Raw genomic sequence first — 70,885 nt, forward strand, 5'->3', positions numbered from 1 at the left:
ATTCTTCTTCGAGCCTTGGCCTGCCATACTTTCTAATAATCTAATATGTCTTTTTTATTGTGGGAAAATGGGAGGGGGGATTGTATGGAGTAGATGTTATGTAGCCAAAACAAAATTCCTTTCTAGAAAGCCAAGGTCATTCTTTCTCTTTGCACCTCTGCACCTTACCAGAACCAGATAGGTGGAACTGCCAGCATGGCAGTGGAAGATTAGACTATGTGATAGGCTGGTGCTTTTGCAGCAAGATCTTGAATATTCAACTGGGTGGGGAAACCCAGGAAGCTTTCAGATTTGGGTTTTCCCAGATATACCAACATGGCTCTCTTAATAAATTGGAACATTGAGCAATGCTTTGTCTTGAACTCTGATTTAATTTTGGATACTATTTGGAACCCTGACAGCTGTATTCTATTATGCCATAGGAAATACATTAACAAATAACCCCATTAATTATTTAATTAACTCTTAAATGATTATAGCAATCTCATTTAAACTTTATTATGGGGGAAAAATAATTTTCATATCATACAATAACTTCATTTTATTAGTTGTTTCTTGGTCTTTAATTCAGGCCTAAGAATAATGATGAAACATTTTGGGGAAAAGATACATCCCAATAACCCAGCACTGGAGGAGAAGATGGAGAAGACCTCCACAGCCACCATGGCTTTGCCTTTTGTGCTCAGATAGGCTGGAAAGAAGGAGATCCATACACTGCAAAAGGCCAACATGCTGAAGGTGATGAACTTGGCTTCATTAAAGCTATCAGGTAAATTAGGGGCAAGGAAAGCCACAATGAAACTGGCAATGGCCAAGAAGCCCAGATAGCCTAGCACACAATAGAACATGAAGATGGAGCCTTCATTGCATTGCAAAATCATGGTTTCTGTAAGGGAATTCATGTTTAACTCGGGGAATGGAGGAGAGGTTGCCAGCCATATAATGCAAAGACCTGCTTGAAGAAAAGAACAAGAAAGGACAAGAGACAATCTTTTCCCACCCATTTTCTCATTGAAGAACCTGGCTTAGTAGCCATGAAAGCTACAACTACAGTAATAGTTTTAGCTAACACACAAGAAACAGCAGCTGAGAAGATGATGCTGAATGCTGGTTGCCGGAGAAGGCAGGTTACTCTCCCTGGCTGACCAAGGAATAACAAGGAAGAGAGAAAGGAAAGTAAAAGGGCAATAAGGAGAATGTAAGTGAGATCCTGGTTGTTGGCCTTGACAATGGGAGTATCTCTATGCTTAAGGAAAATTCCAAGCACACTAATTGTTATGAAGGAAAAGGAAACAGTAGCTGAGGCCAGACTGATTCCTAAAGGTTCTTCAAAGGACAGGAAACTCATTGTTTTGTTAAGGCATCTATCTTGTTTCTTGCTTGGATACTGATCTTCAGGACATTTGAAACAATCTTCTGTGTCTGGATAAAAAAGAAACTGATTTACTTTCTATTTCCCATTTCTTTCTGAAATATTCTATGCTATTGTTTGAAGACTCACATTCCTTCCAATCCCATTTAGCTATGACCTTGTGTTCCAATCAGAATTTCTGAAATTTAGAAAACAAGGTGGGTTACAGTCTCTCTCCCCTCTCTCTTTCTCTCTGTCTCATATTGAATATTGCATTTTTTTCTAGCCAATGTTACAACAATTAAGCCGATTTTTTAAAAATTTTTGCCCAAATTCAATCTATTATATTGTCATGCAATACTTTGAATGGCCCGATTTTGAATTCTGGGAGCAAAATTCCATATGCAAAAATGTTGCATATCTGAATGCTGGTATTCTGCAAAGTATCATAGCATTCTCAAATATATAAATGTAAAGGTAAAGGTTTCCCTCACACATATGTGCTTGTTGTGTTCCCAGCTCTAGGGGGCAGTGCTCATCTCAGTTTCAAAGCCAAAGAGCCAGCACTGTCCAAAGATGTCTCTGTGGTCATGTGGCTGGCATGACTAAATGCCAAAGGTGCACAGCAATAGCAATAGCAATAGCAGTTAGACTTATATACCGCTTCATAGGGCTTTCAGCCCTCTCTAAGCAGTTTACAGAGTCAGCATATTGCCCCCAACAACAATCTGGGTTCTCATTTTACCCACCTCAGAAGGATGAAAGGCTGAGTCAACCCTGAGCCGGTGAGATTTGAACAGCCGAACTGCAGAACTGCAGTCAGCTGAAGTAGCCTGCAGTGCTGCATTTAACCACTGCGCCACCTCGGCTCTGTTACCTTCCCACCAAAGGTGGTTCCTATTTTTCTACTTGCACTTTTACATGCTTTCGAACTGCTAGGTTGGCAGAAGTTGGGACAAGTAACGGGAGCTCACTCCGTTACATGGGGCTAGGGATTTGAACCGCCAAGTTGTCGATCTTTCTGATCGACAAGCTCAGCATCTTAGCGACTGAGCCACCGTATCCCTCTAGGACCCGTCTATATGAGATATTATCAAAAGCAGAAGTTTATAGGGATTACCCTTGTTTCTTGGTTTAAGGGGTGGGAAATCTTATTTTTAGTAGAAATAGAACAATTGATGACAAAGCAATTTGTTTGCCGCCATTGTCTCCAAATATTGAAGGACTTTCCAACTGACCTATCTTGCTTGACATCTTCCCCTGTGGACATGGCACACAGTCATAGCAGCAAAAGCTTTTCTCTTCAGATTTCTTCTTCCAAGATCCAGGATGACAGTATTCATTGCACAGAGAAATAGGAGGAATCTGTTCATAATATGAAAAATGTTGCACAATCAGTTGCCAAATTGTTAAGCTTTTCATCCTTTGAAAATAGTCATCCTATAAAGGGAATTATGGCAAGCATAGATCTGTTGGAGATAATTTAAGCTTTTTTTTCATTATTTAAGGATGTTGTAAAAATATAAGCATTCTACATTCTGGCAAGCCATACCTCATTAAAACCTTTGTGCCATTCAAGAAATACCCTGAGGCATTTGAAATGCTCATTCTTGAAAAAAGAATAAGAAACTGGAAGACCTGATCAATGATGTTTTTATAAAATTGCAAAGGGATTTACCAAGTTTTTCTCAATGAGTACAATGGAGGAACGTGACACATGTTTTAGGAGAATGTGTGCCGCAATTTAATCCATCCAAGAATAATCCATACCTGGTTAAAATCTTTGTGCCATGTGATCAAATTTTCATTCATAATCAATTCATTTCCCTCTGGAGCATTGAGATCTAAACTTCCAACTTTCACTCTCTGGATGGATTTGTTTGAATATGTGATCATGTTGATGATGTCAAATCCTCCTGCAATTTCCATCTTTTCATTAAAGGACACTGTTACTCCTGCTGAGTTGTTGAAAGAAATGCCTTGAAGAAATGGGTGCAGCTACAGAAGGAGGAGGAGGAGGAGCAGGATGAGGAGGAGAAGGAGGAGACAGAGGATGTTTAAATAATAGTGGGATAAAACATATGCAAATTTTCCCTTTCTTTCCAACTTTCTTTATGCAGCTGGAATGGGTAAATATCCAGATAATGTAGAGAACATCACTATATACAGTAATGAGCACAATGCTTTCCATTTTCATGGATATAAAAAATAATGAACGTATATTATGAATATTATTTCACATATTCTTATTGGATAGAATGTTGAATGTAACCCATTGGTAGGATTTACTGAGTGCAAAAGAACAGTACTTTCCTTCTGTTTTTATCATTTATTGACTGATTTAATCATAGCTATTTTAATGATATGCTGTGTCTGGAAATATGGCTGAACTTATTTTGTGATGTTGACTATTCCAGTTTAGTTGCCAGTTTAATGTAGTCTGCATACTTGATGAGCTCCCTTATTTCCTGATCTAAATTATTTACAAAGAGATTATTCCACTGCTCCCTCCCAATTCAGTTGAGGAATACACATTGACCATGATTAGTTGGCCAGTTACAAATCCATCTGGTGGTGAGGCTGTCTATCCCAGATTTTTTTTTTTTTTAGCTTACCAAGAAATTAATTCTGGTCATTTTGTGATTCAAATCATTTTGCAGTATGTTTTTGGACAACTTTACCTTAATGATTGGGAAAACATACAAATTTTTGTTGAGATATAAAAGGGAGAGGAAATGACCAAGGAAACAACGATAAGATGGGCAAAAAACTTTGGGTACAATATCAGACTGGAAAATGGTAACAACTCTGGGAAATAAATTTGAAATTGACCATGTCTGCGGCATACAAGAAAAACCAGTACAAATATTCTATATTGCCACCCGCAACACTCACAAAAATATCTCCAAACATGTCCCTAAAGTGTTGGAAATGTTAAAAATCAAATGGGACTTACTACCACACATCGTGGGCATGCAAGGCGGGCAGTCAATACTGGACTAAAATTAAAAAGTGGCTGGGGGAAATGACGGGGAACCACATTGATTGGAAACCAAAATTATTTTTATTAGGGATAACCACAACAACGCATCACCATGATGCAGAAGATGTGGAGACTCTAGAAAGAGTGCTGAGAAGAGCAACAAAGATGATTAGGGGACTGGAGACTAAAACATATGAGGAATGGTAGCAGGAACTGGGTATGTCTAGTTTAATGAAAAGAAGGACTAGGAGAGACATGATAGCAGTCTTCCAATATCTCAGGGGTTGCCACAAAGAAGAGGGAGTTAAACTATTTTCCAAGGCACCTGAGGGTAGAACAAGAAGCAATGGGTGGAAACTAATCAAGGAGAGAAGCAACTTAGAATTAAGGAGAAATTTCCTGACAGTTAGAACAATTAATCAGTGGAACAGCTTGCCTCCAGAAGTTGTGAATGCCCCAACACTGGAAGTCTTTAAGAAGATATTTGATAGCCATCTATCTGAAATGGTATAGGGTTTCCTGCCTAGGCGGGGGGTTGGACTAGAAGACCTCCAAGGTCTCTTCCAACTCTGCTATTGTATTGCAAAAAATATAGCAGAGAAACATTATATCTAATCCTACATATCATAATAGCGGCTAGAATAACCTACTCACAAAAATGGAAAAATAATATTGTACCGAAGGAAGATGAGGTGATAAGGAAGATCTTAGAATATGGAGAAATTGACAAGGGAAATATAAGGAAATGAGGAGTCAGAATGCTACCCGGTTTGGGGAAAATGGTACAAATAGCTAGATGATAGAAATAAAAAATGAGAAATTGGAAAATGTAAAATTAAGATATCATAGATTAATGTAAGAAATGTATATACAATTTAACATCGGTAATATGATTGCCTGATACAAACAGCCAAATATGAAAAAATAAGGACTAGTCCATGAGAAAGATTAAGAAACAAGATGACCCTAAAAGTAAAATTGGAATGTGTATGAGGGAAAACAATAATTGTAAAGATTAACCGATATGTAACTGCTATAAGATGGAACGTTCAGTTCCTGTGTTGTTTTTAAGTTACATGTTTGTCTTTGTTGTTATTTTTATTTATTTATTTAAAAAAATCATTTTGTAGTATATTTTTCATATTGGTTGGACAACTTTACCTTAAAAGGTGCTAGATCTTGAGGTTCTGTGATTCTATTCACCAATATTTTATTCTGACTAGATTTTTTTGATAGGTTTTATGGACTTCAGAAATTCTTTGAATGCTGGAACTTCACCTGAATGTATCTGAAAAGAAATGGCTCCATCAAAGAATTGGAGATTCCAAGTTTTTAGATTTCCTGTTAGTATGAAGTCAACTTGACTTGTGGTGATCCACACCTTTCTAAAGGATGCATTTAATTCATCTTCAAGATCGCTTAGGAATATAGGAGATAGGAGCCATAGAATTGTATAAGCCTCTCCATAGAGAATAAATACTTTTGCTTTAAAGTCTGTGAAATGTATGTAAAAACTTTGAATTACATCACTGAATGTATGGATGGCATCCAATGGAAGCAGCAGAGGGATTCTTTGTATGAAGGCTGCACAGATTCCATGCTGGGAAAGCATCCCCTGTAGCTTCTTCAAAAAGTGTTCTCCACTCTCATTTTCAACAGCAAAAAGTCCAACCCATTTCCATCCAAAATGTTGAAGCAATTGGATAATCCCAAAGTACACAAGACCTTCATTTGGTGCCATAAAATAAAAATAAGAAAAATTACTAGTATAAAGTTCTTTTGGGGGGAAGGAGCCAAATGGGAGCTAAAAGAAAACAAAAGAATATTCAACAGAGGATTTAGATAGTGTGTTTTGTTTTATCTGCTCCTCTTCATGAATTATTTTAAAACCTGGTCAAATGAATGAATGAATGAATGAATGAATGAATGAATGAATGAATGAATGAATGAATGAATGAATTTAATTTATATTTCATTTTTGTAGACTCCCCATATGGTTGAAAATATGAGAATGCAGTAAAATGTCAAGATCTGTCATTATTTTTCTAATTGGAATATGATCAAATACCAGTAAATTGAAATCTACCTTTACCAGTTCAAGCTAATTTTAATTTTCAATCGGTTGGAATGAGATTTCCTTACAAATATGTTTTTGTGGATACAAACACATGAGAATAAATACTGTATTTTTGGAGTATAAAACTCCCCCCCTAAAAGTGGGTGAAAATTTAGGTGCATATTATAGACCGAGTAGGGCTTTTTTGGCGTCCTGAACTTTCCGTGTGTCATGTTTTCATTGGACCATGCTCCCAAAAGAACTCTGCGGTGCTCTGCATGGCCCATTTTTGGGGATCCCAAGCCCTCCATGCATCACATTTTTGCCACCCTCTCCAGAAGCACTCTGCAGGCCAAAAATTGGCACATTTTTGGCAAAAATGGGCCATGCGGAGCACTGCAAAATGCTTCTAGAAACTGGGGTGGGCGAAAATGTGACATTTCTTGTTTTCCTCCTGTAAATTTAGGTGAATCTTATAGTCTGGTGCGTCTTATAGTCCAAAAAATATGGTAGTTAAGAAGGCTCTTAATTAAGAACAAGATAAATTTTCTCATTCCTAGACCTACCTGAGGAATTTTGTAGAACTCTACCATTTCTGCCACATGGGATGAAGTATCTGACCCAAGTCCTCCAATGATGGCCATGAGATTTTTCTGAAGCCCACATCTGTAGTTGGGCAGAAATCTATCTGATTTGAAAAGTAAATCCAGGGTGGCCCGATAAGTCATCCTTGCATCATAGTAGCTGTCATGGATATGGAACCCAAGTGTAAAATTGGGCAAGATTTCTGGATTCTCATTGATTTCCTTGACAGCAAAGACCAAGGAAAGGACATGTTGATAGAATTTTGTAATCAGACTGTAAGTAAAGAATGATTTTATTACTCAAAGAGAGACGGTCCGCACTAAAATCTAAGCTAATTGAAACCAAAGAACAGAAGAATCTAGCGGTGAATTGGTTTTTTTTAAATGGATTTATGGCCGGTGGTTACCCTATTTCTTAAACGCTTTAAGGAATTCTTCAACATTCCCCCCTGACTCTTTCTAAGTGAGTTGTAAAACTAACCTACTACTAATTGGCCCTTCACGATCTGACACTTTTATTGCTTGGCTGTGTTGGTCTAAGATCAGATAAGATCGCACAGCTCCCAGCGTGTTTTTACTTGCAAATACCTTAGAGTCTCTAACTGCGATACAACATGGCGTCGAATTATATTTCCAAGGGCTCGCTTCAAATACTTTTTTCCACATTTCGAAAGCTGTTTGATTCATATCAAAGATTTGAAAAAAAAATTGGATTATTTGACATTAAAATACGAAGGAAAAGGTGAGAACGTTGAATGTTTGAATGTTCCTGAAATACAAATGAAAAATGTGAGAAATGGCATCTGGTTTATCTCGGAGGAAGAAAGAAATGCTATGCTGGAAAGGGGGGGAGCTATAAAGAGTTGGCTGAGGGGATCCGGGGGGCGGAGCCTGTTGCCGAGGAGAGCTCAACTGAGCTCCTCTCAGAGATCTGGTCTGTATATCTAATTAAGATCATAGATATCACCCCTTTTTGGCTAAGAAAGGGGCAGGAAGTAGCTCTGTGTGCTAGGGTCTATTCGTAATTCACAGCCTTTCTCCTTTTTTTTGGCTGTGGACAGAGATTAGATCCAGCGTGAGCGGAGCTTTTATCTCCAGCCAGTTCTTCTCAGCTGCCTTTTTTTGCAGCCCCAGACAGGCGAGCCCCCCCCCCCCCCAGGACAAAGCAAAGTTGTTTGAAGCTAGGATTAATACGGGCGGGTCCCACTCCTGTGAGATTTATGCTTTTATTACTATCGTAAATACCAGCACCATTCGTCTTAGAGGCTTCTTTGTTTAAATGGACTTCAAAATGGCGATTTCTCTCCGTTGGTGACTGATAGGGGATGTACGTAGCCGGTTTTACCTTCCTGCAGACCGCTCCTTAACAAAATAAATTTTTTTTTGTTTTTTTTTGGAAACAGAGGGGAGCGAAAACACTGTTTATTTGTTGATTTATAATGGCACCCAGGTCAAAATCGAAGCGTCTCTCTACAAATGTGCCTAAAGAATCTGTGAAGGAATTTAAAGAATTTATACTGGAATCGCAGCCCTTGTCTCCTACGCCCTCTACTGGAGAATTCTTAACACAGGAATTTTTTTTTTCAAATCTTTAATGATTTTAAACAAGAAATTAAGGAATTTGTATACGAGCTATATGGTGATTTAAAGTCTAAAATTGACCAAATGAAGGCGAATACGTTTGCAGCCGTGTCTGCCCTGTCAGATTATACCGCTGAAATAGAGAATAAATTGGAAAGTTTGGAGGAGGCTAATTCTAATTTGACTACTAATATTCAAATTTTACAACAAAAAATTAGAGACACTCAGGAACAGCTCATTATGATAAACTTTAATAAGAAGGCATTCGCAATAAGAGTCAGAGGATTCCGCGAAAAGGAGCGAGAGAATTTGAAACAGACCTTTGTTGAAGCCCTCAGCCATGCGGTGGGAAGCCCGGGATTTAACCTTGATTGGCAGATTCGGAAAATCTATCGCCAGAATTCGTTGGTAGCGGAACAGCGACAGCTCCCGAGGGACATAATTATATATTTCTCCACAAAAGAATCCAGAAACGCGATCGTGCAAAAATTTTACAATAATAGTTTGAGAATTGATGGCCAGAACTTGATTGTCTTCAAAGAAATACCTTTCCAGATGTTAAAGGCAAGAAGGGACTATACCTTCTTAACTAGACGAGGGGGCAGACCTGGCATGTATTACTGAAACCTGGCTGGGCCCGGAGGGAGGAGTCCCCCTCGTAGAGATGTGCCCAGAAGGATTTCAGGTGCTTCATCAGCCGAGAGCTCAGGGAAGGGGTGGGGGTGTGGCTATTGTTATTCGGGAGTCTTTAGCACCTCATAGGATCCCTGCTCCGGAGCTTGTCGGGTGTGAGTCCCTACTGGTGAAGCTGGACCTCAAGGGTCAAGTGGGCCTGCTGCTAATGTACCTGCCTCCCAACAGCGTTGCAGCAGCCCTCCCCTCGCTCCTCGAGTCGGTAGCCGAGCTGGCAATTGAGTTCCCCAGGCTTATGGTCCTGGGGGATTTCAATTTGCCTACGCTCGGTGAACACTCTGATGGGGCGCAGGAGTTCATGGCCTCCATGACAGCCATGGGCTTGACCCAGATAATTCGGGGCCCAACTCACTCTGCGGGTCACACGCTCGACCTCGTATTTCTCTCGGAGCAGTGGATTTGTGATCTTGGTCTGAGGGGTAATGAGATCATACCCCTGTCGTGGTCAGACCACTGCCTACTGAGGCTTGACTTCCGAAGACCAAACCCCCACTGTAGGGAGGAGGAACCGACCAAGTGGTTCCGCCCCAGGCAACTTATGGACCCTTTGAGGTTCCAGACGGAGCTTGGGGTTATTCCTGATACTCTCGCCCACAGTCCGGTAGAGACTCTGGTTGCTGCCTGGCATTCGGCAGCATCGGAGACCCTCGACCGGATTGCGCCACTACGGCCCCTCCGAGGCGGCGGATCCTGGAGGCCTCCTTGGTTCACCGAGGAGCTCCGGGAGAGGAAGCGCCGGAGGAGACGCCTAGAGCACCAGTGGAGGTCCGATAAATCCGAATCGAACCGAGCACTCTTAACAACCTGCACCAAGGATTACATCAGGGCACTTAGGGCAGCAAAGAGATCTTATATTGCCACCTTGGTTGCGTCCGCCGAGTCCCGTCCAGCCGCCCTGTTTAGGATAACCCGTTCCCTCTTAAATAAGAGGGATACGGGGGACCCCTTGCAGGGTAGGGCTGAAGACTATGCCCAGTTCTTGGCGGACAAAGTTGCTCGGTTTCGGTCGGATTTGGACTCCACCTTTGCAGAGCCAGCCGAGACACGAGAGGACGATTTGGTAGACCATCGCTGGGTTGAGTTTCAGGATGTTACCCCCGGGGACGTGGACAAGGCCATGAGGGCTGTGAGTGCCTCCACCTGTGTACTGGACCCGTGTCCCTCCTGGCTGGTTGCTAACAGCAGGGAGGTGACACGGGGCTGGATCCAAGCGGTTATTACCGCCTCGCTTCGGGAGGGGCACTTCCCCGCTGCACTTAAAACGGCGGTGGTGAGACCCCTCCTGAAGAAACCATCTTTGGATCCAGCTGTACTTAACAACTATCGTCCAGTCTCCAACCTCCCCTTTATTGGGAAGGTTGTTGAGAAGGTGGTGGCCTACCAGCTCCAGCGGTCCTTGGAGGAAGCCGACTACCTGGACCCCTTCCAGTCCGGCTTCAGACCTGGTTACAGCACAGAAACCGCTTTGGTCGCATTGACCGATGATCTCTGGAGAGCCAGGGATGGAGGCCACCCCTCCATCCTGGTTCTCCTTGACCTCTCGGCGGCTTTCGATACCATCGACCATGGTATCCTTCTGCGACGACTGCGGGAGGTGGGGGTGGGAGGCACTGTTTTGCAGTGGTTCTCCTCCTACCTCTCGGACAGGTCGCAGTCGGTGTTGGTCGGGGGACAGAGATCGACCATGAGGCCCCTAACATATGGGGTGCCGCAGGGGTCGGTCCTGTCCCCCGTACTATTTAACATCTACATGAAACCGCTGGGCGAGATCATTCGGAGGCACGGGATAAGATACCACCAATATGCGGACGATACGCAGCTGTATCTGTCCGCCCCGTGCCAACTCAATGAAGCGGTGGACGTGATGAACCAGGGACTTGAAGCTGTTAGGGACTGGATGAGGGCTAACAAGCTTGTACTCAACCCAGAAAAGACCGAGTGGCTGTTGTGTTTCCCTCCCAAAAATTTGGCTAGTGTTCCACCACTCAGGCTGGGGGGTCAAATTTTACACCCCTCAGACAGGGTTCGCAACTTGGGAGTCCTCCTGAATCCACAGCTGACCTTTGATCACCACCTGTCGGCTGTGACCAGGGGGGCATTTGCCCAGGTTCGCCTGGTGCGCCAGTTGCGACCCTACCTGAACCGGGAGGCTCTCACAACAGTCACTCGCGCCCTCGTGACCTCTAGGCTGGAATACTGCAACGTGCTCTACATGGGGCTGCCCTTGAAGAGCATCCGGCGGCTTCAGCTAGTCCAGAATGCGGCCGCGCGAGTGGTTGTGGGTGCACCTCGGTTCACCCACATAACACCTATCCTCCGCGAGCTGCACTGGCTACCTGTTGATCTCCGTGTGTGCTTCAAGGTGCTTCTTACTACCTACAAAGCCCTTCATGGTAGTGGATCTGCGTACTTGGGAGACCGCCTCCTGCCAATTACCTCCTCTCGACCCATAAGATCGCATAGATTAGGCCTCCTCCGAGTGCCATCTGCCAGCCAGTGCCGGCTGGCAACTACGCGGAGGAGAGCCTTTTCAGTAGCAGCTCCGACCCTCTGGAACGATCTCCCCGTGGAGATTCGTACCCTCACCACCCTTCAGACCTTCCGCACAGCCCTCAAGATCTGGCTATCCCGCCAGGCCTGGGGGTAAGACCATAGTCCGCCCCCACCCGAATGTTGTATGAATGTTGCTTGGTTTTAATTATATATTGTGTTTTTTATGTTATTGTATGTCTTCCCCTTCCATACAAGTTGTTAGCCACCCTGAGTCCCCTCAGGGAAAAGGGCGGCCTATAAATAAACTCAACTCTAACTCTAACTCTAACTCTAACTAAAGAGCTTAGAAATCAACAGATTCAATATAGATGGGAGGCCCCAGCCGGCATTACGGTCACATTTGAGAATCAAAAACTTCGTCTTAATTCTGTTTCGGAGGCTCGAGATTTCTATTACAAGACTTTGAAGGCGGGACTTCCTGACTCACTTGGAAAAGAGGAGAGACAAGCCGAAGGAGAAGGCAAGCAACCGGAGAAGCAGAAAAGCGGAGTTTGAGGATTTAGACACTAAAATATTCACCAAAGTTGTGGATTGAATGGGGGTTTGCGACCTCTCTCCGGCAGAAAAAGAGGAACTTATTGGTGGGGTGATACTGAATGTATATATGTAAAATGCATGCAGAATGATTTATGCTGTTTAAATCTTGTTAGAAGGGAAAGTTTGAAGAGATTATTTTAAAATAGAAGGTAAACTGATTTTTGTTGAAACTAATTATTTTGAGCTAGATTTTAAACTAATGCTTGCATAAATTTGATAGTGACAAATATTAGAGAAGCAAGGGATGAGGGTAAAATGCATGCGGAATGATTTACGTATATTGGTGGGGTGATACTGAATGTATATATGTAAAATGAATGCAGAATGATTTATGTTGTTTAAATTCTGTTAGAAGGGAAAGCTGGATGAGATAATTTTAAAACGGAAGGTAAACTGATTTTTGTTGAAAGTATTATTTGAATATGCGGAATGATCTATGCTATCTAATTTTTATTAGAAGGGAAAGCTTGGTGAAATTATTTTACAAATTTGGATAAATGTTTATCTGAATACAAGGTTAAGGAAGAGGAACGGGAGAGTCTACAGGAGGTCGGGGTAAATAACAAAGAAGCAAGAGATGAGAATAAAATATAGATAGAATGATTTACACTATTTAAGCATAGATAAAGATGGGGGGCTGAGCTTAACACAAAGAGTTTCTTTTTTTTTCTTTTTTTCTTTGTTCTTTTCTTTCTTTTTCTTTTTTGGTTTTTTTTTTCCTTTAATATATTATTTTTATTTTTAATCCATATGAATATAAGATACTTTAGATAGAAGGCAGTGCCAGGTGTGGGCCCTGGGAAGTCGGGAGGAGTAGGGATGGGGATTCTTGGGGGGTGGGGGGGTGGGTGTTAACATAGTCTCAATAAGAACAAGAATGCACTTATATACGGTTGTTCTTTTTTTCTCCTTTTTTTTTTTTACTCTTTTCTTTCTTTAAAAAAATTTTTTCCCCTTGGTTTATTTTACTTTTTATCAGATTATAATAAACAACACTTGAATAAAGGAATACACCAAGGAGGGAGGTAGAGGGAAAGAGGAGGGAGGAGTAAGGAAGGAGTAAGGGGAATGCAAGGAGGGTGCGTTGGGAGTAAGGGGAGAAGGAAGGTTTGAGGGGAAAGGGAAGTAGGAGGGGAGCGTTAGAGGGAGGAAAGGAAAGTTGGAGGGGGTAGATGGGGTGTATGGAGGATGGAAGTGTCAGGTGGGGTTGTGAATGATGAGTTGTGTTTTCTTTTTATTTTGTTTTTTTTATTTTTTTTATTTTTTATTTTTTTCTTATAGCAAATACTCTGTATATAAGTGATTGTAAAATGGAATGTGAAAATGAATAAAATATTTTTTTTAAAAAAGAGTTGGCTGAGGAAGAGCAAAGAGGAGAGGAAACAGAGCAGAAGAGAAACAAGAAGGGTGTAGGTGAGGGACCTGTTGTTGGCTTTGACAATGGGGGTATCCCTCTGTTTAGTAATATACATTATTTAATTTACAATCCGTCATTCCATTTATACATGTTTGTTCAGCTGTACCTATACATTGCTACTGTATTTTCTGAAGCATAAGACGCATCTTTTTTCCTCAAAAAAGAGGCTGAAAATCTGGGTGCAGCTTATACACTGAATACAGCATTTTTTGCCTTCTGAAGCCCTGCCCCTTCACCAAAATGGCCGTGAATAGTCTTATGGAGGCTTTCAGAGATCTTCGGGGGGCTGGGGAGGGCAGAAATGAGCAAAAAATGGGTCGTTTCCCGCCCAACCCCCAGCAGCATTCTATAAGCCTCCATAAGGCTATGCATGCAATTTTTTAAACAAAAATGGCCTGTTTTTGCGAAAAAGAACCATAAGTCAACTAAACTAAAAAAAAAAAGGGGGGGAGAGCCATTATTCATGACAATCAAGGGAGAAATATGGGAAAAATGATTGCTTTCTGGATGTAAATTGAACGAAGGTGTCCCTACACTGAAAATGTCTACAATTATACATAGATTATAGACGTTGAGCAATATAAGCAATAAATTCTCAAAACGAAATATTTTCTCACCTGTGGAATACCCTTATGAGCCAAATTTAGCATCCTGATATAGAGTTCCAGAATGCTCATCCTCCATAACACCTGGTATATACTTAAATCTGGACAGAAGCAACCTAGGAGCAATTAAGAGGAGAAGCAATCTAGAATGTGAGACACATTTGCTAAATCAACCAATGGAAAGCTTGCCTTCAAAAGTTGTGGGTTCTCCATCACTGAAGACTTTCAAAAAGAGACTGGAGAATCATTGATCTGAAATGGTATAAGGTCTCCTGCTCAAAAAGGGGTTTGCATTAGAAGACCTTCAAGGTCTTTTCCAACTTTAATATTCTACATGCTGTGTTCTTTAGAGCTAGACTTATTGAACTACCTTTTGCTCATCTTTGCAGCTGGCAGAATAAAATATATAAGCATGAAAGACTACCCATGAGATTATGGAGAAATGAAAACAGTTAAGTATGTTCTCCCTAAGTTCTTTTTTTAAAATATACAGATCTCCAAAAAGACCCAAGTGCGCCAATCATCCAACAGTTCCAGAAAAACAGTTGAGTTTTATACTAAACTATTTTTATCAGACCCCAATGAAGACAGAGTAAGGAGAGATACCACCTGTTCCCAGATGGCAGTCAAAACACAATAGCTGCCCGCTTAAGTAAGTTTAAGGTTGTTCTCTAATTTAAGTTTTCCATTTTAATTTTCCAATCTGTGATCATGTTAAAAGATTTTGATGTTTTAAAAATTGCATTTCCTTGAGCCAATACACTGCATTGTGGAATCAAATTACAGAAGGATTGCAAAGTGGACTTCAGTGAAGTCCTGCAGAAAGGTGTGGCAAACATCTAATATCTAACATTCATCGCAAAAGAAGTCAAAGTTTCTATCTCATCCCCTGCCCAAACTACCTGTGGAATTTTGTAGACATTTACACTTACTGCCATATAAAATCCAGCCGAGCTTCACTGATTACAAATTTGAAAAGGCAATGTGGCTCAGCATGCAATCAAACTACACCTGGGGAGGGAGAACACAAACGAGCACTGTGGAGACCACAGGAGGAGGCAGGAAGCCAGGCAAAGAGCCATGCTGTAGCACACAAACTTTCCCCCAGCCCCTTTCTTTCAGAAGGCTCCCCTCTGGCTTCTCTGCCTCTCCTCTCACCCCAGTCTGCCAGCAGGAGGTGAGTGGGTGGAATTTATTACTTTCCAGGCATTTCCCACTCAGACAGCAGGGTGCATTTGCAATGGAAGAGGTGTTTGGGGAAGGCAGCAGGGGAATGGGGGTGGTGGCAGAGGAGCTGCTTTCAAGCCATTGGAAAAGATATCCAATCCAACATGTAATCAGTGAAGCTGTGTGTGTGTGTGTGTGTGTGTTTGAGAGAGGGGGGGGAAGGGGGTAGGAGAGATAACCCAATCCAATCTGTGTGTGTGTGTGTGTGTGTGTGAGAGAGAGAGAGAGAGAGAGAGAGAGAGAGAGAGAGAGAGAGAGAGAGAGAGAGAGAGAGAGAGAGAGAGAGAGAGAGAGAGAGAGAGAGAGAGAGAGAGAGAGAGTTTTATTTTGAGAGAGGGGGAGGGAGGGAAGATGGGAAGGGAGAAGAAAAAGAAAGAAAGAAACTTCTTTTGCAAAGGAGACGAATGCTATCACTTTAAATCGGAACTGAGCATGCCTGGCTGTGGAATTCTGGGAGTTGAAGTCCACAAGTCTTAATAACGTTAAATTGAAAAGGTGCAGGAAAAAAACAATTGGTTATATGGTTATATGTTATATGGTTTTATGTTTTTGAAGTTTTGGGGTTTGGGCAATATGAGCATTGTGTTTCTAAAAGGGTTTGGATGATTCCCTACTTGTGAATGGAGCCAAACTTTCTCTAGGGTCATTATCTCATTATCTCTATCTGGCAGGCATGTGGAATGAGCCTCAGGCAGATTTCTTTGTTAGCAGAAAGAAAGAAAAGCAGCACAGCAATTTAGAGCTAGAAGGCTACTAGGAGGTCATCTAGTCCAATCCCCTGCTGCATCAGGAAACCTTACATTGTATGGATTATTTTGGTGCCTCTAACAGAGAGGAAAATTGCCATAAAGGAGAAATAGTTTACTAGGACAAGGCTGCCATGCAGAGGAAGGTAGAGATAGTCCTTGACTTATGACTACAATTGAGGCCAAAATTTTGGTTTCTAAGCAAGGGTGTTGTTAAGTGAGCTTCATCACATTTTACCCAATCCATGACATCTCCTGGTGAGTGGCATTAAGTTGGCCACTCCCACCCGGTCAGATGACTGCCAAGCCATTCTCACAAAACAGGACACACCTACAGAATAGGTTCTAAAAAATTTGAAACCCACCACTGGTGCACGGGTGTGCCCACACCCATAATGTTATGTGCATGCAACCCCAGTATGCATGCGCTCATGACCAGTGCTCTCCCCCACTTTTGGCGTGGATTTTTTGCCTTCCCCAGGCTCCAGAGGCTTTCTAGGAGCCTGGGGAGGGTGAAAATACAGAGATCCTTCAGAGGCTTCAGGAACTTCCTTGAAGCCTCTGGAGCATGAAAAAACAGCCCTACGACCAAACCGGAAATTCACAGAAACCTCCTGAAGTCTCCAGAGGGCGAAAAACTGGCCCTACGGCCCAACCAGAAGTAACTTCCAGTTTGCTCATAGGGCTAGTTTTTGCCCTCCGGAGCCTTCAGGTAAGGCTCCTGAAGGCTCCGGAGGGTGAAAAATGGCCCTATGGTGAAACTGGAAGTTCGGGAAAGTGACTTCTGGTTTGGCAGTAGGGCTGTTTTTCACCCTCTGGAGCCTTCAGGAGCCTTCAGGGAAGCCTCCAGAAGATTTCAGAGGAGTGAAAAACGGCCCTCTGAGCAAACCGGAAGTCTATTCCCATCTTCCGGTTTGCCTGTAAGCCTGGTTTTTCATGCTTTGGAAGTATCAAGAAGGAGCTGACAGGGCAATGCCTCGCGTGCAGTAACAAATGGCTCCATGTGCCCTAGGTTCGCCATCACGGTGTTAAGATATAGTAGCTAAAAGAGTGCAAGTATATAATGTAAAATATACATAAAGTGATATTCGGATTCAAACAGTCAAGTATAAAAAAGTACGGAGCAGTATACAGAAATAAGTAAAGAACAAGGGGACCACAAATGTAAGATATGAATATATAGAGGGGAAAGCACCAACTGTAAATATGGGACTGCTGTATGAGGGGAAAAAATGTTATTGTTTTAATCTACGTCTTGTTTTGTTTATGCGTCTTTAAAAAAAAAAAAGAACTAAGGAGGAATTTCCTGACAGTGAAAACAATTAATCAGTGGAACGACTTCATCCAGAGGTTGTGGTGCTCCAACAATGGCATTTTTAAAGAAGAGATAGAACAACCATTTGTCTGAAATGATATAGGTCCGTGATGCTGAACCTAAAGCACATGTGCTAAAGGTGGCACAAAGAGCCCTCTCTCTGGGCACATGCCCCATTGCCAGCTGCTCTCTAGTGGGTCTGCTGGAGTCCTGGAAAACAGCCTGAAAACACCCCCCCAAAATGGCCAGAAAACAACCCGAAAAATAGTCAGAAAACATGCACACATGCTCCAGCCAGGTGATCTTCAGATTTTTGGTGCTCCTGCGCATGCGAAGACCAGCTGGCTGGCGCCAATGCACATGCTGGAAACCTGAACACCAACTGGCTGGCTTGTTCATGCACACTGGCAAGCTGGTTTGGGGGTTTCTGGCACTGTGGTGCGCACACATGCACATGAATGCATGCACGGATGTTCCAGTTTGGGCACTCAGTGTCAAAAAGTCCTGCCATCACAGGTATAAGTTTATTGCCTGATAAGGGAGTTGGAATAGAAAACCGGCAAGTTCCTTACAACTCTGCTGTTCTGTTATCTCTGTTTTGTTATCTGTTCTGTTTATTGTTTTTAACACTTTGTTGCGATACGCGGCCCTGAGTTATTGTGAGATTGGCAGCAATCCAAGTTGGATAAATGAAAAGTACAGCTTATTTCATGTACTTATACCTTGAGTTCAGCATTATTTCCCTCTTTCAAACCACCCTTGACCTCAGACCTGTTACATTCCCACTCTTCATAGCAGGGACGTGCAGTCACTAGAGGCAAGGGAGGCAGAGCCTCACCAGTCTCCTCAGGAAAAAGAAAGAAATTTAAATATATATTTTTAAATAATTAAAGCCAAGATAGTTTCTACCAGATTCCAGCTCACAGTGGCTTGGTGTCTGCTTAGTGTTAACCAAAGCAGGAGGCGAGAGAACTCGGGGCCGCTTTTCCATAAGGAATTTTTCGCCTTCTAAAAGTTAATAAAGAGTTAAAAGGCAAAGAAGTTCAGATGGAAAAGAGGCACTAATTCTCCCGCCTCCTGATTTGGAAGCAGCCAATCGTGTCTTCTTGAGCACGCTTACGTTGGGCGGGGCGTGCTTCAGAGGAGAGAGGAGTGGGCGAGAAGGAGGAGGCTGCCTCTTTGCTGCAGACCTGGGCGCTTGGCGGCTCCCGCGATGCAAAGTGCCCCACCATCCCCGATGCTGCCGCCCGCTGCCCCGGCCTGCTTCTCCAGGCTCCGCCGCTGGAAGTCCCGGATCGCCTCTGGGGGAAGGCTCGGTGAGAAGCGGAGTGAAGCTTCTCTGCGGCGCTGCCCAGAGGCTCTTGCAGGAGCACGTGTCAGCGGCCGGCGGCCTGGAGCGGCCCCGGCTGTGAGACAAGGGAGCACTTAAAGCAGCCGCTGCCGCCGCTGCCGCCACCACCCCTCCTTCGCCCGGTGGGGCAGTGGTGGTGGCAGCAGCAGCAGCTACTTTAAGTGCTCCCTTGTCTCACAGCCGGGGCCATTCCATGCCACCGGCCGCTGACACGTGCTCCTGCAAGAGCCTCTGGGCAGCGCCGGGAGGCCACAGAGAAGCTTCGCTCCGTTTTTTACTCAGCCTTCCCCCAGAGGCGATCCGGGACTTCCAGCGGCGGAGCTTGGAGAAGCAGCGGACGCAGGCCGGGACAGCAGGGGGGCAGCGGGGCACTTTGCATCGCGGGAGCCACCAAGTGCCTTTGCTGAAGACCCGGGCGCTTGGTTGCTCCCACGATGCAAATTCCCCCCCCCCCCCGCCGAGGCTGACCGCTGCCCTGCTGAGCCTCACCAGGTATCAACCTCACCGCACATCACCACTTCATAGCAAGATTCTGCAGTGAGCAGATTGACAAAATGACTGCAGTAAATGAATTTATGTTCTTTTTTTTAAATTAAGTTTTAAAATCATGAAAATTTGGGACCCGATTAGCTTCTGTATCCGCCCAACATGAGAGCATCTTTAGAACAATATGTCCCCAAATTTTCTTCCCCCATTTTTTTTTGCTTCTTGTTGTTTAAATTTTAAAAGTTTTCAGCAATAGTTGAAGAGTTATTCTAATATAAAATCAACATGTTTCCCTTTGACAGTTTACAAAGATGTAAGAAAGGGAGAACTGCAAGTAAGCTATTATTTCCCAGGTAATTACCAAATTAAGAATTATTGTTCTTTTCTCCATGTATCAAGGGAATCCTAATAAACAAGAGATAACTATTAACCCAGGTTAAAAAAATCCTCTTACATTAATATCAGCTCAGCAGTACAGAATTAAAAGTAGAAAGAATAAGAAAGATGCACATTTAATCTGAAATTTTATTTTAGATACTATTCATGAGAGGCTGATTGATTATGCTTCAGCTCATCAGTGGAATGGTGACATTGGAATTACATTTTGATTTGTAGAATGACTACATTATGCACTGAATTGCTTCTATTCAGAACCCTGGTTTTATTCCTTTTTTCTGAGACAATATGTATTTCTCCTCTCTGCAACCTCAGAAGTCCTCTTCCTATTGTTCACAAGTATTATGAGTCTGGGGATGTAATCATTGCTGCAATTATTTATCAGGTCTTCTTTCTTTCAAATGAGATCACCTTTCAAAGTGTTCCTTCTTGTGATGTGCTTGATCAGTACATGTGAGTATCCTCACCCACATTCTCAGACTCATCCCCAGTGCCATTTAAATGCTTTCTCTGTCTCCTTCCTTCCTTTCTTTCCTTCTTTCCTTCCTTCCTTCCTTCCTTCCTTCCTTCCAATTTTCTTCCTGATTTCTTTCTTTCTCTTCTTTCTTTCCCTTCCTTTCTTCTCTCTTTCTTTCCCTTTCTTCCTTATTTCTTTCCCTTCTTTCCTTCCTTTTTTATGTCTTTTCCTTCCATCCTTCAGTATATATTCCTACCTTCCTTCCTTCCTCTTTCTTTCTTTCTTTCTTTCTTTCTTTCTTTCTTTCTTTCTTTTCTTTCCTTCCTTCCTTCCAATTTTCTTCCTGATTTCTTTCTTTCTTTCTTTCTCTTTCTTTCTTTCTTTCTTTCTTTCCTTCCCTTCCTTCCTTATTTCTTTCCCTTCTTTCCTTCCATTTTTATTTCTTTTCCTTCCATCCTTCAGTATATCTTCCTTCCTTCCTTCCTTCCTCTTTCTTTCTTTCTTTCTTTCTTTCTTTCTGCATCTTCTCTCGCCCTCTCTTTCTCCCTCTCCCTCTTTCTTTCAATCTTTCCTCAAATGAAAAATAGTTACTCTATTACTAATTCCATTTGCCCTTAGCCATGCTGAAATTCTGCACTTCAGAGAAACTTAGTCTCTCCTAATACTGCTGTCTCAGATGAAGCAAGTATTATTGCTTTTTATCACAACATGGCATTCCTGAGGAAAAATGACATTTTCCTCAAGATGTTCACATCCCTCTGCTTCTTGAGGGGGGGAAAAACGTGACTACTTTAAGCTATGTGGATGTCATGGGAAATAAACTACATGTACTCTCTAAAGAATTTTCCTTGCATCCAACCAAATAATGAAAAGTTGTGGGACAATGGAAGTGGATAGTCATTTTTATAGAATACAAAACCCAATTGACAAGTTAATTCCAGAATGTTATGTCCATAAAAATGAAAAGGTATGAATCCTCTCCTGTATCATTCACTCTGAATTGGAATGTTATTGCAAGCATCCAAATTAATCCTGGAAGAGATATCTCACCATGATTTTGACAGATTTCTAGAAGACATATCTTAAAGAGAGAATAAGTCAGGCTACAAAGCAGAGGTGGGTTCCTACCTGTTCACACCAGTTCGGTAGAACCGGTTCGTCAAATCTACCGAACTAGTTAGAAGAGGTTCCACCAGTGGACCCAGAAAGCAGGTAATACCTACAGAAGAGGTTCCAAATTTTTTTGAAACCCACCACTGCTACAAAGGTAGTCAGATAAATATTGATTTACTCTTCCCCCACATCAGTTCTTTCTCAGCCATAAAATCCAGGGCTGTTGTTTGTTAAAGACCACATTCCAAGTATCCCAAAGGTACTTTTTTCAAGAGGCAACTGGACTTTGTAGTTTTTCTTTGAAGATTTTTTTTCTTCTCATCCCTTCTTCAACTCAGAACAGAAGAAGCTTCTTGGATTAGAAGCAAGACGTCTTCAAAGAAAAACCAGAAAGTCCAGTTGCCTCTTGAAAATGTACCTTTGGGACAACCATGATGGTTGAGAATTTCCATAGACATTTCCAGTGTCAAGAGCAAATAATGAGCATTACATATTGTGTGATTAAGAATATGCATAATAATCAAAACATTGCAACTGTCTGATTCTGATCTGGAAATATACTGACATAATTTGTAACTCTCACTGAAGGTTTCTCACTCATAATTACCAACATGCTTTGGCATTGGCATTTGCTGTAAAGGAGATCAATGAAAATCCCTCTGTCTTACCCAATGTTAGCCTTGGTTTCCACATTGCTACTGACTATCTGGAGGAAATTACCACTTATCATTTAGCAATGGAATTTCTATCTACAAAAGATAAATTTATCCCCAACTACAAATGCAATGACCAGACCAATACATTAGCAGTCATTGGAGGACCCCGTACTAAAACCTGTCTCAATATGGCCATCACACTGTGCAACTACAAGTTTCCTCAGGTGAGAACAGAAATGGAGCAAGGTTGGAAGGTCCAGTAGCTATTTATCATTTTCAGATATTGTGTCCTTATGCTAGCTTCCCCCAAAAATATACTAAAGCATCAGCAAGAATAAACCAGTTCATGATCTATAATGGAAATCAGACCCATTTTTGTTTTTAATATAGTATGAAACTTCCTGATACCAACTTGTTACAGTAAGTAAGTAAGTAAGTAAGTAAGTAAGTAAGTAAGTAAGTAAGTCAGTCAGTCAGTCAGTCAGTCAGTCAGTCAGTCAGTCAGTCAGTCAATCAATCAATCAACCAACCAACCAATCAATCAATCAATCTCTTATGCTCTTTCTACTGAAACCAGAAGATTGGCTTACACTATGGTGTGGGGGCTGCCTTAAAAAAATAAGCAAGGATGCCAATGAACAAACATACATATTGCATAGTCTATCTTGGAAAAATGCCCTTTTTTCCTGTATTGTTTTCTTCTATTTAGATCACATATGGATGTGCTCCACTGATGAACAAGGAAACAGAAGGACATTTTGTCAACTGGATGTTCCCAGATGAGATGCACCAGTTTAAAGGAATACTACATTTACTGTTGCATTTTGGTTGGACCTGGGTTGGGTTGATTTCTCTGTACGAGGAGGACAAAGAGAGATTCATTCAAAAGAAGCTTTCTATATTTTCAGAGAGAGGAATCTGCTTTGACTTTATAGAAAATATCCCCCAAGTAATGTACGGTAACGAAGCTGCTGAGATGGTGGAGGAGGCGGATAAATTATACAAAGTCATCATGGGGAGCACAGCCATTGCAGTGATCGTGAATGCTGAAATTACATCTGTGGTGACTTTGAGAACTATTATCTATGTTTTAGATTCTGATGATATTCTGAAAGAGAGAAAAAACAAAGTGTGGATTATGACAGCCCAGGTGGAGTTCACCTCCATTCTTATGCAAAGAAAGTTGCCTCTTGATTTTCTCCATGGTGCACTTTCCTTTGCAATCCACTCAAAAGAGCCAACAGGATTCCAGCAATTTTTGCAGAAGAGAAACCCAAACTTTGACAAAGAAGATGGTTTCATTCGGGATTTCTGGAAAGATGCATTTGAATGCTCATTCTCCAGTGATAGTAACGATGGGAATTCTAACAGGATCTGCACTGGAGAGGAGAAGCTGGAGACTCTTTCTCAATCTGTGTTTGAAATGAGCATGACTGGCCACAGCTACAGCATCTATAATGCAGTGTATGCTGTGGCACATGCTTTGACAGCCATGTTTGCCTCCAAAAATGGTAGAATAATTGATGAGAACAGATGGAATCTTTTCTTCCAATCACCATGGCAGGTAATGTTAGCTGATACGAAATTCAGGACTATCATCAGGTCATGTAAAGTGTATTGAATTGCTCATTTGATCAGAGCAAATTTATCTGTTGGGTTTCTAACTTTCTCATTTTTTTATTTTTTATTTTTATTGATTTATTTATTACTTGGTCAAACATGTACAAGATAACAGGTATAATATCAACGTGGAGATGAACAAAGGAAATGAGTACAAGTAAATGCAGACAGTAGGACACAGACAGTAGGCATGCTGGTGCGCTTATGCACGCCCCCTTTGTGGACCTCTTAGGAATTGGGTGAGGTCCACCGTGGACAGTTTGAGGTTGAAGCTGTGGGGGTCTGAGGATGTAACAATGGAATCAGGTAGAGCATTCCAGGCATTGACCACTCTGTTGCTGAAGTCATATTTTCTGCAATCTAGTTTGTAGCAGTTAACCTTGAGTTTGTATCTAGTGTTTGCCCATGTATTACTGAGGTTGAAACTGAAGTAGTCATTGACAGGTAGGATGTCATAGCAGACAATTTTGTGTACTATACTTAGGTCAGTCTGTAGGCGGTATAGTTCCAGGTTGTCCAAGCCCAAAATCATGAGTCTGGTGGCATAAGAGATTCTCTTGCAAGCAGAGAAGTGGAGTATTCTTCTTGTGAAATACCTCTGGACTCGCTCAATTGTATTAATGTCCAATATATTTGTTAGAATTCTCATTTAAAACATGTTCAATTATCATATCTTATTTTGAGATATGATAGATAATGCATAATGCAGAGAACATAATTTTATTCCAGTTCTAAATAGTATAAGATTGAATGCAAAATTTAACAGCTTACTTTTCACGGAGCATAATTCAAATTGAAATGAAGAAAAAAAATACTCATACTTTTTATGGAAACCTGTTAACTTTCTGATTTATTTATTTTTCTTGCTGATCTTCTTCTTTTAGGTCCATCATTTTTTGCAGAAAGTCTCCTTTAACAACAGTGCTGGGGAAGATATTTCTTTTGGCCCCAATGGGGAATTAGTAACTGGATTTGATATTCTAAATTGGGTCACATTCCCAAACATGTCCTTTCTGAGAGTTCAAGTTGGAAAGATTGACCCCATGGCTCCCCCAGATAAGCTCCTCACCATTTCTGCCAAGGATGCTGTTTGGCCACTCATATTTAACCAGGTGTGTCACATTTTCTACTTTAAGGGAAATCAATTAGTCACTGCCTCATATCATTAAATGATCTAAATACAACAACAATACTTGGGTTAAATTTTTAGCAGCCACAATTAGAAGAAATAGCCTAAAGAAACACTGTTTTTGAAATACATTTTAAATATACTGACTATATATCAAAGCCAAGAAATTAAAAGACACTTGCTCCTGGGGAGGAAAGCTATGGCAAATCTAGACAGCATACTAAAAAGCAGAGACATCACCCTGCCAACAAAAGTGTGTATAGTCAAGGCTATGGTTTTTCCAGTTGCAATGTATGGCTGTGAAGGTTGGACCATAAAAAAGCTGAGCATCAAAGAATTGAGGCCTTTGAACTGTGGTGCTGGAGAAGACTCCTACAAGTCCTTTGGACTGCAAGGCGATCCAACCAGTCAGTCCTAGAGGAGATCAACCCTGACTGCTCTTTAGAAGACCACATCCTGAAGAGGAAACTCAAGTACTTTGGCAACCTATTGAAAAGGAAGGACTAACTGGAGAAGAGCCTATGGCTGGGAAAGAGTGAGAGCAAAAGAAGAAAGGGATGACAGAGAATGAGGTGGCTAGATGGAGTCACTGAAGCAGTAGGTGTGAGCTTAAATGGACTCCAGAGGATGGTAGAGGACAGGAAGGCCTGGGGAAACATTGTCCATGGGGTCGGACATGAGTTCGCAGCTAACAACAATATATCAAAATTCTTTGTATTGAAATATATGATTCAAAAATGAAGAATTTATGCTATAGTATTCTGTACCTCTGTCTCTGTATCTCCATTGAAAGAGTAGAATCAATCAAAACACAATTGCACAGTATCTATGAGATTCATTAAAGTGATGAAGAAAGGCATTCATCTTCTAAAATAAACCAATCTATGACCAAAGGGATATGACACAATAAACATCTGTCTTACTTCTTTCTATGTTTGTAAAAAAGAATTCTAAAGCTGTTTTAGGAACATTATAGATCAGATCAATCTAATAATTTCAGAGAAAACCTCCCTCCCCTCCAAGAAAAGTCCAGGGCATCAATGAAAAAGTCAACCAAGTTTTGAAAGAGATATAGCAAATGTAGAATTTAAAATTGAATCTCAATGAAAGTGTGTTCCAAGAGGTCCAGATATGAAAACTCTCCCAAAACAGCTCTTGGCTGTGATTTCCCCAGAAGATATGTTTAGAATGATATTCATGGGAATGATCAGTTTATCAGTGCAATAGTTATAAAACAAGATGCAACTGAAGATTTAAAAAACAGTTTTGAATTAGATATAAAGATTTGGGGTATGTTTAACTGATGAAAAGAACAATCCTAAAATATAAATTCTTGATTCTTGATTTTGTCATTTTGTTGATGAATATAGACATTGCCTCTTTCTCTCTGTAATGAGAAATGTCCTGTTGGTCATAGCAAGATAAAAGTGGAAGGGAAGTTATCTTGCTGCTATGACTGTCAACTGTGTCCAGAAGGGAAGATAGCTGACCAAATGGGTAAGCAAAGAAATGTATTGAATATATCAGTGACTATATAAATATAATAATGATAGCGCTTAGACTTATATACCACTTCACAGTACTTTACAATCTTCTCTAAGCAGTTTACAGAGTCAGCATATTGCCCCCAACAATCTGGCTCCTCATTTTACCCACCTTGGAAGGATGGAAGGCTGAGTCAACCCTGAGCCTGGGTGAGATTTGAACTGCTGAACTTCTGGTAGCCAGTAATCAGCAGAAGTAGCCTGCAGTACTGCATTCTAACCAGTGACATGCAGTGAGGTTTATGGCTGGTGAGGCAGTCCTCTCCCCCGACACCCCACTGACTAAAGCACTTTCTTTTGCCTGCCTGAGCTCGTGGGGTGTCGCAGGAGAGGAGAGAATGCCTGGGAATTGCATTTATTAAAGAAAAAAGAAAAAAAGGAAATTTGAAGGAAAAGAGGGAGCGTGGGGTGGGGGCATCAGAAACGTAGAAAGAGAGGAGGAAGAGTGAGTGCGACACTGCAGCTTTAAACAGAATGACAGAATTAAAGCCTCTAAAAAATGCGCCCTCTACTATGAGGCAGGAGAACTGCGTGCCTCAACTACCTTGGGATTTTTTAGGCTTTTAACCCTCGCTTAACTCTGCTCAAGCGCCTAAAATGTTAGGCTAGATGAGGCATGCAGTTCTCCTGTCTCATAGTAGAGGGAATTTTTTAGAGGCTTTTTTAAACAGGCAGTCATTCATGGTGTTGCAGCAGCTAGCTAGCCTCAGCACTCGCCTTTTCCCATTTACATTTTTTTCCTTTTCATGATTGACAGTGGTGAGGCTGTGCCTCCCCTGCCTCCCCTGACTGCACATCACTGATTCTAACCACTGCGTCACCGTGGCTCATAAATCTGGGACCTGAATTTTTAATATTATGGTGACTGAAAATCTTGACCTTCCCATTATCATTGTACGATTCAGCAATGAAGTAATTGAATTGAATTTTCATAATTCAACCAGCTATTTGATGATAACACTAATCCGTACATTCTAAGAAGCTGGATCAATGGATTTCCTAGATTTGAGTTGTCCCTTCTTCAGGTTCCTTGAATATACTTTAAATATTTTTGCAGGAAACCAAAGTTTGTTAGTGCTGACAATGGCATCTGCATTTAATATAACTGTATTGTCTTTCCATAGATTTATACTTATTTTTACTTCATATTCCATACAGATAGCAATGGTGATAGCAGTTAGACTTATAAATGGCTTCATAGTACTTTACAGCACTCTCTAAGTGGTTTACAGAGTCAGCCTATTACCCCAAACAATCTGGGTTCCTCATTTTACTCACCTCGGAAGGATGGAAGGCTGAGTCAACCTTGAGCCTGGTGAGATTTGAACTGTCGAATTGCAAGTCAGCTGGCAGTCAGCAGAAGTAGCCTGCAGTTGTGCATTCTAACCACTGTGCCACCATGGCTCTAATAGCATTTGAATTTAATACAACAGCAATGACTTTCTCTAGATTTATACTTATTTTCACTTCCTAGTCCATACAGAATATATTCCTAAGCATTACAGTACATATGGCTGCCTAGGTGGCTTGAAACAAACCATAAAAAAGATTATAAAAATAAAACCACATTTGCCACAAGTGCCAGACAAATCAACCTTCTGACTCGACTGCCATCCTAGAGCCATGGAGAAAAGCCATCTTCCTAGCTTACTCCAAGGCTAAAAGTGCAGGGATTCCTCAAAACTCAAATGAGAGGGTGATGCAAAAGACCGGGGCAACTAAACAGAAAGTGTGTCTCCAAACTCATTAGATAATAACATTTAACAGAGGCAACCTGGGGGTTGCCCACTTCTCTGATGGCAGATAATCCACCTATAGCTTGTCTCTGTTACATGCAGGCCTTTAAAGGGGGAGAACCAGAAAGTTGAATTGCACCTGAAGTGCACTTAGGAGTCAGTAGAGTTCATGCAGGAATAGAGTAACTCAGGTGGGCCACGAGGCAACCTGTAAGGACTTGCTTCTCCTCTCTCCTCAAGAAAGCAGAGATCTTGAAACAAGCAACATTTCAAAAGGAAACTTTTATTGGGAGATAGTGATAGCAAGAAGAGTAAGGGAGGATCTGAAATTCCTGCTCAGAACCATTAGATTAAAGGTTGCAGAAACCCTTCCCCCTATATTCAGTCCAAGGTGAGCTAACCACCGGTGTGAAGTTGTTGTGGGAACTCGAACTGAGAAGGTGATAAGAAGTTGTTCTCAGGCATTCCTTCAGAGATGACACAAAACAGATGGCCCAAGGCCTATCCCTCCCCCTTCTCTTCCCAAGAAGCTACAAGCGACAGAAAGATCAGAGATGTAAAGTTTGTGAAGGAGAATCCTGGCCCTCCCCTCCAGAATGGAAACGTCCAGATAGGGCTCTATGGGGACATGACACAACCAGACCTGCAAGTGTCATGCATTGTGGACCAGGTGCTGTTTCCAAATAGTATTCAGGTAAAGGACATTTTAGCAACCCAAGTAGGATGTCTCAAAAGCTTAGAGAATTCCGAAACATCAATGTGTGGTGAATTTGAAGTGCTGTAACACAATAGAAGAAGCGTCTCAGGTTTCATCAGTGGAATCTTTACTGGTCTCTTAGCTTGGTTGTTTTTTTTTTATTGATTTTTTTTTAAAAAAAATTTTTACAAATGTTTACCTCCCTCCCCCTACCCTCCCCCCATGCCCCCCCCCAACCTTCCCCCCCTGCCTGACTTCCCAGAACCAATACAGGGTATAAATCTTTAACAAAGATATTCTAAAATAAACTTTAAAAAAGTGAGTATTTGAGCTTTAACTCCTCTTTGCTAGGCTAACTGTAAACAAATTATAATATTCCTTGTTTCTTCAGTCATAAACTATCTGGAATTTCTTAGTCCCATATTTATTTTGAGTATAGTCAATCCATCTTCTCCACTCCAGTTTATATCTCTCATTTGAGTGATCCTTGAGATATGCTGATATTTTAGCCATCTCTGCTACGTTTGTTACTTTTAATGTCCATTCTTGAATAGTAGGCAGATCTTCCTTCTTCCAGTATTGCGCCACCAAAAGTCTTGCTGCGGTTATTAAATGCAAAATCAAGTTAGCCTCTATAACTGTACAATCAGTAATTATACCTAACAAGAATAACTGAGGGGTAAACTTTATCCTTTAAAAAAAAACATTTTGTATAATCCATCATATTTTTATACAAAATGCTTTTACCTTTTTACAAGTCCTCCATATATGATAGTATGTAGCATCGAGACAATCACCACTCCAAGATTTAGGTTGTAAATTCGGATATATAGAGGCCAGTTTTTTAGGATCTAAATGTCATCTATAAAACATCTTATAAAAGTTTTATCTCAAATTTTGAATTGTTTTATCTGCAGATGTTTCACTACTGAATTGATAACATATTAGTTGTGCATTTCTCCATGTCTATATATACTGTGATTTCCCTGCCACTTTTGGTGGGCGTATGAGTTTCCCCTTGGTGGTTCTTTGATTAGCATATTACTGGATCTAGTGTGTAATTAATAATTGATGTTTAAAAAAAGCTACTGTTTCCATGACTGGTTTTCTTTTTTGATTTTTTTCTTTCTTTCCAGACTCAGATTATTGTTTCCCATGCCGAGAAGACCAGTATCCAAACAAAAATCAGGATTGTTGTCTTCAAAAAAACATGACTTACTTGACTTATCAAGAGCCTTTGGGGATTTCTTTGGTAGCCACAGCCATCTCCTTATCTTTAATGTCAGCTTTAATACTAGGGATCTTCATTAAACACTGGGACACCCCCATTGTCAAAGCCAACAACAGGAACCTCACCTATACTCTTCTCATTGCTCTCCTGCTCTCCTTCCTTTGCACTTTTCTTTTCATTGGGCAACCTAGCCAAGTGAAATGTCTTTTGCGACAAACAGCTTTTGGCATAATTTTCTCTCTGGCTCTCTCTTCTATATTGGGGAAAACAACCATTGTTGTTCTTGCTTTCATGGCTACTAAACCAGGATCAAAAATGAGGAAATGGGTGGGGAAAAGGATGGCTCTTTCTATTGTCCTACCATGCTGCCTGATACAATTCACCATTTGTGCAGTGTGGTTAGCAAATTTTCCCCCTTTCTCCGATTCCGACATGCACTCCATGGCTAAAGAAATTCTCCTGCAATGTAACGAGGGTTCAACCACAATGTTTTATGCTGTCCTTGGCTTCATGGGGTTCTTGACTGCTGTCAGTTTCATGGTGGCCTTCCTAGCTAGGAATTTACCTGACAGCTTCAATGAAGCCAAATTTATCACCTTCAGCATGTTGGTCTTTTGCAGTGTCTGGCTAACGTTTGTTCCTACCTATTTGAGCACCAAGGGAAAATACATGGTGGTTGTGGAGATCTTCTCCATTTTGGCTTCAGCAGCTGGATTACTGCTCTGCATATTTTCCCCCAAATGCTATATCATTATACTGAGGCCTGATCTCAATAAGAAAAAGCAACTAAAAAAGAGATAAACTAATTTTTATGCACAAAGGGTTGCATGAAGTAGAATTGATGATTTTTTACCATTTCTTGTACTTTGGTGTTGTACCTTTTTTGTTATGGGGATTGAGGAGAGGTCTTGGAAAAGGTTGATGTTGTCAAATTGCTTCTTAGCTCCCCTAACATAATTCACCTTATTCATGATGAAAATTCCCCTATCTTTGTCAGCTTGTTTGCTTACTTTGGTGAGCCAATATTTATTGATAATTTTTTGTATCCCTCTCCACTTCATAGAATTTAATTATTCTATGTAATGTACATATACATTAAAAAAATTGTATACAAAATAAATTTGTAACCAAATTTAATAAGTAAAATGCTAAAAAAATGGTGAAAAAGGATACAAGAGAGTGCATTTTAGTTAACTATGATATAACTATCTATCAGACTCCTGTTGAAAGGAAAATCCATCTGGTTCAAATCCAAGCTGGGGGAAAGATGCTGGAAACAACATGGAGGCTGATTGGAAGGAGAGTTTATTGATGAATAGAAATACACTCAAAGACAGCATGCAGTTCTGGGTCAGCTGAATAAATGGCTGAGTAGGTGGATGGATTTTTATAGTTTTTGTAAACTTTGAAATTTGGGATTTATGATAAAAGGGCTTTGTGTTTCTAAAAGGGTGTTGAGCAGTTCCTATTTGGCTAATGGCTTTTGTCCTGTGCTGAATCTTGGGTGAGGGTCTGCTAGGTCTAATCCTACCATTCTGCTTTTGTTAGCTGTCAAACCTTGCCGCAAGGAGTTCTGAAATATCTTGTCTTAAATGGACTTCTGCCTGCGGTATTTGCTTTGCTTATGAATGGAGCCCTCTAAATAGTTTGCTTCCTCTTTCAATAAGCTCTTTATCTCCATAAGTGACCAAGCCTATTGTCAAAACCACCTTTTAAGGAGTTTCTGAAAGACCCAACAGGTTGGAGACCAGGTTAGATCCTAGGTCCTAGTGACAAAATCCCATAGGCAACAGGACTAATAATATGCCTCTCCTGCTGGGCTATATATAAAATACCTTGAATTGACAGCACTGGGCTAATGCTGCAAAAATTGGTCACTCTGAGTTAAATTTGATGGGAAACAACCTAGGTACATTTCTTATTCTTATTCTGACACCATGACAGATATTGTAACTTGTCTTTTTTTAAAGTTAAGGGTATTTTCTATTGCAAAGTCCCATTTGTACCATTTTATTAGCAATTGTGCAAATAGAATAGAATAGAATAGAATAAAATAGAATAGAATAGAATTCTTTATTGGCCAAATATGATTGGACACACAAGGAATTTGTCTTTGGTGTACATGCTCTCAGTGTACATAAAAATGCAAAATACACTCGTCAAGAATCATAAGATAACAAGCATTTCAACAAGCATTTAAACACAAGCCACTTATTATCTCATCAAAAACAAAATAATGGTCTCCTCCAGGAATCACCATGTTTTCTTAACAAAACAACATCATCGAAGACTGCATAGAAGACCACTTCAATTCAACCATAATCAACATTATGCTTATAAAGCAACACTTGAACCCCAGGGCACAACAATAATCATGGCTGTCTCAGAGCCATTGTTACCAGTTGCCTCCCTCTGTTCCCCTTTGCCAGAATATCTGCTCAAACCCTGAGGTTACAAATTTGCACTCTCGTGGATCTTCAAGTAGATGACGGGGGATTTTTCTGATTAGGTTCCCTCTCAGATAGAAACCTAGAATTAATCGCTAGGTTACCTATTGGAATAAAGCAACCTTTCCTGAACAATTTCATTCTGTAGGATGAAAGACAGAGACATTTTCATGTGTTTGCTTCTCCTGGTGTTCCTGGTGAAGAAAATAGAGACTCTGAGCTGCCCTGCAAGTGATGCTTTACTTGTTCCACATGAGTGGTACCAACCTGGTGACCTCGTCATTGGTGGAATGGTGTCCCACATAATTTACAACCTTTATGAAATTAACTTTGAGGAATATCCTTGTGTAACCTCTTATGATATACCAAAGTAAGAATGATTTTTATTTTTCTAATCTTAATCAGTTCCCCCAAACTGGTCATGTGAATAAAAGGTTTTCAGCATAGCATGAATATATAATTGAAGTCTTCTGTCTTTCAAATGTTATTTGTTATGGGAGAATACATTTTTTTTAAACTTTACATTATGGTATAGTATTTGTCATACAATGTATGAAACCTTGGTTCAAAACATCTTTTAAAATGCTGAAGGATTCTTAAAAAAAAAATCTGTATTGTCACTCTTAATAAAACATACTGTATATACAATAAATGACTGACTTATTTTATTTATTTTTATTTATTTCATTTGTCAATCATGTCAGGCCTGCAGCCATCTTTTCTTTTGGATCTTTGGCCTGCCACACTTTCTATTATTCTACTATACATTTTCCATTGTGGGGAAAATGGGAGAAGGGAATTGTACAGAGCTAAATGATATGTAGCCATAACAAAATTCTTTCTAGAAAGCAAAGGTCACCCTTTGTCTTTGCACCATGCACCTGACCGGAACTGGATGAGTGGAACTGCCAGCATGGCAGTGGAAGATTGTGATGGACTTGTGGGTGTGGGTACAAGATCTTGAACTTTCAATTGGGTGGGGAAAACTGGGAAGCTTTCAGATTCGGGTTTTCCCAGATGTGCCAATAAGGCTCTCTTAATAAATTGGAACTTTGAGGAATCCTTTGCCTTGGATTCTGATTTAATTTTGGATGCTATTTGGAACCCTGACAAATTGTTTACAAGTTAATAGGTATAAGAATAAACATGAGTATGAATGAAATGGGTACAAATAAATGGAATCAGAAGGACAGGGACGGTAGGCAGGATGGTGCGCTTATGCACACCCCTTACAGACCTCTTAGGAATGGGGAGAAGTCAGCAGTAGACAGTGTTAGGTTAAAATTGGGGGGGGGGGGTTGAGATGTAATAATGGAGTCAGGTAGAGCATTCCAGGCATTGACCATTCTGTTGCTGAAGTTGTATTCTCTGCAATTGAGTTTGGAGCACTTTACCTTAAGTTTGTATCTCTTGTGTGCGCTTATATTATTGCAGTTGAAGCTGAAGTAGTCATTGACCAGTAGGACATTGTAGTGGTTAATTTTATGTACTATGCTTAAGTCTAACCGTAGACGTCAGAGTTCTAGATATAGTCGAAGCCCAAAATTTCAAGTCTGGTGGCACAAGGTATTCTGCTATGAGCGGAGGAGTGGAGTATTCTTCTCATGAAATACCTCTGGACTTGCTCAATTGTATTAATGTCTGATATACAGTGAGGATTCCAGACAGATGAGTTATGTTCAAGAACTGATCTAGCAAAGGTTTTGTATGCCGTAGTTCTCAATACAATATTACCAGAGGAGGACCTTTATAATATTAGGTTAACAACTCTTAATGCCTTTTATGCAATGCTGTTACTGATGGCTGATACATGTTCATATTCTACTTTGTGGAAAAAAAAATGTTAGAAAATAAACATGGTTCAATGAAAATAGCACCATTTATATTCCTTGTAGCAGATAATTGTTGCAAATCATGCAAATATTGTAGAAAAAGCAAAGTTTGACCTTTGTATAAAGTATTCAGCATTTTGGAAAACCTTTCACTTTCCTATTTTCATCAGCGAAAGGCGTGATTGTTATTCACATAGAAATCAGTCATCAGAATAGAGCTGAAAGGGGTGTAGTGCAACTTCCTGTTCAATCAGGTGACCTTATATCATTTCGGACAGGTGACTGTCCACCTTCTCTTAAAGAACCTCTGGTGATGAAGCAGCTATAACTTCTAAAGGCAAGTTGTTCCACTGGTTAATTTTCCTTACTGTTAGGAAGTTTCTCCTTAATTCCAGGTTGCTTCTCTCCTTGATAAATTTCCATCCATGTTTTCATGTATTGTTTTCTGGTGCTTTGGCGAATAACTTCACCTGTTCTTCTTTGTGGTAGCCTAACCCTAATCCTCAAATACACAAATACTCTATTAGGTCAACCTATCATATATCATGATATCAAAAGACTATTTATGCTTCTTGTGGCAGATATTTGTTCCAAATCGTGCAAATACTACAGAAAAAAGCAAATTTCAATTTTGCATAAAGCGTTCAGCATTTTAGAAAATCTTTTTACTTTCCTAATTACATTCCAAGTTTAATCAGACAAAGAAATATTTGTTATTCATATAGAAACGAGGCCACCTTAAGGGAATTGTCAACTTTCTTTTTCAACTGGGGTATTTAAATCATTCTCAGTGTCATCTATCTACTTCAGCAAGAGACAGAAATGCTTCTTCTTCTTATAGAAATCTTGCCACCTTGCCAGAATTGTTTTTCACTGGGTGCATTTAACCTATTTTCAGTGTCATAACCAAATTCTACCAGCACATCCTCGCCTTGGCCTTTGCTGTGAAGGAGATCAATGAGGACTCGGAGATCTTACCCAATGTCACTCTTGGGTTCCACATCTATGACAGTTACAACAACCCAAGGTTGACCTACCGCACCACTCTGGACCTGCTTTTCAAATCCCAGGAATTTGTTCCTAACTACAAATGTGATAGCCAGAAGAATCTCATGGCTATTATTGGAGGACTAGGTTTTGATACATCGTTTTATATAGCTGAAATTATAAGATTCTTCAAGATTCCACAAGTAAGTTCTGAAAAGGTTGAAAAGAAAAAAAATAATCTTATTGTTGCTATGGAATAATTATTATGCATCAAAAAATAGACTTAGGTTTGTGTTAATATGTTCTGCATAGCTTAAAGTCTAATTTAGACAACCAGCTAAATATGAGCCAGCAGTGTGCAGCGGTAGCCAAAAAAGTCAATGCAATCCTAAAGTGCATTAACAGAGATATATAATCTAGATCAAATGAGATACTAATACCACTCTATAAAGCCCTAGTAAGATCACACCTAGAGTGTAGCATCCAGTTTTGGTCACTACACTATAAAAAAGATGTTGAGACTCTAAAAAAGTACAGAGGAGAGCAACCAGGATGATTAGAGGACTGGAGGCTAAAACATATGAAGAACAGTTGTGGGAACGGGGCATGGCTAGTCTAGGGAAGAGAAGGAACAGGGCAGACATGATAGCAGTGTTCCAATATTTGAGGGGCTGCCACAGAGAGGAGGGGTTCAAGCTATTTTCCAAAGTACCTGAAGGCCAGACAAGGAATAATGGATGGAAACTGACCAAGGACAGGTTCAAGCTAGAAATAAGGAGGGACTTTATGACAGTGAGAACAATCAATCAGAAGTTGCCCTTGGAAGTTGTGGGAACTTCATCACTTGGGATTTTCAAAAGGAGATTGGACTGCCATTTGTCAGAAATGGTGTAGGGTCTCCTGCTTCAGTGGGGGTTGGATTGGATGACCTATAAGGTCCCTTCCAACTCTGTTAATCTGAGATTTAGCTGTCTTTTCTGAAACTACAATGCCAGTTACCTAAATTAAGTGTCTGAAGATATTTCATAGCTGAGGGAAGATTTGAACAGCTTCCATTAAAACAATTGATCTGGTTCGTGTGTTTGAAATATTTTTATATATATAAAAACATTTCTATGTTCTTAAAAGGATGCTAGGGGAAAATGTCCCTTGGATATATTTTATGTGAAAACTAGACTAGAAAAATTAGGTTTGATAAGAGCCAAGGTGGAGTGCAGTACTGCAGGCTACTTCAGCTGACTGCTAGTTGCAGTTCAGCAGTTAAAATCTCACCAGGTTCAAGGTTGACTCATCCTTCCATCCTTCCAAGGTGGGTAAAATGAGAACCCAGAGTGTTGGGGGCAATACATTGACTCTGTAAACCACTTAGAGAGGGCTGTAAAAGCACTATGAAGTGGTATATAAGGCTAAGTGCTTTTGCTATTGATCAATAGACACAACAGAATACTCCTGGACTTTCTTTTTAGCTGACCTACAGCTCCTTAGCCCAGGAGACCTTGGAGGTTTTCCAATCCAAGAAATTTGTTACTACGTTTTGAAAAGAATGCTAGGGAGAAAATATTCCTTGGATATATTTTATATGAAAACACGATAGCAAAATTAAATTTGATCTAAAGACTCAATAGAATAGTACTGGATTTTCTTTTAGCTATCCTACGGCTCATTAGCCCAAGAGGAATTTCAGACCAGTGAGCTTTCTTCACTTTATTTCATGGTCCCCGAAGAGGACCATCAGAACATTGGGATTGTCCAACTGCTTCGCCATTTCAGGTGGACTTGGATCGGGATATTTTCTGTTGATAATATCCATGGAGAAAACTTCTTACAGAAAATGCAGCCCTTGCTTTCACAGAACGGAATCTGCTCATCGTTTATACAGAGGCTTTCGCAAGGGGTCCACGTGGAAGAATTCCACACAGTTGATCGAAGGCTGTCAATTACTTCTTTTCGTTTGTTGAATAGCAAAGCCAATGCATTTCTTGTCTATGGAGAATCCAGGAGCATTACAGAGCTAACATTTGTAAGATTTCTGATCGATCCCGAAAGCAAGGAACCTGCATTATTTGGAAAGGTGTGGATCATGACTGCCCAGTTTGATTTTGTACTATCAGGCACTCAAATCACATTGGATCTCAGCATGTACAATGGGGCGGTTTCCTTCACCGTTCATTCAACAGCAGTCGCAGGGTTCAAGGAATTTCTTCAGACCATCAATCCTCTTTCAGTCTACAGAGATGTGTTTCGGCAGGATGTTTGGGAACAAGCATTTGATTGTTCTTTTCCAAAGCCAGAGTTACAAGAAACACACAGTAGGAAGTGCACTGGGGAGATGAAGCTGGAGGATCTTCCATCACCTGTCTTTGAAATGGAAATGACTGGCCAAAGCTACAGTGTGTACAATGCTGCTTATGCTGTGGCTCATGCTTTGCAAGCTCTACACATGTTGAGGTTCAATAGGAGGAAAACCATGATAGGCAAAACATCTGATCTTCCACAGCTGCAGCCTTGGCAGGTATTCCTTTTATACTGGACTCTTCTTTTCTCTCAATGAGCAGTTTGACATAAAATTATCTTTTGAACACATTGTGGAAACTCTTAATATTCTATATGTAGAATTAACTTAAATATCAGAATAAGCATAGAAACATGGAAGAATTTCTTGACAGTGAGAACAATTAATTAGTGGGAAAACTTGCCTTCAAAAATTGTAGATGCTCCATAACTGGAGATTTCTATGAAGACATTGGACAATCATTGGTCTGAATTGTCGTAGAGTCTTTTCCTTGACCAGGCTGTTGTGCTAGAAGACCTCCAATGTCCCTATGTAATTCTGTTGTATCGAAAGAGCCCAGGTGGCACAGTGGTTAGGGTGCAGTACTGCAGGCCACTTCAGCTGACTGTTATCTGTAGTTCAGCGGTTCTAATCTCACCAGCTCAAGGTTGACTCAGCCTTCCATCCTTCCGAGGTGGGTAAAATGAGGACCCAGATTGTTGTTGGGGGCGATATGCTGACTCTGTAAACCGCTTAGAGAGGGCTAAAAGCCCTATGAAGCGGTATATAAGTCTAACTGCTATTGCTATTGCTATACAAGGGAATGTGGTGGCTCAGTTGCTAAGACACTGAGCTTGTCGATCAGAAAGATTGGCAGTTCAGAGGTTCAAATCCCTAGCATCACATAACGGAGTGAGCTCCCATTACTTGTCCCAGCTTCTGCCAACCTAGCAGTTCGAAAGCATGTAAAAAATGCAAGTAGAAAAATAGGGATCACCTTTGGTGGTAAGGTAACAGCGTTCTGTGCATCTTTGGTGTTTAGTCATGCTGGCCAAATGACCATGGAGATGTCTTCGGACAGCACTGACACTTTGGCTTTGAAACAGAGATGAGCACTTCCCCCTAGAGTCAGGAACAACTAGCACATATGTGTGAAGGGAACCTTTATCTTTATCTATTGAGATACAGAAAAAAGTGGCTTCTCTTGTTATTCTGTCATTCAAGTAGTCTGCCATTCTGATCATTCTGCTGGATGTGTTGGTAGCAGTTATTTAATAAATTACCATAGCCTGCAGAGTCAGAGATAGTTAAAAGGATTTGGATTACTTTTCATTGTCTCTTCCAAAAATAATCAATTCTCCAAGAACTTTATTCTGAGGCCCATGAAAATTTCATGAGTGACGAGTTGAAGAACTTTAGAGATTTAAAAGAATGAAGTGGTGGCCCTTTTGCCATGTGGCATCCATAGTATGAAACAATCCTATGTTAAAATCTCTACCTCTCATCTATCTATCAAAGAATGCTTGAGTCTCAGATTCTAAAATCTGGCTAAAAGAAATTAGTCAGAACTCAGACTCTCAAATACCTTTGTACCAATGGGGAAAGATTAAGTATACTCTATCTTGAATTAGTTTGTCAAGTAGGGGATCTAAAAGATAACATAAGGAAGTTACATAATTCCAAAAACCAATTTTCATTCTGCTTCAGTTCATTGTTACATTTTCTTAAGCTAATATCAAATAAATAATAGAGTGAAAATGTACATTTCCATGCAATATTGCTTATCAAATTTCTAAGTGTAAATATTTAAAAATGGTTATTGGAATGGGAAGAGTGATTGAATGAAACTTCAATATCTTGTTCTCTTCTCTGTTATATTGCCTTCAATTGTCTATCTCTTTCATTCTCTTTCAAGTAGCTACACCCATTTCTTCAAGGCATTGCTTTTAACAATTCAGCTGGGGAGAGAGTTTTCCTGAATGAGAAAGGGGAAGCAACAGGTGGATTCGACATCACCAACCTGATCACTTTTCCAAACAGATCCTTTCAGAGAGTAAGAGTGGGAAAGCTGGATCTAGAGGCTCCAAAAGGGAAGAAATTATTCATTGATGAAGACATGATTTTCTGGAACCCAGCTTTTAACCAGGTTTTAAATTATTGTATCAATCATGTTTTAATCCATTATATTCTGGTATTGAACATAATGTCTTTAGAAATCTGATTTCTGGTTTTTGAAAATAAACAGTGGCACATTGTTTTCAAATGTTGTTGATTATCACCAGTGGTGAAATTCATTTTTTTACTACCAGTTTACTACCAGTTCTGTGGGCGTGGCTTGTAGAAAGATACTGCAAAATCCCTATTGCCTCCCAATCAGCTGGGACTCAGGAGGCAGAGAATAGATGGGGGCGGGGCCAGTCAGAGGTGGTATTTCTTGGTTCTCAAAACTACTCAAAATTTCTGCTACCAGTTCTCCGGAACCTGTCAAAACCTGCTGAATTTCACCCATGATTATCACAGAAAGACATTCCTGACGTAAAGATAGAGATACTGAAAGGTGTACTGAAGGTCTGGCAGCGAGAGGTAGAGGTAGAGATGGAGGAAACATTTAGCATGGAGATACAAAATCACAACGGAGTATGTAAAGCAGGCCCAAAAATCAATAAGGATTGAAGTACTAAAACAAGCAAGAAATGATGAATAGAAATGGAATACTTCCTAATATAAGATTTGTGCTAGTAATTTTTAGAGTAGAGATAGATATTAGAAAGAAGGAAAATATTGTTCCCTATATTCTTATATGATATTTTAAAATCAGTATGTAGATGAATAGATCAGAAATTGAAAGATGATTGTGTTTTGTACATCTAAATAATATTATTATGGTTACTAGTAATGTGTATTAAAATATTGAATAATTAAATGATGAAGGGTTATATGCATGGTAGAGCAAATTCTACAATGTTAAATACTTTGATTGTAATATTTATAATGTTACTATAATGTTGAAAGTATAACTAATGTAAATAATACAAAATCCCAAGGGAGGAGTATGGAAAACTGACCAAAAATCAACAAGAATTGAAATAATAAAACAGGCAAGAGATGATGGATAGTGTTATAGCCTAGTAAGTCCTCGGACTTATGAATGACAGCTCAGCAGCAGCCAGGCGCGCCTTAACCAATCAGGCGTGCCTGCGAGTTGCTGGGCTGTCATACGCGCGGCTATTGGCTCATCCGTCTGACAGCTCCATATAAAAAGCTGTCAGACGGAGGAGAGGTGCCGGTCTACCATCTGTATTCGTTCTTGCCTGTAATAAAGCAGTTTGACTTATGGTTACCTCAGACGCCTCTGCTTGATTCTTCCGCCAATCTAACAAATAGAAATAGAATACCTATTTATAGAATTTGTGTTATTAAGATGCAGAATAGTGGATATATGGTGGACCTGCCAAAAGGTTAAGGCATTTTGGATAAAAATATGGTGGGTCATGCAAAATGTTTTTAAAAGAAGGATAAAGTTTATTCCTCAGTTATTTTTACTAGGTATATGTACTGACTTTACAGTGGTAGAGACCAATTTGATTCTGCACCTGATAACTGCAGCAAGACTGTTGGTGGCGCAATATTGGAAGAAGGAAGACTTGCCTACAATCCAAGAATGGACATTGAAAGTAACAAACTTAGCCGAGATGGCTAAAATATCGGCATATCTCAAAGATCATTCAAATGAGATATATAAACGAGACTGGAAAAAATGGATTGACTATATACAAAATAAATACGGGACTAAGAAATTCCAATTAGCCTATGCTTAAGATCAGAAATGATTTACACTGTTAAAAGTCAGTTCAGTAAGAAGAAGCTAAGGTCAATCTAGAATGTCATTAATTTCTTTATTTCTTTTTTCTCAATAGATTTTAGACTGTGTTAGTTAAAAATCCATACCGTGTACGGGTTCTGGGAAGTCGTGGGGGGAGGAGGAGGGGGGTGGGGGGTGGAGGGAGGGAGGGGCACACACAACAAAAAAAATTGTACTTCAATGTTTTAATGATTGACAAATGATGACATATTTGTGTTTTTTTTAAAAAAAGAAAAATAAAAAAGTTCTGTTTAAAAAAAAAAGATGCAGAATAGTGGTACAAACTAGAAAGGAGGGAAATATTATTATGCATATTTCTATATATTATTTTTATGTAGACAGAAGAATTATAAGTTGAATGCTGAGGGTATTATATACAATGCTATTTTAATGATGTGAGTATGATTAATGTAATTAAGATTACTAAAATTATCAATATTATTATCCTTATTTGGTATCAAAACTAACGATACCCAGATTCCAAACTTTTTGTGCATCATTCTAATTTGCTGCTGAAGTTGATAAATTCAGTATTCTTTTGGAAGTCAAAAATAATTTCCCTGCATAAAGGAACAAAATATTGCAAACTATTTTAAATATCACACTTTTCAAAAGCATTTATGGTTATCACCAGGTTCTACCAGTTTCTCGATGCAATGACCCTTGTTTCCCTGGATATTGGAAGAAAGGGATTGAGGGGGATCAGTTCTGCTGCTATGACTGTGTTCCATGCCCAGAAGGGAAGATTTCAAATCAAAACGGTAAGCTAGGAATTCTACCATTTTTCATTAGATTTAAGCAAACTTTAATAAACTACTTGGATGCATAAAATTAATCAAGCAATTTTCAATATTATGGAACGCATAGATGATAAAACTCCTCAATTTTTCTTCCAGATATGGAAGATTGCTTTGAATGTTCAGAAGACCATTATCCAAATAAAGAAAAGAAAGGTTGTATCCTGAAACTGTTGGTCTTTCTAACTTTTGAAGAAACCTTAGGAATTGTTTTAGCCTCAGCAGCTCTTTGTTTCTTCTTCTTGACCTCTTGGGTACTTGGAACTTTCATTAAGCACCAAGATACTCCCATTGTCAAAGCCAACAACCGGTCCCTCACCTACACCCTCCTTGTCTCTCTTCTGCTCTGTTTTCTCTCCTCTTTGCTCTTCCTCGGCCAACCTGGCAAAGTGACCTGCTTTCTCCGGCAACCAACTTTTGGCATCACCTTCTCAGTGGCCATTTCTAGTGTACTGGCCAAAACCATAACTGTGGTTGTGGCTTTCATGGCCACTAAACCAGGATCTCAGATGAGGAAGTGGGTGGGAAAAAGATTGGCTTTTTCTATTGTCCTCTCATGCTCCCTCTTACAAGTATGTACGTGTATACTTTGGTTGTCAACATCTTCCCCATTCCCTCAGTTGGACATGCACTCAGAGCTCCAAGAAATGATTTTGCAGTGCAATGAGGGGTCAGCTTTCTTCTTCTACTGTGTCTTGGGCTACATGGGTATTTTGGCCATTGCCAGCTTTATTGTGGCTTTCCTTGCCCGTAAATTACCCGACAGCTTTAACGAAGCCAAGTTCATCACCTTCAGCATGTTGGCCTTTTGCAGTGTGTGGATCTCCTTCTTTCCAGCCTATCTGAGCACAAAAGGAAAAGCCATGGTAGCTGTGGAGGTCTTCTCCATCTTGGCCTCCAGCACTGCATTACTGGGATGCATATTCCTCCCAAAATGCTACATCATTGTTTTTCGCCCTGACCTCAACCACAGGGAGCAACTCACAAAGAGAAAATAGTACATCCTGGGATTTTTCTGGCTCAGCAGAAGTTTTGAAAAAAAAGGGATAGAAAGAATGCTTTCTACAGAAAACTTATAATAAACTTACAGAAAATTAGATTATCAAAATGTGTTGCAAGAGAGAAAGGGTTAGGTTAAAGAATCTTGAAAAATGGTGAAAATGCAACACAATGAGCACATATTAAAAATAATGAAACTCCTACATAAATGCTTTTTTAAGCATTTATGTAGGAGTTTCATTATTTTTAATATGTGCTCATTGTATTGCATTTTCACCATTTTTCAAGATTCTTTAACCTAACCCTTTCTCTCTTGCAACACATTTTGATAATCTAATTTTCTTAGTTCTTGTTAGGATGTATTAAATATTGACCCAAATGCAAAGAAATTTTTTATGCTTTTTCTACTTTCAATTCGTAAAGCACTGCTTAAAATGAGTAAAAAGCTGATGACCAATGAGTGAATATGTATTTAAGGCATTATCATAGAAGATCAGTTTTTGATTTTTTAAGGTTAAGGTAAGGCACATTTATTGAGTTTGTTAATCCTGTTCATTTAAAAAAGCATTTTCATGCTGGATCGTAACCATTCACTCTTTACCCATAAATCTATTTCCCTAGCAATCAGATATGTTAAAATATTCATGACTGGAAGAGACATGGGAACAAGGTCAGCCAATGAATAGGCATAGCAACTAAGTCAGCCAATGGGAGCTTAAACAGGTCTGAGTCTGTGCAAAAAATTGAAACAGCAACTTAAGCAGTCTGCTGCTCTGAGAAGTAAACTATCAGTCTGTCTGGGCTTGTCTGTTTAATGTTTAATGTTTAATAAATTTATATGCCGCCCAATCCCGAAGGACTCCGGGCAGCTTACATAAAATCAATTTAAAAGAATACTAAAAAGTTTAAAAAGTAGAAAACAAGGCAAGTTAAAAGACACAACATGCACTCAACCTTAGTGGGGCTGGACCTCATTCAAGAGGTCAATAGCCCCAGGCCTGCTGGAAAAGCCAGGTCTTAATAGACTTTCGGAAGGCCGCGAGAGTGGGGAGCATCTGGATCTCTGGGGATAGATCGTTCATAGGGCCGGGGCAGCTACAGAGAAGGCCCTCCCCTGAGTAGCTGCCAAACGACATTGTCTAGTTGATGCCACCTGGAGCAGGCCCATCCTGTGAGATCATATCGGATGCTGGGAGGTATGTGGCAGAAGACATTCCCATAGATATCCAGGTCCTAAGCCATGTAGGGCTTTAAAGGTGATAACCAGCACCTTGAAGCATGTTCGGAGACCAATCGGGAGCCAGTGCAGCTCGCGGAGGATGGGTGTAACATGGATGTATCTTGGTACACCTAATATATTGCTCGTGCGGCTGCATTCTGGACCAGTTGTAGTCTCCGAACGCTTTTCAGGGGCAGCCCCATGTAGAGCGTGTTACAGTAGTCAAGTCTTGAGGTGACGAGGGCATGAGTGACCATTTGAAGTGCCTCCCGGTCCAGGTAGGGCTGCAACTGGTGCACCAGGCGAACCTGGGCAAAAGCTCCCCTGGTCACAGCTGACAAATGGTGTTCTAGTGTCAGCTGTGGGTCCAGGAGGACACCCAAGTTGCGGGCCCTCTCTGAGGGGTGTAAGATTTCACCCCCAGGCTTAGAGATGGAGTATATGGACTATCTTTGGGGGGCAACATCCATAGCCCCTCGGTCTTGTCAGGATTGAGTGCAAGCTTGTTCATTCCCATCCAAACCCTAACAGCTTTCAGGCACTGGCACATCACGTCCACTGCTTCACTGGGTTGGCACAGGGCGGAAAGATACAACTGGGTATCGTCCGCATACTGGTGGTATTTAATCCCGTGCCGGAGAATGATCTCACCCATCGGCTTCATGTAGATATTAAATAGGAGGGGGACAGGATCGAGCCCTGCGGCACCCCATATTTAAGGGGCCTAGGGGTCGACCGCTGTCCTCCGACCAACACCGACTGCGACCTACCAGAGAGGTAAGAGGAGAACCACCGCAAGACGGTGCCTCCCACTGCCACCTCTTCTAGCCGCCGCAGAAGGATACCATGGTCAATGGTATCGAAGGCCGCTGAAAGGTCAAGGAGAACCAGGATAGAGGAATGTCCTCTATCCCTGGCTCGCCAGAGAGCATCGGTCAGCGCGACCAAAGCGGTTTCAGTGCAGTAACCAGGCCTGAAACCAGACTGAAAGGGATCTAGATAATCTAGATAATTGTCTACTGAAACAACTAACTGCTTGTGTTTGCCTGTAACTTTCCTGTCTTGTATTTACTTGGAAAAACCATCTGTTGGTATTGTACATTTATTCTTCTATTCTTATGTAAATAAAGAAGTTATTGAATCCAGCTGAATCAGTTATCTTTCTGTGCTTCTGGGTTTGAATTTTTGCAATCAATTCTGACAAGCTATTAATAATATGGGAAATTTAATGAAATGAAATAAAATGGATTCTTTCTTCTATCTCATCCTTTATTCAAATTGTTTGCTGCTCAAGGTCCATAACAAAGACTGATTTGAATTGGTTTACAATAAGCATTTTTCAAGAAAATCAGCTGAAATTCAGCTCAAATCCTAGAAAAAAATGTACAATCCTCTCTGATAGAGGGAGAGACTACAATGTTGAAAAAACCTGGATGAAAATGTTGAGAGTTTACTTGATGATAGATAGATAGATAGATAGATAGATAGATAGATAGATGGATGGATGGATGGATGGATGGATGGATGGATGGATGGATGGATGGATGGATGGATGGATGGATGGATAGATAGATAGATAGATAGATAGATAGATAGATAGATAGATAGATAGATAGATAGATAGATAGATAGATAGATAGATAGATAGATAGATAGATAGATAGATATGTGTACACGTATACATGTAGACATGTTGAAATATGATAGATAGCTAGATAGCTAGAGAGAGACACACAGAATGAGAGAGACAGACAGAGACCACACAGACAGACAAACAGATGATAGATGCAATGGATGGGGCAGATGTCCCAAATTATAATGAAAGTCCAACTGTAATTAAAAACTAGTTATGTGGGACTTCTCTGCAAATGATGCTCCCCCTGTTCTCATCATTGGTAGCAGGATGTTTTACATAATTTAGCAGTTTAATAAATTGAAATGGAAGAAGAATCCTTGAGTCAAATGTTATGACATATATTGTAGGAAGTTTTATTTATTTGTTTAAGAGGATTTAAATGGCCCCACATGCACTGTCAGTGTCTCTGAGCTGCTTAAAAAAAATAAAAAACACACAAGGAATAAAAACACACCCCTACATATAATAATCAATCAGTTGAGCCACTTCATACGTTCCAACTCATTCTGGTTTCCCCAGGCCTATTGACAAATCCAGGTGCTCAGGGCTTTGCAAAAGAAGGTCAAAGTTGGGACAAATCTAATCTCAGTGTGGATGATGTTCCAGAGGGAGAGAGGATTCACAAAGAAGACACTTATTCTGGGTCCCACCAGATGTCCTGTCTTAAGAGGACCAACAATGTTCCCTGCCTCCCTGCTCTACTGGATCACAAAGATGTGATCAGGAAGAGTCAATTCTTCAAATAACTTGCAAAAAAGGAAAAGCCATGGTAGCTGTGGAGGTCTTCTCCATCTTGGCCTCCAGTGCTGATTTACTGGGATGCATATTCCTGGCAAAATGCTACATCATTGTTTTGCAGCCTGACCTCAACCACAAGGAGCAAATCACAAAGAGATATTAGTTTATCATGTCATCTTACTGGCTCAGAAAAATTGCTTAAAAAAGAAATAAAAAGAATGCCATTTATAGAAAAAATATTGTATATAAAGTTATAAGAACAGTTGTGTACGATATTTATGATTATTAAGATTTATAATGATTGTCGGTTCCAAAAGAAGTGCTCATGTGTTATTACCATTTTCTTAGATTCCTGAACCAAATCCTTTCTTCTTTTCAACACATCCATTGAATTTGATTTTGGTGATCTAGCTGTCTTGTTCCCTGTTAGGATCTTTTGGATATTGGCTCAAATGATGCCCAATGTTGGGAGAGACACATTCATCATTTTTCTACTATCCATTCCTAAAATGTTACATAAAAACAGTAAAAAGCTGATTACTATTTTCTGACCGTACAGTTAACACAGTATCATAGGATATCAGTTTCTGATTTGTAAGTGTTCTTTCAAGCATAAAATGTATTGAGTTTTTGAATCTTGTACATTTATCTCCATCTTTTAAAAGGCAATAAATCCGATTAGTTGAACGTGACTATGTGAGGATCCGTCTTCTGCCTGACATTTACTTCCTGTCCAAGTTTTTTTTTCCGGAGGGCAATGGAAACAACTAGCATCACATCTCACCTACAAGCAGAAGCAGTGTCTGACCATACAACAGTGGACGCTCTCCTGCACTGTGTGTGCAATTTGTGTGCAACTTTGCAGCATTCCAACTATGCAAGAAATGGTCCAGATCTTCAAAAAGTAATAACAGGCTGCGGCTAAAGAGAGCCTCTCCTAGTTTAATAAATATTAAAAGTCCTTAAAGATGACTAAGAAAGGGAAGGGACACCTTTTTATTTTTTCAAGGTTTTTGTTTTTTATTACAGATTTTTACAGATTTTTATTAACAAAGTGTTGTCCAGATCTTTTCTTTTACATCCTCTCATAGGCATAATCCATTTTACATCATATCTTTGTTTCCAATTTCAGCCATATTATTCTGTTTCCCTATTTTTTATATTAAATTTATTTTCTTTTTAGTACATAAGCAATAAAACTAATGGCCCTTAATTTCTAATCTCTTATAATAGCATCAACTCCATCGTTAAATATGTTCCTCAAATTCTCCATCCCATGCATTAACATTTCATCTTCATCTCTTCATTTTAAATTTTCTTCAAAGTTAAACCAAATTATCATTTCACATTTCATCTGTTGGCCTGTTTTGCTGTAAGCAACATACATCATCAAAATCAAATTTTACTTAAAGAACATTTATCTTAATTAATTATCCACATTTAATAAGGTTGATATAATTCCCTTACATCTTAATTAACTACCCCCTATTAATAATATTAATACAATTATCTTTAATCTACTAACATGTTCCTTATTTCCCTTCTTCCCTCTTTTTGCCACCTCGGAAGGATGGAAATCTGAGTCACCAGTCCACCTGGTGAGATTCGAAATGTGAAATCGCAGTCATTGGCAGTCAGCAGAAGTAGCCTGCAGTACTGCATTCTAACCACGGTGTCACCGCAGCTCCTCACTTAGCCATCTTCACCAGAAGTCATCATTTCTATTACTTTCATTGGCAATTGCTCATTTGAAAAAAGCAGATGAACCATCAGCTACTTATTATCTCATCAAAACAAAATAATTATCTCCTAGTGGAAACACCATATTTTCTTAGCTAGGCCAAAAATGCTACATGGAGGGACATTTAAATTCAACAACAATCTAGGCATCTGTTTGGCTGTAAAGTAAATCTTCAACCATAGGGTATTTAGTACAAGGGGTAATAACAACTCTGGCACATTAAATGCTTCAAGTTTCTAACCTCTGTTCTTTTCTGGCAGAGTATCTATTCAAATTATTGTGATATTCAAGATACAAATTTGTACTCTTGTGAATCTTCAAATGGAAAATTTTACATTTTCTCATCAGGCGAATTCTCAGATATAAACTTTGCATTATGCCTTAGATGAAGTATTGGTTTATATGTACTTTCCAATGGGTAAAATGAAAGACACATTTTCACAGTAACAAGAATATCAACATGCTTTTTCTGGTGCTTTTGGTGCACAAAGTAGTTACTCTGAGCTGCCCTGCAAGTGATGCTTTCCTTGTTCCAGAAGAGTGGTACCAGCCTGGAGACCTCATCATTGGTGGAATGGTGTCTCATCACCTTTACCAATTTTGTGAAATGAAATTCAGTGAACATCCTGCCAAAACACCTTATGGCAGCCCAGTGTAAGAATTTTTCTTTGTTATCTAATCTTACCCAGATATCCCAAAATTCCCTTATATGAATAAAAGTTGTTTGTGCAAAAATTCAGGATTCTTTTATGTAATCTATTTTTTGTGTCTTTCAATGGCATCAGGTTCTGGCAGAAGAAACAATCGTATGTACATTTTTTAAAATATCTCCACACATCTTATTAAACAGATACTGAGATTAAGATAATTTTTAAGAAGGTTTGGCATGATCTCTCCTCACAAAATGTATATACAGTAAATGAGTGATGTCTGTGGAATCTGTTCATATGCCATTTTCTTAAAATCTCATAGAAAATAAATACAGTACTTTGAAAAAACTCACTGCTTGTATTTGATGCAGTATACATTTCTGGAAATACTGTATAAATAGTAAATTGGAACTCTGTGGAAATTACTAATAAAGGAGAATATTTTAGCTCAGGGTTGAAATGGGAGGTCCTTGATGTTCTCTATGTTTGGTTATTTTCTTCAAGACATTTCATTAAACAAATTAGATGATATCATCAAGGATCGTTATTAAGAATTTTAAAAGGGATATTATGTTTTTATTACTATCAAAGAAAGAAATGGCTTTTACTCTTAAGAAATGGTGCGACCTTATGAGAATTGTCAGCTTAGTTTTTCAACTGGGGTATTTAAATTATTTGCAGCGTAATCACCAAATTCTACCAGCATGCCCTCGCCTTGGCCTTTGCTGTGAAGGAGATCAATGAGGACTCACAGATCTTACCTAATATCCCTCTCGGGTTCCACATCTATGATAGTTACATGAATGCGAAGATGACCTATCGTACCATTTTAGACCTGCTCTTCAAATCCCAGGAATTTGTCCCTAACTACAAATGTGATAGCCAGAAGAATCTCATGGCTATCATTGGAGGACTCAATTTTGATACATCATTTTATATAACTGAACTTATGGGTTGTTTCAAGATTCCACAAGTAAGCTGTGATGGGGTTGAGGAGGAATATATATATATATATATATATATATATATATATATATATATATATATATATATATATATATATATATATATATATATATATATATATATATATATATATATATATATATATATATATATATATATATATATATATATATATATATATTGTTGTTGTTGTGGAACAATTAATGAACATCAAAGATTTGTCTTAGGTTTGTGTTAAGATGTTCTGCATGTCTCCAGAAATATTTCACATCTAAAGGAATATTTGATTGTAGTACTCTTTGTCCCTATTAAATCAATTGATGTCTTATATGTGTTTGAAGTAACTCCAAGACATTCCTTTCCATATTAATATTTAGAAGAATTTTTTTTAAAAATCCCGCTTGGATATATTTTATTAAAAAACTAGAATAGAAAATTAGCTTCATTTCAATAATTGGATAATTTTATTCTATTTTGTTTAAGATGACCTATGGCTCATTAGCCAAAGAGAAATTTCAGACCAGTAGACGCTCTTCAATTTATTTCATGGTCCCAAAAGAATTCCATCAGTACACTGGGATTATCCAACTGCTTCACTATTTTGGTTGGACGTGGATCGGGATTTTTGCTATTGATAACAACCATGGAGAAAATTTATTACAGGAAATGCTGCCCTTGCTCGCAGAGAATGGAATCTGCTCGTCGTTCATAGAAAGGCTTCCTCAACAAGTCGACTTGGAAGACTTTCCTGAACTTTATCAAATAATCTCAATGATTTCCATTAATTTGATGAATAAGAAAGTCAATGCATTTCTTGTCTATGGAGAAGCCTGGACAATTATGTGGCTAAGAATTGCGGTATTTATGTTAGATCCTGGAAGCAAGGAAACTGCATTATTTAGAAAGGTGTGGATCATGACTGCACAGATTGATTTTGTATTATCAGGCATTCAAATCACATGGGATCTCCAGATGTTCCATGGGGCTCTTTCCTTCACTGTTCATTAAACAGCCATTGTAGGTTTCAAGGAATTTCTTCACACCATAAATCCTCTTTCAGACAACAGAGATGGGTTTCTGCGGGAAGTTTGGGAACAAGTATTTGATTGTTCACTTCCTAAACCAGAGTTACCAGACACACACAATAGACAGTGCACTGGGGAGATGAAGCTAGAGAATCTTCCTGGGCCTGTCTTTGAAATGGAAATGACTGGCCAAAGCTACAGCATCTATAATGCTGTTTACACTGTGGCTCATGCTTTGCAGGCTCTGTACATTTTAGGGTTCAAGAGGAAGAAAACAAGGATGCATAAAAAAACTGATCTTTTAAATCTGCAGGTTTGGCAGGTATTCTCTCTTCATTGGACACCTTCTTCTTCTTTTTCCTCTTCCTCTCCTTCGCCTTCTCCTCCTCCAACTCCTCTTCCTCCTCCTTCTTTTAAATGGGCACTTTGATATACAATATCATGTAGAATCTCTCAATGTTTTTTTGGAAGGGGAAACAATTATAATAAACAAAGTAGAAATGAGGAAACAATTTCTGATGGTGAGAAAAAAATAACATTTAATTAGTGGAACAACTTGTCTTCAGAAATGTTGATACTCCAACACTGTAGATTTTAATGAAGAGAAGGGTAGTGATTTGTCTGAAATGGGCTAGGATCTTCTCCTTGCATAGGGTGTTTGACTGAAAGACCTCAGAAGTCCCTACCAATGCTAAATAAAAATCAAGTAAAATAAAGTAAAGTAAAATAAAATTAATATGATGTGACAAGTGAGAAGAATTATAGGATAAAATATGTGCAATGACATTGTGATATAAATTTATAACTGCATAATGAGCTACAGAAAAGTATGACATTTCCTTGCCATCAAGGTTAGATTAACTGTTATGCTTTATTAAAATTCCCAAGAATAATCTGTTTAAATTGCATAGGGCATACGGTCTACACCTTGAGCAGGGAATTTGACTAGAATACCTCGAAATTCTTCTTAGAAACCATTCTACTGTTCTGCCTAAAATAGATACAGAAAACACAATTTTTTTCTTTTTATCCTATCACTAGCTGGATACATGTGCTTCGCTACAAAACTGTGTGATCGGGTTTGATAAATTGACAAATCCTGGCTGACAATGAGAACAGCTACTTCTGTAGTTGTGGGGTCATTGAAATGATCTTGGTGCTCTCTAGAAGTCTTCCTATTGGCGTTAATCACCCACTTGGAAGTCCTTGTGGCCATTAGGAAGAGAATTAACAGCAGCCTTAAGTTCCAGAATATATTTGTTGTGTTCACACAGCAACTTTTGCAGTTGGCTAACCAGTTCTGGATTAATGCCCATGTAGATTCTACACGAGAAGTCCCTTTCATTGTCATCATCACGAAAAATTATATCTGGAAAAATGAAGGCTGCTGCTGAGGCTTTGCTATGATACTCCCTATCCTGTGATAGACCTGCCCCTGCCCTTCGAATGTTGACAATAATTTCCCTCCTTCATTTCCCTGGCTCCAAAATATGTCACTTTGAAGCATCCATTGTACTTCTGGTCAGCTGAAAGGCTTCCTTTAACTGGTGTTACAGTAGAAGGAACAGATTCGTCTGAACTGAAGAGGTCAGTGTAAGAAGTGAGTTGGGGCTGGGACACTATACAAGAGAAATTTGGTTTACAATCCATTGGCTCAACAGTAGTTGTTGATTGAAACTCATAACGGAACATCTCTCCCACCATCTTGAGTTCAGAAGCAGTTTCATAGGTGGATGGCATAAACATTTTGGTGAGGTACCAATGTTTAATACTGTAAGGAGCCCAGAACGCTCCTCTGTGAGGGAATGGAACATCTGCCAGTTTGACCTGAGGTAACAGAATGTGAGGCAACTGGCCATTTGAACAGAGTTATTTTCAGGTGGGGAGGGGGAGTAGAATGTTTAACTCCTTAGCATCAGAGCGTGTTAATTATTGTATAAGAATTACTAATGATCTGATGGTCAATTTGGAAAAATCCTTTGTTAGCGAGCACCTAATATTCTCTTCTACATTGTTACATTTTCAAAGCTCTTTCTCTTTTATTCCCTTTCAAATAGCTCCATTCATTTCTTCAAGGCATTTCTTTTAACAATTCAGCTGGGGAGAGAGTGTTCCTGAATGAGAAAGGGGAAGCAACAGGTGGATTCGACATCACCAACTTGATCACTTTTCCAAATAGATCATTTCAGAGAGTTAGAGTTGGAAAGCTGGATGTAGAGGCTCCAAAAGGGAATGAATTATGGATTGATGAAGATGTGATTGTCTGGAACCCAACTTTTAACCAGGTATCAAATGAGAGAATCAGCTATGCCTCAATCCATGGTGATTCCATTTTGAGCCTAGTCTCTTTCAAAATCTGATTTCTCATTTTTAAAAGAAATGAAGGCATATTCTTTTAAAATGCTTTTGATGATCAAGCACTCATTGAATTGAAAAAAATGATATTACAGTGTAAAAGCATTCTTTGCATATTTGGTTTGAATTTAAAAAATATTGTCAACTTGTGCTGATTTTATTTACTGATAAAATCAGAACCCTTTGGGAGATCAAAAGTAATTCTCCTCCATAAAGGAGATAAATTACAAGCTGTTTGAAATATCTCCAATTTCAAAATATTTTATCTTTATCATCAGGTTCTTCCACTTTCTCGATGCAATGACCCTTGTTTCCCTGGATCCTGGAAGAAAGGGATTGAGGGAAACCAGTTCTGCTGCTATGATTGTGTTCCATGCCCAGAAGGGAAGATTTCAAATCAAAATGGTAGGGTAGGAATTCTACCATTTTTCTTTAGACTTAAACAAACTTTAATGAAGTACTTGGATGAATAAAATTAATAAGATAATTTTCAGTAATATGCAATACCTTGATGAAAAATATCCTTGATTTTCCTTCCAGATATGGATGACTGTTTTGAATGTTTAGAAGATCATTATCCAAATAAAGAAAAGAAAGGTTGTATCCTGAAACTGCTGGTCTTTCTAACTTTTGAAGAAACCTTAGGAATTGGTTTAGCCTCAGCAGCTCTTGGTTTCTTCATTTTGACCTCTGGGGTACTTGGAACATTTTTTAAGCACAAGGATACTCCCATTGTCAAAGCCAACAACCGTTCCCTCACCTACACCCTCCTTGTCACTCTTCTGCTCTGTTTTCTCTCCTCTTTTTTCTTCCTCAGCCAACCTGGCAAAGTGACATGCCTTTTCCGGCAACCAACTTTTGGCATCACTTTCTCAGTGGCCATTTCTAGTGTACTGGCCAAAACCATCACTGTGGTTGTTGCTTTCATGGCCACTAAACCTGGATCTCAGATGAAGAAATGGGTGGGGAAAAGAATCACCTTTTCTATTGTACTCTCATGCTCTCTCTTCCAAGTATGTATTTGTATTGTTTGGTTGTTGACATCTCCCCCATTCCCGGAGTTGGACATGCATTCACAGTCCCAAGAAATGATTTTACAGTGTAATGAGGGATCAGCTATCTTCTTCTACTGTGTCTTGGGCTACATGGGTATATTGGCCATCGCCAGCTTTATCGTGGCTTTCCTTGCCCGTAAATTACCTGACATCTTTAATGAAGCAAAGTTCATCACCTTCAGCATGTTGGCCTTTTGCAGTGTGTGGATCTCCTTCTTTCCAGCCTATCTGAGCACAAAGGGAAAAGCCATGGTAGCTGTGGAGGTCTTCTCCATTTTGGCTTCCAGTGCTGCATTACTGGGATGCATATTCCTCCCAAAATGCTACATCATTGTTTTCCACCCTGACCTCAACCACAGGGAGCTACTCACAAAGAGATGTTAATTTCTGGCTCAGAAAAATTGCTCATATATCAGCATCATTCACTTGGAAGTTGACCTTTTGAGCCCACAATCATACTTTGGGAGAAGATATGGTATTACACAAGATGGCTTCCTTCCCCTGTTGGGATTCCTCTCTAAATTTTGCTTTTTCATTGGTACTTTAGCTCCGCATAAGATTATTCACGTTTAGGGAACCAGGTGAAAATTTGGTCTTCCTGAAATTTTGCTCTTGCACGTGATACATGACTGGCTTCCTCATATGTTCCAGAATTGACTACAACATGTCAATTTACCAAGCCTTGAATGTACTACGAATCACCTTAATTTCTTTTCACAGAAGCACAGACATTGCCTCTTTTTGAAATAGGGAATATTAAACTGAGGGAGAGATAAAGATGTCAAAGGAAAGATGCTACCAAGATCTCAGCAAGCCTTAGGGATGATTTCTAAAACTGTTCTTAAATGCTGTAACAGTTCAAATACTAAACCACTAAAGCCCCTCCAGCAGTTTCCACTGCCACTGCTTTCATCATTTCCTTGAGCCCTATTTCATAATCTTCTCCCAGGTCTTAAGTATATTGTTAAGCAACTGAAAATTTAAATTTGGGGAATGCTAGGGAAAATGCTACTTCCTCATGGCTAACATAAGTAAAAATGTCACCCAACCTATCATTGTGGAAAAAATAGAGGCATCATCTCCCATCTAGGGAGATCTGGGAGCAAATCATGGAAATAATTTTTTGAGGGACTGGCAAAATATTTAGGTATTGGAGGTGATATTCAGCAGTTTATGATGTATCGGTAGGGGAAATTTTGAGGTGTTTGGGAATCGGTAAATACTACTTCTGATTGGCCCTGTCCCCATCTATTCTCTGCCTCCCTGATCAGGAGGAAATGTGGATTTTACATTAACCTTTCAATGGAGTTGTGTGGGAATAGAAATTTTACAGTGTCCTTCCCCTGCTACACCCACCAAGCCATGCTCATAGAATAGGTAGTAAAATAATTTGAATCCCACCACTGCTAGGCATCTTAATCCTATGTAAAGGAGACTGAACTGCAGCTACTATTTATTGTAAAACAGAATATAAATTCCAAAAATCAGGTGTATTTGGTATAGCAAATTCCCCTCTGTACATTTTATTAGCAATTGTGCATTTCAAGAAGCATTTAAACATCATCTATATTTGCTCTTATCAACAACGAAGTAATTATCTCCTGATAATTAGATTGAGGTTTGTAATCTATTTACAAAAGACCAGGACTCGAGACCACGAAGGTGAGAGAAACAGTTTATTTGATGCATCGAGTTCAGCGTGCTCACACACCAAAATCTGAACTCCCTGGGCTCTGCCCAGGATGCTACTTTTATGCTATGTTCCACACTGTGCATTCTCAAGGCATTTCCATACACGAGACAAGCATGACATTTTGAAAAGGAGAAGTTCATTTGGAATGTTAGTTGTTTCACCTCTGTTCTATCTCTCACCCACACCTGGCTTCCTGTGCCCCTCCTTTACAGGGTCTTGCCACACTGTTGAACACTATTTTTAATACTTATGAGGAAGTTGGAGAGAAAGTTCACTGAAGCTACAAGTCAAAGTTGGAACTCCAGGGCACTAGAATGAAAAGCCAAGCTAATATGAATTTATAAGGTCCATTCTATTAAGACCGCCTAACCTCACCAGCCACTGGTGGGTTTGCCTGTGCACCCCCTCCTGCATCAACAGGAATTACCATATTTTCTGAACTAGGCAAAAACATCAAGGACTGCACAGGAGAATATTTCAATTCAACAACAATCAATGCATTTTGAACCCCAGGGGGATTGGCACAGCTTTGTTTCAGAATCCTTGCTACAGGCTTCCTCCCCTTTATTCTCCTCTGTCAGAATACATGCTCAAATCCTGATGCAATTCAAGAAACAAATTGGCAATCTCAAGGGCATCCTAATACAAAATGATAGGTTTTCTGATTAGGTGCACTCTCAGATAATGAATTGAATTTGAATTTATTGCATTTATATGCTGCCCTTTCCCCCGAAGGGGAAATTTGAAAGAATCATGATGAAAGACAGTGACATTTTCAAGAGCGTGGATGTTGCTGCTCCTAGTATTCTTGATGAAGAAAATAGGGACGCTGAGATGCACTGCGAGTGATGCTTTCCTTATTCCTCATGAGTGGTACCAACCTGGTGACCTCATCATTGGAGGGATGATGTCCCACATCTATTACAACCTTTTTGGTATTGATTTTAAGGAATATCCTTCTATAACATCTTACGACATAACATGGTAAGGATTTTTTCCTCTTTTCCTAATCTTAATCTGTTTCCTCAAATTTGCTTATGAGAGGATCAATATAGACGTTATAACTAGTCCTTCTATTTATGGGAGAATACATTTTTTGCTTTTTTACTTGATTTTAAAGTACTTGTAATATAATGTATAAAGCTTTAGTGGAAAACATCTTCTGAATGACATTTGTAATATTTGTTTTAAATCTATATTATCATTCTTAACAAAATATATAGAATAAATGACTGATATATGATGGAATTGATTTTGTTGTACATGTGTTGTTGTACAAATTATTCAGCATGTTAAAAAACCCATTACTTTCCTACTTTAATCAGAGAAAGAAATGTTAGTTATTCATACAGAAATGATGCAACCTTGCTTATGAGAATAATAAACTTCCTTTTTCAAATGGGGTATTTAAATCTTTTGCAGTGTAGTAATGAAGTTCTACCAGCACATCCTTGCCTTGGCCTTTGCTGTGAAGGAGATCAATGAGGACTCCCAGATTTTACCCAATGTCACTCTCGGGTTCCATATCTATGACAGTTACAGCAACCCAAGGATGACCTATCGTACCACTCTGGACCTGCTTTTTAAATACCAGGAATTTGTCCCAAACTACAAATGTGATAGCCAGAAGAATCTCAAGGCTATCATTGGGGGACTGGATTTTGCCACATCATCATATATAGCTGAAATTATAGGATTCTTAAAGATTCCACAAGTACGTTCTAAAGGGGTTTAGAAGAAAATTCTTAATCTTATTGTTGTAATGGAATAATTAATACACGTAAAAAATTAGGCCTGGCTTTCTGTTAATAAGTGTTAGAATGTTCTGCATGGCTTAATGTCAAATACTTAGCATTGTTATCTGAAACTACCATGCCAGTTACACAAAGTGAATATCAGGAGTAGCTGAAGGCATATTTGAATTGCTTTGCTAAAATAATTGATTTTATTATTTATTGTATTTATTTTGTGAAGCATGTATTAGATAACATATTTAAGTATAAACAAGATTTTAATACATGAAATGGATATGAATAAAAAAGGATCATTAGGACATGGACAGTTGGCTCGCTGGTGCGTTTATGCACGAACCATTCAGACCTCTTAGGAATGGGGTGAGGTTGATAGTAGACAGTCTAAGGTTAAACTCTGGGGATTTGGGGAAGAAACCACAGAGTCAGGTAGTGCATTCCAGGCATGGACAGTTCTGTTGCTGAAGTCATATTTTCTGAAATCGAGTTTGGAGCGGTTTACCTTAAGTTTGCAACTATTGTGTGCTCATGTGTTTTTGTGTTTGAAGCTGAAATAGTCATTGACAGATAGGACATTGTAGCAGATAATTTTATGTACTACACTTAGGTCCGGCCAAAGGGGCACAGGGGGCCCTCAGGAGCTCTATTTTCGGCTGCGAGAACATCCTCCAGCACGCTGAAAGCTAAAATGGAGGTTGGGAGGGCCAGGCCGAGGAACCAGGGGCTAGTCCTTCACTGTTTCCAGGGAAGCCCTGTGGGCCAGATCTATGAACTTCCGAAGCTCGATCCAGCCCCTGGGCCTTGAGTTTGACAAACCTGATCTAGTGCATATGATTGAAATATTTCCCACCAAATTGTGTCTATATTCGTTAGGAAATGCTAGGACAACAATTTTCCTTGGATATATTTTAAATGGAAACAAATAGAAAAATTAAATTTGAAAAAAACATCTCATCAGAATTCTATTGGACTTTCTTTTAGCTAACTTGTGTCGCATTACCTCAGGAGGAATTTGAGACCAGTAAGCTCTCTTCACTTTATTTCATGGTCCCCAAAGAGGAAAAGCAGTACATTGGGATCATCCAACTGCTTCACCATTTTAGGTGGACATGGATTGGGATATTTTCTGTTCGTAATAACAATGGAGAAAAATTCGTACAGAAAATGCAGCCCTTACTTTCACAGAATGGAATATGTTCAGCATTCATAGAAAGGCTTCATCCAATAATACACTTTGAAAACCTGGAAGAAACCTATCTACGAATTTTCATTAATTCAATTAATATGTTGAGTAGCAAATCCAATGCATTTCTTGTCTATGGACAATCCGGGACAATTATGTGGCTAAGACTTGTAATATTTATGTCAGATCCTGAAAGCAAAGAAACTGCCTTATTTGGAAAGGTGTGGATCGTGACTGCAATGATTGATTTTGCACTAACAGGCGTTCAAATCAGTTGGGATCTCAAGATGTTCCATGGGGCTCTTTCCTTCACCATTCATTCAACAGCTGTTGTAGGTTTCAGGGAATTTGTTCAGACCATCAAACCTCTTTCAGACTCCAGAGATGGGTTTCGACAGGATATTTGGGAACAGTCATTTGACTGTTCATTTCCAAAGTCAGAGTTACAAGAAATACACAGTAGGAGATGCACTGAGGAGATGAAGCTGGAGGATCTTCCTGCACCTCTGTTTGAAATGGAAATGACTGGCCAAAGCTACAGCGTCTACAATGCTGTTTATGCTGTGGCTCATGCTTTGCAGGCTCTAGACATGTTGAGGTTCAAAAGGAGGAAAACCATGATGAGTAAAAACCCTGATCTTCCACAGCTACAGCCTTGGCAGGTATTCCATTTGCACTGGAGGCTTCTTTTATTTCAATCAGCAGTTTGAAATAGAATTACCTTTTTAACCCATTGTGGAAACTCTTAATATATTCTACATGTGTAGAAAAAAATAGAAATAGAACCCTTTCTTGACAGTAATTAGTTGGGGAAAAATTGCCTTCAGAAATTCTGGCTGCTCCATAATAGCAGATATTTACAATGCAAATAGAATAGAATAGAATAGAATAGAATAGAATAGAATAGAATAGAATAACAGAGTTGAAAGGGACCTTGGAGTTTTTCTAGTCCAACCCACTGCTTAGACAGGAAACCCTACACCACTTCAGACAAATGGTTATCTAATCTCTAATCTACCCAATTCCTGCAACCGTTCTTCATATATTTTAGTTTCCAGTCCCCTAATCATCTTTATTTTTATTCTCTGCACTCTTTCTAGAGTCTCAGCATCTTTTTTTTTTACATTGTGGCAGCCAGATATGAATGCAGTATTGCATGGGGTTACGAAGGCAATTTAAAGTGGTATTAACTATTCAAGTGATCCTGATTTAATCCCTCTGTTTATGCAGCCTAGAACTGGGATGGATTTTTTTGGCAGTTGCTGGACATTGCTGGCTCATATTTAAATGGTTGTCCACCAGGACTCCAAAATCCCTCCTAAAAATTACTACTATTGAGCAAGGAGCTACATATACACTACCTGTACTTATTTTCATGACTAAATGTAGAACCTTACTTTTTTAACCATTGAATTTCATTTTATTAGATAGCCTCCAATGTTTAAGTCTGTCAAGATCTTTCAGTATCTTGAGCCTAACTTCTTGAGTGTTGGCTATTCCTGCCAGTTTGGTGTCATCTGCAAATTTGATGAGTTCCACATCTGTTCCCCCCTCCAAGTCATTGATGAAGATGTTGAAGAGTACTGGGCCTTAAACAGAGCCTTAGGATATCTCACTGCATGCTTTCCTTCATGTAGATGAAATTCCATTGATGACTACACATTGAGTGCAGTTGGTCAGTCAGTTATGAATCCATCTGATGGTGATGCTGTCTAACCCACATTTTGTACTTTATCTAGTAGTAGGTTATGGTCTATTTCATCAAATGCCTTACTGAAGTCCAAGTATATCAACTAATTTTGTCACTTTGCCAAATAATGCAACAAGATTAGTCTGTCATGATCTCTTTTTGACAAAACCATGTTGGTTTTTGGTTTTTACTTTTTGGGGTTCTAGGTTTTTGCTGATTCGTTGTTTGATTATCTTTTCCAGAATCTTCCCTGATATTGAGGTCAGGCTGATAGCTCTGCGGTTTCCTGTATCTATATTTTATCCTTTTTTGAAGATAGGAACTACATCAGCTCTTTTCCAATCCTCTGGCTGTTCAATGGTGCTCTAGGATCTTTGAAAGATATAGTTCAGTGGTTCTGCTATCCAATCTGCCAGTTCCTTCAGAACCTTCTGGTGTAATCTATCCAGTCCTGGTGACTTGAAATCAGTTAGGGTAGACAGGTGCTCACATAACATTTTCTTCCCAATTTTAACTTGTGTTCCTAATCTGTTTTTTGTAGTGTTGTTTTTGATAGGTTGGATTGTTTTTTCCCTTTGTGGAAAGAGAGTGGCAAAAAACAAGTTGAGCAGTTTTGCTTTCTCCCTGTTGATTGTACCTTCTTGACACTTTCTCCCAGAAATGGACCAATTGTTTCCTTGTCATTTTTCTTGTTTTGAACATATTGAAGCTTTTTTTGATCACAAGTTGTTTATTAGACAGCCATTTGTTTGAAATGTTGTAGCATCTTCTCATTGAGCTGGCTGTTTTACTAGAAATCATTCAAGGTATCTTGAATCTGTGTTATGTTGTTATGTATAAAATACATACAAAAAATGATAAAAAATATTTAATAAATCAGCATAGCTTGAAAAGTAATAGTGAAAAGGATAATTTATATTACTTTTTGTTATCTCTCCAAAAACTAATCAATTCTCAAATAATTGACTAACTACTTTTTCTGTCTCTTTGGGATATTTAGAGGCATTTTAGGCCCTTTTTAAATGTGGCATGCATAGTATGAAACAACCTTATATTTGCAGAATGAGTCTCTATCAGTCTCTAACTCTCATTTATCTATTAAAGAAAGCTTCTGTCTCAAATTCTAAAATCTGAAAATTAACCAGACCTCACTCTCAAATAGCTTTGTACCAATGAGTAAATATTATACATTATCTATCTTGAATTAGTTTTTGTTAGTAAATGGAGAAAGTGATATAATTCCAAAAGCCTATTTTCATTCCGATTCTCTGCATTGTTATACTTCCGTAAATAATATCAAATAAATCAAAGAGTTGACATATATATTTCCATACAATATTGATTATAAAATTTCTAAGTTTACGTAATTATTAAGAGTTATTGGAAAGGGCAGAATGGGTGAATGTAACTTGGATATCTTTTTGTCTTCTCTATTACGTTGCTTTTAATTCCCTCTCTCTTTTATTTCCTTTCAATTAGCTCCATTCATTTCTTCAAGGCATTTCTTTTAACAATTCAGCTGGGGAGAGAGTGTTTCTGAATGAGAAAGGGGAAGCAACTGGTGGATTCGACATCACCAACTTGATCACTTTTCCAAATAGATCCTTTCAGAGAGTTAGAGTTGGAAAGCTGGATGTAGAGGCTCCCAAAGGGAAGGAATTATGGGTTGATGAAGACATGATTGTTTGGAGTCCAGGTTTTAATCAGGTATCAAATTAGTGAATTGACCATGTCATAATCTATTATGATGCCATATTGAACCTAATCTCAGTCAAAATATGATTCCTGGATTTTAAAGAAAGAATGGAATACTATTTTCAAATGTTGTTGATATCAAACACTCATTAAATTGACAAAATGACATTACAATACATGTTGGCATGTTTGGTTTGCACATCCGTTTGAAATCACAACAGTAGCCATTTTTCCATGAAATTGCTCCCCTGTGCAATTATTTACTTCCCCTGCTCTTCAAATAGGACCTTTTCTACATCATTATGGTTTCCACATCTTTTTAAGTTGCAGAGGAAATTAATAAGTTCAGTATTACTTTCCATGACATAGTTACAAAGTGTTATGATTTTTTCACCCTGTCCTTCAAGCAGGAAATTTTGTACATCATTACAATTTCTAATTTTTTGAATACCTGCATCTTTTATCAATCCTTTGGGAAGTTAAAAATAATTCCCCTCCATAAAGGAGAAAAATTACAGAATCTAACTCTAATTACGTCCAATTTCAAAACCTTTTGTGCTTATCGCCAGGTTCCTCCATTTTCTCGATGCAATGACCCCTGTTTACCTGGATTCTGGAAGAAAGGAATTGAGGGGGATCAGTTCTGCTGCTATGACTGTGTTCCATGCCCAGAAGGGAAGATTTCAAACCATAATGGTAGGGTAGTAATTCTACCATTTTTCATTTGACTTAAGGAAAAGTTTAATAAAATACTTCTATGCATAACTTTAATAAGGAGATTTTCGATAATATGGAATACCAATAAAGAAGAATATTTGTAGCTCAGGGTTGAAATGAGGGGTCCTTGGGACTCTCTGAGCTTACTTGTTTTCTTGCAGATGTTTCATTATCCTACGTAGGTAACATAATCACTGCTAGTAAGGAATGCTGTTTGCTTTCTGTTGTCTGGGTATCCAGAGTACGGACTTTATTTAAAGTAGCCCAAATACAGTTCTGCAACCCAGAAAAACAGAAAAAGGAAATGGAGCATCTATGCAACACATTCCAACAAAATGCATTCCCATGTTTCTCAAAATGTTCCTAACCACTCAATCCAATACAGCACAAACACAAACCCTAAAAAGAATTACACTGTTATACATCAAGAATATCTCAAAAGCCACCAAACAAACTGGACAATCATATAGAATCAGTGTAGCACATGAGCCAACTAAAGCCCATCAAAATTTCCTAAGCAAACCAAAAGATGGAGCAAGCACAGAAGAAAAACAAGAGTCATGTAAAGACGCAATGTAAGGACTGCAACCACCACTAAGTGAGACAAACAGGCGGAAGACTGTCAGATTGCATCCATGAATACCAACTGGGAGTCAGAAACATGAACAAAATGCTTTAATTTCACAACCTATAGACAGATTGAATGATAGTTTCAATTGGGAAAATGTGACAATGCTAGACCACACCAAGTCCAAAAATGCCAGGGAATATCTAGATACCTGGCACTCTCACAAATCAGCCATCAATCAACCATAGACATTAACAGCATCTAATGATTATGCAAAAGAGGCAATCAATCAGACCAAAAGAGAACAAAATAGACTCCAGCATCTCTCCACCACTAATCAGCACAAATATCATCATAGATTAACTCCAAAGTTAACCTCAAACCAACAATCAAGTAAACAACACACCAATCAAGAAGCAGATGAAAAGAAAAGGGGCATTGTGCCCCTTAAAGATCATATCGATTCTAAATTGGTGTATACTGATGGGGAGGGGAGACTTTTAATGGTTGAATTGAAATTTGGTCGATATAAAATTTTGCTGGTGGTCATATAAGCGCCAAACAATAATCAAAGTACCTTTTTTAAAAAGTTGCATCAAAAAATTGCAGAGTTAGGCTATGACTACATATGTGTGGTGGGTGATTATAATGCTGTGGTAGATAGGACAATGGACTATAACCCAGGAAACATCCAAAAGGAGGAGAACTCTCCCAAAACCTTTGAAGACATGAGGGAGGAATATGAATTAAAGGATGTATGGCATGAACTCCACCCACAGAAACAATAATTTACTTTCTTTTCAGATAGACATCAATCCTGTTCTAGGATCGACATGGCTTGTTTGACACCAGAAATAGGGGATCTGATTAAGGAAGCAGCAATCAAGGTTAATACCTGAGCCGATCATAGTCCACTCTTATTGGTGTGGAAACGAGTAAGGCAGGGGAGGAAGAGAAGGTGAATGATGAATACAGAGACAGTGAAAGAACAAGAATTTAAACTAATGTTTAAAAGGGAAATGAGGTTTTTTTTTTGAAGAAAATAGGAAGGGAGTAACCCCACAAATACTTTGGTATACAGCCAAGGCTTATATGATAGGCACACAGAGGAAAAAATTAGAAGAGAGGGCAAAATGGGTAGCCAAACTAAGGTGGTGGAAACAGCCTTGCAACAGGACCCACTAGAAGATAAAAAAAAGAAGAAATGGCTAGAATTAAGCACGGGATATCTCTTCTAGATCATGAGGATGTTGCTTGGAAACTTAGTGGGATTAAGCAACACTTTTTTGAGGATGCTAACAAACTGGGTCGTTGGCTCTCTTATAGACTACGGAAAGAAAGAGAGAGCAGACGTATAGCTCAACAGCAGAATAATAAAGGGGAATTAGTAGAAATCAAGGGAAATTATTCAAGGTTTTTTTCAGCAACTATATAGTAGAGGGGAAATTTCTGAGGACCAAATTAAGGAATTTTTAGATAATGCAAATCTACCTAAGATCTCAAATGAAGCGAAAGGGGTACTAAACCAAAAGATAACAATAGATGAATTAGAAAAGGCACTCAAAAAAATGGAAAACAACAAAACTCCTGGCATTGATGCTTTGCCAGTTGAAGTCTATAAAACTTTTTTGGAAATCTTAGGACAAGAGATGATTGTAATATTTAATGCTATCTTGATGGATTCTATTGCACCGAAATTGTGGGTTGAGGCCTATATATCGCTTTTGCCTAAAGCTGGAACTGACCATACCCAAATTAAAAACTATAGGCCCATTTCACTTTTGAATGTGGATTATAAAATCTTTGCAGCTATACTGGCAGATAGACTTAAATTCTTCCTTAGCAAATTTATACACCCTGATCAGAAGGGCTTCCTGCCGCAAAGGCATTTGAAAGATAATGTTAGAATTGTTTTGGATAGCTTAGAATATTATGAAGCCCGGCTGGACAAACAAGTGACCTTTATGTTTCTCGACGCACAAAAGGCTTTTGATCGGGTAAATTGGAAGTTTATGTTGTCACAATTAGAAAATATGAAGTTTGGAGAAAACTTCTTAAATGCAGTTCGGGCAATTTATGTATAACAAACTGCGACATTATTGGTAAATGGAGAAGAGGCGGGTGATATTGAGATTGGTAAAGGCACAAGACAAGGATGCCAGTTATCCCCCTTACTGTTTATCCTTACATTAGAACCCCTTCTTAGAATCGTGAGGAGTGATATACAAATTAAAGGGTTACGAGTTAAAGCTCGGGAATTTAAGGTCCAGGCTTTTGCCGACGACCTTGTTTTTATTCTCGAGAATCCTATGGCTTCTGGGATACAACTTTTACATAAAATAGAGGAGTACAGTATGATAGCGGGGTTATGTATAAATAAAGAGAAGACAAAACTGTTAATTAATTATATGACTTTGAACCACAAAAGGGAAGTAGAAAGCCTGTTAGGGATTAACATGGCCCATAAAATACAATACTTGGGAATTTGGTTTAAGGAGAGATGTTCCTCTATCAAGGTAGTTAATTATATGAAATTACTACAACAGGCATCTAAGGTTATGACTAATTGGAGTGGTAAACAACTGTCTTTGATGGGCAGGATTGGGACAGTTAAGACACATGTACTATCGAAATTTTTGTTTTTGTTTCAAACGGCACCGACTAAATTGGACAAATATTTTTTTAAATCCTTGGAAACAATATTGGCTCGATTTATATGGCAAGGCAAGAAAGCATGAATTAAAGCCCAAATGTTGCAGAAACGTAAAGAACTGGGAGGCTTCGGAGTACCCAACTGGGAAGCATATTATAATGTAGCAATTATGACATGGGTGAAGGATTGGGTGACGTTGAGTAGAAGGTGCCTATTGGCTATAGAGGGACATGACCTCCCCCAGGGATGGCATGCCTCCCCCAGGCAAGAAAGAGATACTCCCCATAGGTACTTCATGGGACATTATATTCGGAAGATTTTGATGGGGGTGTGGGAAAAGATGAGGAAAATGTACTATCTTAGGGTTCCATGTTGGTTGGCACCGTTGGAGGCGTTAACGCATCCCAGTGTATTTAACTGGACAAGAAACATAACATATAAAGACATTATAAAAGAAGATGGCAAGATGAAAACAAAGATGGAAATAGAGCAGCAGGGCAGGAATCTGGAATGGTGGGAATATTTACAGATTAGAAATAGGTTTAAAAGTGATAAGGTACGGTATGGGATCTACCCAAACCCTCAGGGGCTAGATAAGATTTTGTTTGGTGGAGATAAAAAAATGTTATCGAAGATTTATCAATTTTTGACCTGTCAAGATGCTAAAGAAGAGATGGATAAAAGCCTTCTAATAACATGGGAGAGAAACTTTGGCTATGAGATTGAAATGGGCAAATGGTGGGATCTATGGAGTAAGACTATTAAACTTACAATATCTACAGCGTTTAAAGAAAACGTATACAAGATGGTTTATAGATGGCACTTCCCCCCAACGAGGTTAGCCAAAATGTTTCCTGGGTTATCTCCACTGTGTTGGAAATGTGGAAGTAGGGATGGCACATTCTACCATATTTGGTGGTCTTGTACTGAGGCCACGAAATACTGGAGTAGGATTCAAAACTGGCTAAAAGAGGTTACCGGGGCAAGTATGGAATGCAAAACCGAGAATTTTCTACTAAGCATGAAACCAGAAAACATGAGTAAATCTATACCATCGGAGGACGCCATTATTAAAAAAGATCTATGAATGTGCAGAAATGGATAGAATGATGGGTTGGCTGAGGAACAAAGGAGAAACAGAACATTATCATAGCTGGAACCTATGGTATATGTGGGCTACAAGGAGAACAGCAGGGACTTAAAACAGGGAAAGTTAAATAGCAGTTGTTAACAATGGGAACTAAAAGTGAACATGGGTATTGTAATATACCCTGAAGTTTGTTACGAGAAGATGCTGCTTAGAGACTCAACAATGAGGAAGGGGAAAAAAAGTTGGGCTGTGAATGACTGTCACCGTGGGGGGGAGGGGTGTATGTTTAAAGTTGTATTTGTATTTGTATGTTTTATTCTTAAAAAAATGTATAACTAATAAAGATTATTTAAAAAAGAAGAAGTTGCAACAAAGCCATCAGTAAACAGTTCAACCAAAGACTTTCTAAGTAGGTCCCCATCCACATAGACTGGCAAGACATTTTGATGGTATTTAGTTTGGGTCGATGAAACATTTACAAGGAAACAAGCAAACTCAGAGAGCACCAAGCACCCCTCAATAGTATGGAATGCCTAGATGAAAAGAAATATGTTGATTTTCCTTTCAGATATGGAAGATTGCTTTGAATGTTCTGAAGATCATTATCCAAATAAAGAAAAGAATGGATGTAAACTGAAACAGCTGGTTTTCCTAATTTTTGAAGAATCCTTAGGAATTGGTTCAGCCTCAGCAGCTCTTGGTTTCTTCTTCTGGACCTCTTGGATTCTTGGAATTTTTATTAAGAACAAAGATACTCCCATTGTCAAAGCCAACAACAGGTCCCTCACCTACACCCTCCTTGTCTCTCTTCTGCTCTGTTTTCTCTCCTCTTTGCTCTTCCTCAGCCAGCCTGGAAAATTGACCTGCCTTCTCCGACAATCAATGTTTGGGATCACTTTCTCAGTGGCCGTTTCTAGTGTACTGGCCAAAACCACCACTGTAGTTGTTGCTTTCATGGCCACTAAACCTGGATCTCAGATGAGGAAATGGGTGGGGAAAAGATTGGCCTTTTCTATTGTCATTTCCTGCTCTCTCTTCCAAGTATTTATTTGTATTGTTTGGTTGTCGACATCTCCCCCATTCCCGGAGTTGGACATGCATTCACAGCCCCAAGAAATGATTTTACAATGCAATGAGGGGTCAGCTTTCTTCTTCTACTGTGTCTTGGGCTACATGGGTATCTTGGCCATCGCCAGCTTTATTGTGGCTTTCCTTGCCCGTAAATTACCTGACAGCTTTAACGAAGCCAGGTTCATCACCTTCAGCATGTTGGCCTTTTGCAGTGTGTGGATCTCCTTCTTTCCAGCCTATCTGAGCACAAAGGGAAAAGCCATGGTAGCTGTGGAGGTCTTCTCCATTTTGGCCTCCAGTGCTGCATTACTGGGATGCATATTCCTCCCAAAATGCTACATCATTGTTTTCCGCCCCAACCTCAACCACAGGGAGCTACTCACAAAGAGACGTTAATTTCTGGCTCAGAAAAATTGCTTTAAAAATTACTAGAATGACTATATCTATCCGAAACATATAAGTGATAGGGGCAGAGGGGCATTTCTGTCAAAGAAAAATTTGTGTAGGATGTTTATGATTATTTAGATTTATTAATTTTGCCTATTTCAAAATCTCTGCTCTTGTTTCTTCATTTTCCCCATTTCACAAGATTCTTTAACATAATGCTTTCTCCTTTTCAACATGTGCATTGAACTTGATTTTGGTCATCTAAGATTGTTATTCCCTGTTAAGATTTTTCAGATATTGATGAACATCAAATAATGTCCGATATTTGCAGGGCATTACATGAATTCCTAAAGCATTACATAAATACATTAAGAAGTATATTTCCATTTTAAAATCATAAATTTATCACAGTATAATTTACTTTGTATTTGTCAGTGTTCTTTCAAATGTAAAATTTATTGAGTTTGTAATTCTTGTAAGCTTAACTGTATTTTAGAAAAAGCATGACCATTATTTGAGTATATTCCTCTACAAAGGCTTTAAGCAATAAATTAGATTATTTGAACCTTGGTATGTGCAGCTGTTTTTTTTCTCCTGCCTGATATTAATCTCCACTCCTTCAATTGTTTTCTGGGGAACAATGGGAAACATCAGAATGCCATATGATGTAAAAGCAGAAGCAGAAACAGCCCTGACCATGCAACAGTGGACGTTATGCTCCACAATTTATGCAATCTATTCCCTTTGACAATGTTCCAAATAATACAAAAGATGCAGAATTTGGTGCATCCAATATCTGTCAATTTCAAACCGAACCCGTAAGGAGCTATTTCTCATTTCTCAGTTGCCACATACTGTGGAGATGTGGGTTTGTGTGGGGAGGGGGGAGAAGTTGGAATGCATTGCCAGACAAAGCCCCAATCTTTCTCTTTGGAACCAAGGTAATCTCCATAGATGTCAGAATAAGAAGAAAGGGAGTACCTAAGTAACCCGCGAAATCATTTAATTGGACAATGTGACTGTAGACATCTTCATGGTCATGTGGCTGGCATGCCAAAATGCTTAAGGTGCACCGAATGCTGTTACCTTCCCACCAAAGGTGGTTCCTATTTTTTTACTTGTATTTTTACATGCTTTTGAACTGCTAGGTTGGCAGAACCTCGAACAAGTAACGGAAGCACACGTCATTACGCGATGCTAGGAATTCAAACCACCGAACTGCTGACCTTTCTGATCAACAAGCTCAGCCTCTTAGTTACTGAGCCACCTTGTCCTTTTAAGAACCTTACATAATTTCAAAAATGTATTTTCATTCTGCTTCAATTCATTTTTCCCTTCCCTTTTGTTAGGAATATAATCTAACTGTTTGGTTGGCAACATATAAATTATGTAACAATGCAGTACCTGTTTCTTTAAATCTTGCTGTAAATGTGATTGGTTGCTGTTTCCTCAATCGGCCATAGGATGGAGCCAGAATCACTGTTAGATGCTGATCTGATCTGAGTGTTTGGAAGCTGGCTGTTAGAAGTGCCATATAGTGATCAACGTGAGCTATTCTATGTTTTGCAACTGCTAGCAAACTTTGTGTACTGGACTGTTTGTATGATTATGGACTATGTTATTTGGATTATCCCTTAACTGAAAGACGTTGATGACTGACTGTCTTAACCATGTATGACTTGGATTGTTTGATGGACTCTGATACCTATATTTCCACTTAGTAAAAGCCTATTTTAAACTGC

At 39.3% G+C, this 70,885-nt stretch overlaps 6 protein-coding genes and 1 pseudogene across 6 annotated transcripts; 6 read left to right on the plus strand and 1 right to left on the minus strand.

Moving 5' to 3' along the window:
- Positions 1-536: 536 nt before the first annotated feature.
- LOC148046769 (vomeronasal type-2 receptor 26-like) lies at positions 537-14,432 on the minus strand (annotated as a pseudogene).
- Positions 14,433-21,221: 6,789 nt separating this feature from the next.
- LOC148046770 (vomeronasal type-2 receptor 26-like) lies at positions 21,222-27,581 on the plus strand. Its single transcript, XM_087714942.1, has 6 exons — positions 21,222-21,305; positions 22,092-22,331; positions 22,817-23,671; positions 24,612-24,839; positions 26,227-26,353; positions 27,559-27,581. Exons 1-6 carry the CDS (start codon positions 21,222-21,224, stop codon positions 27,579-27,581), a joined length of 1,557 nt encoding a protein of 518 aa, XP_087571068.1.
- Positions 27,582-28,611: 1,030 nt separating this feature from the next.
- On the plus strand, positions 28,612-30,865 carry LOC148046771 (vomeronasal type-2 receptor 26-like). Its single transcript, XM_087714943.1, has 2 exons — positions 28,612-28,900; positions 29,970-30,865. The coding sequence occupies exons 1-2, from the start codon at positions 28,612-28,614 to the stop codon at positions 30,863-30,865; spliced, it is 1,185 nt and encodes a 394-aa protein (XP_087571069.1).
- A 1,795-nt stretch (positions 30,866-32,660) lies between these two features.
- On the plus strand, positions 32,661-40,275 carry LOC148046772 (vomeronasal type-2 receptor 26-like). The gene is made up of 4 exons (XM_087714944.1): positions 32,661-32,881; positions 35,242-35,533; positions 36,979-37,842; positions 40,123-40,275. Exons 1-4 carry the CDS (start codon positions 32,661-32,663, stop codon positions 40,273-40,275), a joined length of 1,530 nt encoding a protein of 509 aa, XP_087571070.1.
- A 2,085-nt stretch (positions 40,276-42,360) lies between these two features.
- LOC148046773 (vomeronasal type-2 receptor 26-like) lies at positions 42,361-43,259 on the plus strand. Its single transcript, XM_087712101.1, has one exon. It carries the CDS (start codon positions 42,363-42,365, stop codon positions 43,257-43,259), a length of 897 nt encoding a protein of 298 aa, XP_087568227.1. The 5' UTR covers positions 42,361-42,362.
- A 13,866-nt stretch (positions 43,260-57,125) lies between these two features.
- Positions 57,126-59,900, plus strand: LOC148046774 (vomeronasal type-2 receptor 26-like). Its single transcript, XM_087714945.1, has 4 exons — positions 57,126-57,322; positions 57,761-58,052; positions 59,071-59,731; positions 59,854-59,900. The coding sequence occupies exons 1-4, from the start codon at positions 57,126-57,128 to the stop codon at positions 59,898-59,900; spliced, it is 1,197 nt and encodes a 398-aa protein (XP_087571071.1).
- A 2,283-nt stretch (positions 59,901-62,183) lies between these two features.
- On the plus strand, positions 62,184-69,152 carry LOC148046775 (vomeronasal type-2 receptor 26-like). Its single transcript, XM_087714946.1, has 4 exons — positions 62,184-62,192; positions 62,442-62,669; positions 63,227-63,353; positions 68,254-69,152. Exons 1-4 carry the CDS (start codon positions 62,184-62,186, stop codon positions 69,150-69,152), a joined length of 1,263 nt encoding a protein of 420 aa, XP_087571072.1.
- Positions 69,153-70,885: the final 1,733 nt, after the last annotated feature.

Source organism: Thamnophis sirtalis, unplaced genomic scaffold, assembly GCF_051295495.1.
Source record: "Thamnophis sirtalis isolate CommonGarterSnake01/CBP01778 unplaced genomic scaffold, rThaSir2_p1.2 scaffold_4, whole genome shotgun sequence".
Classification (NCBI taxonomy): domain Eukaryota; kingdom Metazoa; phylum Chordata; class Lepidosauria; order Squamata; family Natricidae; genus Thamnophis; species Thamnophis sirtalis.

What these genes read in the sequence shown, in the direction of transcription:
- LOC148046770 (XM_087714942.1), top strand. Translation starts at nt 21,222, where the DNA reads ATGGAAGTGGATAGTCATTTTTATAGAATACAAAACCCAATTGACAAG. An exon ending in GCAACTACAAGTTTCCTCAG is followed by an intron (nt 22,332 to 22,816) that starts GTGAGAACAGAA and finishes TCTTCTATTTAG; the next exon opens with ATCACATATGGATGTGCTCC. An exon ending in GGCCACTCATATTTAACCAG is followed by an intron (nt 24,840 to 26,226) that starts GTGTGTCACATT and finishes TGATGAATATAG; the next exon opens with ACATTGCCTCTTTCTCTCTG.
- LOC148046771 (XM_087714943.1), top strand. Translation starts at nt 28,612, where the DNA reads ATGACACAAAACAGATGGCCCAAGGCCTATCCCTCCCCCTTCTCTTCC. An exon ending in TTCCGAAACATCAATGTGTG is followed by an intron (nt 28,901 to 29,969) that starts GTGAATTTGAAG and finishes CTTTCTTTCCAG; the next exon opens with ACTCAGATTATTGTTTCCCA.
- LOC148046772 (XM_087714944.1), top strand. Translation starts at nt 32,661, where the DNA reads ATGAAAGACAGAGACATTTTCATGTGTTTGCTTCTCCTGGTGTTCCTG. An exon ending in ACCTCTTATGATATACCAAA is followed by an intron (nt 32,882 to 35,241) that starts GTAAGAATGATT and finishes ACCTATTTTCAG; the next exon opens with TGTCATAACCAAATTCTACC. An exon ending in CACAGCTGCAGCCTTGGCAG is followed by an intron (nt 37,843 to 40,122) that starts GTATTCCTTTTA and finishes TGATTATCACAG; the next exon opens with AAAGACATTCCTGACGTAAA.
- LOC148046773 (XM_087712101.1), top strand. Translation starts at nt 42,363, where the DNA reads ATGGAAGATTGCTTTGAATGTTCAGAAGACCATTATCCAAATAAAGAA.
- LOC148046774 (XM_087714945.1), top strand. Translation starts at nt 57,126, where the DNA reads ATGTTGCTGCTCCTAGTATTCTTGATGAAGAAAATAGGGACGCTGAGA. An exon ending in GATTCTTAAAGATTCCACAA is followed by an intron (nt 58,053 to 59,070) that starts GTACGTTCTAAA and finishes ACTTTCTTTTAG; the next exon opens with CTAACTTGTGTCGCATTACC. An exon ending in AGAGTTACAAGAAATACACA is followed by an intron (nt 59,732 to 59,853) that starts GTAGGAGATGCA and finishes CATGCTTTGCAG; the next exon opens with GCTCTAGACATGTTGAGGTT.
- LOC148046775 (XM_087714946.1), top strand. An exon ending in GGAGTCCAGGTTTTAATCAG is followed by an intron (nt 62,670 to 63,226) that starts GTATCAAATTAG and finishes GCTTATCGCCAG; the next exon opens with GTTCCTCCATTTTCTCGATG. An exon ending in GAAGATTTCAAACCATAATG is followed by an intron (nt 63,354 to 68,253) that starts GTAGGGTAGTAA and finishes TTTTCCTTTCAG; the next exon opens with ATATGGAAGATTGCTTTGAA.